This window comes from Strigops habroptila, chromosome 7 (assembly GCF_004027225.2).
Source record: "Strigops habroptila isolate Jane chromosome 7, bStrHab1.2.pri, whole genome shotgun sequence".
Taxonomy (NCBI): domain Eukaryota; kingdom Metazoa; phylum Chordata; class Aves; order Psittaciformes; family Psittacidae; genus Strigops; species Strigops habroptila.
Window position 1 is genome coordinate 42933513 of NC_044283.2, and position 60948 is coordinate 42994460.

The window sequence follows — 60948 nt, forward strand, 5'->3', positions numbered from 1 at the left end:
AATTAATGTTTTCACATTTCCAACAAACTAGAAAATCATCACATAATAATGTGTTCTCTCAGCAGTAAGTGGATGTTTGATGGAAAGCTATGACCAGAGACAGTAAATGATGCAAGAATAGGAAACCAATTAAGAAAAGTCTATATGGATTACACTGTGAGCACAACGGGATGCGGAGCAGAGGGACTGAGTGCCATATGGACTGTAGATGGTGAGCCCATATGGGTGTTTGCAAAAGAGAACCACGGTTTTACTATACCCTTTCAGAGCTTCGAATTACAAACATCTTAAAAATGTTTGAATTATTTTTATTTTTACTGTGATTCATTTGTATATAAACAAAACACACATCAGTTGGAAGTATGTGGTTTTCTGTTATAATGACTCTCTGTTACTGAGATTTGCTAATGTAGGGTAAGACTTGAAAGTTCCCTGACAGTCAGTAGCAAGAAACAGCAAAAAGCTGTACAACAACGGGAACAGAACAGGAAGAAAATTGTGTAAGGGCAAAGTTATTTCCCTAGCTCTTTTTAAACTCCAGGGGGTGGGAAATTAATCTGTAATTTTTCTCTACTTGTTAGCATTTTTTTACTTTATTACTTTTCTAGTTGCAGTATTTCAGCTTGGTATGTTAGAGTTAATTCTCCATTCAGCTGTGTGGTAAGGGCAAGAGGAGAGGAAGGAAAGATGACTCAGTCATTAAGTCATCTGCAATGTCTCTCTTAGCTGTCCTGCCCAAAGGAATAATGAATCTCCTTACACCTGTTTACACAGGGTAAGCCACAACCATTCTTTATCATGGAGTGCAGTGACAGGACCATGGCTAACCCTTTTAAACTGAAAGAGGGTCATTTAGATTAGATACTAGGAAGAAGTTCTTTACTGTGAGGGTGATGAGGCACTGGAACATGTTGCCCAGAGAAGTTGTGAATGCTCCATCCCTGGAAGTGTTCAAGGCCAGGTAGAACAACCTGGTCTCGTGGAAGGTGTCCCTGTCTCTGGCAGGGGAGTTCAAACTAGATGATCTTTAAGGTCCCTTCCAGCCCAAACCATTCTATGATTCTATGATGCTGTTTCTTCAAATATAAATAAGTGTGTTATCCCTAGGCAGTTCATTAATATAGGGTCTGAAAAACATATTTGTTTTTTTGTTTCAGCCCAGAATGTATGCAGCCTTTTTTAGAACATTCAGTGCTTTTAGCTTTATCCATTTTATGCATGTCCTATTGTCATGGTTTAAGCCCAGCCGGTAAACTTAGAACCACGCAGCTGCTTGCTCACCACCCGCCAACTGATACCCAGCCCAACCTGAGCAGTGATCTGGGCCTTCCGGGTAACTCCCCCCCTGGTTTATATACTGGGCGTGGCATGGAATGCCCATACCATGTGGTATGGAATACCCCTTTGGCTAGTTTGGGTCAGGTGTCCTGTCTCTGCTTCCTCCCGGCTTCCCCTCCTTCCTGGCAGAGCATGAGGCTGAGAAAGTCCTTGGTCAGAGTAAACATTACCTAGCAACAACTAAAAACATTGGTGTGTTTTCAGCTTTGTTCCCAGGCTGAAAGTCAAAAACACAGCACTGCACCAGCTACTAAGAAGGAGAAAAATGACTGCTACTGCTGAACCTAGGACACCTATCCACTATCAAATGGAACACAGACACTGAGACAACCTGGCAAAGATAATACTTATTTGCTCCAATGGTTAACCACATAAACCTATTTCTGTATGTGACTGGCTTACTTTCAAGGACTTAGTCAGTGATTGCTCAGAGACCTGAAGACATACCAAGAGATAAAAAGATTTTCGTGGATTTTTCCCCACCAACAATACCTGTGTCTGTGCTAGATGCAGTGTGCTGAATTAAACACGTTTATCTTCTTTCAGAATATACTAGGATCTTTTTTCATTTTCTAGCATAAATCTTCTTTCTCTGCTTAAGGATCAATACATGCAGAATAATTCACTGCTCAGAAACAAAATCACCAAATGAAACTGTAACATCCAGCTACAAACCTTAGTTTGAATTTCAGATGACCAGACCAGTTTTTGCCAGCTCAAGGGCAACAGGAACTTTGTGTCTTACACTTGTCATTTCAGTGTGCTTGATAAACTGGACTGGACAGGAGCAAGAAACTCGAGCCTTTGGAATTTGGCACCATGATAACTTCAAACAGAGCAAGAGAGGTAAGTGGTGGGCACTTTTGCAGACATATATCAGAAGAAAAAATATATGTAGGTTCAGTATAACAGGAATTGCATCAGTGTTGCTTCACATAAATATAACTGCAAGAAGAGTGATATGACTACAAGCTTGAGGCATTCTAAGTGTTGCTTCACAAAAAAAAAAAACAACAAAACACTTTTCTGTTTCATAGAAGAAATAATGAGTTTCTAAATAGAAAATAAATTTGTATTGAAATAAGAATATGGAGACCATTCTTTTGTATAGTTTTTCTGTAGCAGAAAAGAGACATGAAAGCAATTTAGGAGATATATGTGGGAATATATACAAAAGTGACCAGAATACCACAGTAAATCATTTACAGATGCATGACTCCATTGGAAAGAGCTGTCATTCTCAAAATGTGGAAAGAAAATAAATCTTTTACATCTGTACTTATTGTGACTGACTCTGAGAACACTTGGTATTAATGTTTTTTAGGCTTTCAGCAGGTGTCTTTGGGCCAGGATGTCTCTTTCATCTGTGTCTTCAGCCTCAAGAAGTGATCTACCTAGGGTAAGGTTTTGCTTTATCAGTGTAGGTCTAATACAGTCTAGAGGCTTGCAGCTTAGCCTGAATCCTTTGAAATAACTGGAAATAAGCTCTGATGGGATTTGCATCTAAGACTACTCCATACTACTATTTAAAAGCCCTAATGACATAGAATTCATTTGTATGCTACTGTATTTGTACTTCAAGTTAAAATCTGCATGTTCTATTTTTGCCTGTATTTTTTATTTCAATTTCATTATTCAACAATTTGTCATATAAAATCTCTTTCCAGAAGGTCTCTTCCAGTTTTATTGCAGTTTTCTTTACCATTCGAAATGTCACATGAATTTGTTTTTTTCTTTCCTAAAATTAATTTTCATATATAGAACTTTATTTATGGGTTTCCAAGAAAAAATAGCAAAAGTAGTTACCACATGTCACTATAGTACCCCCAAAAGGGTAACAAATATTTTCTATGAAAACATCACATTCTTTGTTCTTGATGTTATTTTTTTCTGCCACTTCAATCTAGTATTTTATGCTTGCTATTGATTGTTCTATGTATTTCATATTCCCTGAGTCTGGCTGCCTGGGTTTTTTGTTCTTTTTGTTGTTTGTTTGGGGGTTGGTTTGGGGTTTTTTTTAAACCTACAAAACGAAAAAAAAGTTCACTCTTTTTCAAGTATAGCCAAACAAGAAATCAGCTGGAGTATTTTTAGATCAAATATATGACAATGGGAAACCAAGCCTGCAAAGGAACCAGAGCACTGTCTTCAGATCCAAAGGTACAGAAGGAGAAAAAAACACTCAAAACATAGAGAAATGAAGCTTAAAAATGTGTAAGTTCTTTATCGGTGAATATGAACAAAGATCCCTATCGTAATTTGAAAAGTAGAAATGACTCAGCTAAACTAAAAGAAAGGCATTTTCATTCTAGAAAATGGTATAGGCACAGAAATATACCATGATTTAATTATTCAAAAATTAATATGGATTGAATTTGTGGTGGACAAGCTCAGTAGGTATCATTTGTCAGATTTACCTCTCTCAGTGAAAGACATGTTTTCTGTCACTTTAAGTAGTTAGAGTAGGCAGGTTTATTCACCTGCACTATTGATAAAATATCCACTTAAAATCCAAGTACCAGATTGTATATAATATTCCACTCTGCAACCAGTGTTTCAGACAGATGGATAATGGCTTCTCAGTCCTACTCATTTTTAATATGTAAGGATGATATTAACCTTTTTAACCATAACCTTGTATTATGGTTTTCTTTCATTCACCTACTTTTATCGTTTCTAGAGTTTTCTGAGTTGCATCTTTCATCACTCTAAAATCCTCAGTGGTCCTTATTCTTAAATACTTCACTTTGCATTTGTGAATATTATTAGTATAACTATTTTTTCTTTTTTTTTAGTGTGTCCACGTGGATCTAGACTGAGGCAACTTCACATGATCCCGCTCATTTTCAAATTATTATTTTAAAAAATTAACAGTTTTCCAATTTTCTGGAGTTTTCCTGCTATTGCAAGATTTCTTTAAAAAGACTGTTACAGTGATAAAGATGATTTCAGTGAGTTAGAAAATTGAGTAATTTTCTGAGGAGAAGGCCTGAAAGACCTGCAAAATACTCCAAGTCATCATCTCAGGCTGCTTCCAATAATGTGTTTCCTGCTGGGCAGGTGATGTAAGACTCTGCTGTACTGTCCTTTCTATTTTGAGCCCCTGTGTTCCATGCGCTACTGGAGCAAAGCAAGTAAGTTTTCAAACCCCTCTTCTCCCATACATGCAGAGTCTTTCTCCTCCTTTCTCAAGGTATATTCTTTCTGCTCTCTGTTGTTCAAGTCTTCTGCTTGTTCAAGAATTCATCTGTTTTTTGTTTGTTTGTTTGTTTTGAGCTTGTTTCCCAAATTTGTCTTTGTTTGCTTAACACAGATGTCATTCATTTGTCTCTCTGCATGATTGGTTAGGTGTATTTACTGTCACAGCCAAATTGGCCTTACAAGCTCTCTAACACAAATATAATCCTACCATCTAGAATAAACTTCAGCTTGAATTTATGAAGACCTTTCATTTTTTCATGCTATTTAAAAAAAAAAAAAAAACAAACAAAAAAACCAAAAAAAACCAAACACAATTATATTGGAATCTGTTTTGAAGGAAGGTATTTTTCTCAAAAAATTGAATTCCAAGAACTTCTACTAGCATTACTACAATTAAATCACACATATTTAAAACATGATACTACAGAAGTTTCTTTAGGGTAGACAGCTTCGACATTGTAGACATTCTCCCTAAAATAGGAATAATCAATAGTTACCTTCTAAAGTTGTTGCATTATTATATCAATAATTACAAATTAGACAAATTATTCATTAAAAAGCTGTTCTAAAACAAAGGTGAGTTGATCAAAATAAGTATGTCTAATTGGAACAAATAACATTCTTTTTCTTCCTAGACTAAATATAACTTCCAGGCTTTTGTATCTGCACTTTCTAGCACTTCATTACACTGGGTTATTTATGAGGTCAAAACCCGATAACTGGAGAAAAGAAGAAAAAAAACCTCAAACAAACAAAAGAAAAAAAAAAAAAGGCCAAAAGAACATGAACTTTGAAATTTTACTTGCTATCTTGGCTACCCTCCACCATCCACTCTACCATAAGAAACAGAAGTATTTCACTAAAGGCCAGAAAAATGAATTTAACCCCAAATTACAGGCTTTACATATATTTATTTTTCTGACTTTGGAAGGAAGTTTGAACTTTACCTAAGGCATTTCTACCAATTTTCACTTCATCCATCAAACAAAAAACCCACAAAATCCCTCCACCTCATTTACTATGCAACTCTGCAAACAACATACAAGGCTAAAAATATACTTGCTTTTTTCTAGCCATTTCGTCCTTTTTTTCTAGCATTCTTTATAATGAAATTGTTCCAGCTGTGGTAAATGTTGTTCAGGCATGGATCTGCAATACATTTTGCACTTTGATATTCATAAGTATACACTTCCTTCCAAGCTGAAGACATTTATCGCAGTTTGAGTGCCAGTTAGAGATACAATTTTCTAGAAGAAATATACTATATATTTGGCTTTCGTTCCCACTTTTCACTTTTGTTTGCAACTAGATTATATTCCCTTTTTTTTCCCAATTATTTGTACATCCTCAGACATATCTACTGCAAACTACCCGTCCAGTTCTTTCACTTATTTTCTTCAGATGAAAATGTGAATCAAGTTCTATATCTTTATTCCAATGATTCAGTACCTCTTCAAAGAGCATCAAAGCATCCTTTGATCAAATGGGAAATGATCAAAGACTAAGCTTGTTAGAAAAAAAATCCCACAAAGTGAAGATTCTAGTGCCTTTTTCACTTTATCTTAGCTCCCTGCTTTGATTATGTGTTTTATTGTATAAAGAAGGTTGATGGTAGAATAAAGGAAAACAGGAATTGAGGGACAATGGCTGTATAAGTATTACTGAAGTGCCTGACTGTTTCATCTTCTTGTTTTTAGTGCAACTCTACCTTGTGTGCAACAAGAAGAGTTACACCTCATTGAGAAATCCATTCTCATGTACATACATAAGTTTCTATCTTGGGTTAAACAGGATTTTAAATTCAAAAAGGAACTACCAGTAGGAAAACAACACCAGCTGTACATTCCTGATTAACCTAGTAGTACAATGAAGTCCCAAGTGCTCTGAAAGGCTGATGCAACAGTTTCATGTTAGTAAACCATGCCTTCTGTGTAGTTCTAATCTATTTTTGAAATTTAACTACTTGCATTACAGCTATAGTAACTTGAAATGTTAATTAAAAATAGATAGCTTGAGCTATTACTGCACTGGAGATAAGCTGTGAAATTGATAGCAAATAAGAAGTTGGCAGAGGGATTGTTATGTTCTCTGATTTCTAAATATGCACCTGGTCCTGAATTAGGGCCCCATAATTTTTCTGAATTGACCTGAAATCAAAGTTGTCATCATATGGACTGTACAAAATGCCTAAATAATTATGCTACAAAGAATATTTTAGGAAGGGATTAAAAGTATATATTTAAAATCATAATATCATAATTTTTTTACGTGAGGGAATCTATCTTTCAGTCTTGGTTACTGCTATTTATATGGCTGCCATCTCTATATGCTTACTTATCTTTTATAAATTAAACCACAAATACAGAAATTGAGAGTGATTACATTTCAGGGATGTGTGTCAAAACAAAATATTGAGACAAGCGAATCCACCTTCTGAAAATTAACCAAAAATAAGCAAACAGGTATTTTGTAAATCTTTGGGATGTTAATGAAATCCAAATATTTTGAACAAGTTTGCCTACATAATCCAAAATTCAAGCTAGTCAGATAGTCATAAAGAAAACAAACAAACAAACAAACCTAACAAAACAAAAAACCAAACCCACAGAAAAAGCTCATATCTTTAAACTATTTATCCCAGCACAGGATTTCCCATTCCTCTTCTAGTTTCACTCCTCTCTTAGCTTTTCCCCTCACATTTTTAACACCATTTATCTCCAAATCTCATACCTTACCCAATCATCTCTTTTTTACCCCTTACACTCATATTTCACTGCCTTGACCACCTCTATAACAGCCATCATAGAACTAGATTAATCTTATCCTAGGACATAACAATAGGAAACAGTGAATAAAACCAGGTAGATTTATAGAGGTAGATCTTTGCAAGAAGAATTCAGACTGATTTCTCAGAGTTGAAATGCAAATTGAAAGATGACTTGATCACAGCTTTTCAAGTGCATTTACACAAGAAAAAGACCAGCAGTTAATCTAGCAAAAGAAATGTACCGAGAAGAGGATTAATGACTGGTGGCTTAAATCAGAAAAACTCAAACTGGAAGTAAAGCACAAATTATTGACCATGTTTTGTGTGATCCACCACGGTAATGAATTATCAATGAAATATATTACCATCCAGTTCTTATACCTTCATATTATACTTACTAACTGCTTTTTGAGAAAATGGCCTCAATCTAATCATACCAGCTTCATGCAGGGGTGACTGGTTGGTGTGTAAAATACTGAGATGTAAAAAAGTCAACTACATGTACTCATAAAAAGACCAGGAAAAGTGTTAATTTGGTAATGAGTGGAAGAAAAAATCAAAAATAGTAACTGATAAGTGATGCTGAGAAAGCTGAAATGTTTCACATTTTTACATTAGTCTTCATTAAAACAATAAAATGGAAGCGTGTAGCTACCTGATACTGATTAATAATAACAAAACAGTGGTAAGGTATCTGCCCAGAACAGGGAAAGAAAATTTTACAGAGTAACTTCTACATTACATATTTTCAAAACTTTGGGACTTCATGAACTTCTTCCTTTAATACCTAAAGGATGATCTAAAAACTCACAGAATCATTCTCTTTGAAAAATCATCGAGGAGGAGTTAGGCACCGAAAGACTGGAAAAGCATAAATGTAATGTAAATATAGTAAGTGTAGTGTTAATGGAAAAAAATAAAAAGCAAAGAAAGTGAAACTAAAGAAATATAGACAGCTTGTGCTTAGTTCTGAGAAAACTGTGAGATAAATATTCCAGAAAACTATTCACAAACATTCTGCAGGAGCAATATGCATCTTATACTTCAGTGTCATAATATATGCTTATAAGAAGCTAAGAAGCTCAAGTTGATTTAATTGCTACACATTAGTTGTAATACTAGTTGGATAACCATAGCTAGAAAACAGTTAAGATAATGAAACTCAGAGACTTTTTAAGGGGACATACAGAAGCTTATATTTAGTTAGGACCTGTTCAGTAACTTCATTAATTACACGGAGGGTGGGGCAGAGGATTCTTCATGGATCTGCACTAAGATAAGGGGGATGGCACCTAAATTGCAGGACCACGTGCAGATGACAAACTGGAAACTGGTGCAAGACATTACACTTGGCCAACAGCAGCCAAATATAAATAGGATAAAGGAGACAGGATGCAAAAAACCACTTTAAGTAGCAGATTCGCAGAAAATAATATAACAATTATGGGGCATCAGTATCTAAAAACCTGATCCCTGCTCTAATTATCATGGGCGCAGCCCTCATGAATAGAGCAGACTTGGTGGTACTTAGTTGCCGACTGGAGTTAGACCATGACAGTTATTGCAGCCCAAGAAAAATGGGAATTAACTGCATACATCTTAGAGAAGATCAGCAGGCAGTCAGAGGTCCAGGAAACAACGGAAGACAGGACTGGATGGCTTTTTAACCTAAAGGCAAAACTGAATAGCAACATAGGATACATTTTGATTATGTTAAAGGCTGTGGAACAAAGAGAAAATAATTTATTCCTGCATTACTGTGGTGTACAGGACAAGAAGTAACAGGTTTCTGTTGCAGCAAAAGTTAGGATATCAGGAAAGAAATTAGATGATAAGGACTGAGCTGATGGCACAGGTTGACCAGTAAACTAATGGAATCTCCACTAACGGAACAATTCACAGGCTAGGTAATACGCAGGTCTGGGTAAAGCAGAAACTAATATTGTTGGTATAGGTGAAGCTGATATAGCCGATATAGCTGATACAGCGATAATGCACGAAAAAACCCACAGTATCTAGGAAGATGATGTTGTATAGGTAGAGACACATCAACTTCATTTAGGTTTATACAACAAGTAAAGACTGTGGCCTCCTTGGGAAGATCAAGTGGCATTTTGTCAAACTTGTGTAGCAGGTAAAGGATCATACCTGATACTCATGTGACATTCCCACCGAACAGGAACTTAAATAAATAAATAGATCTATAAGATCATACTAAAAGACCTTGAAGAAAAGACATCTACTAAGATCAGTTTTCAGCTACATTTGCTAGAGCACTAAATTCACTTCTCTGTATTTTATTAACTGAAGATAATTTGATTTCAAACAGCTTACTTCGTTAAAAAGCTGGTTTAGAATTACTATTCAATAAACCAAGATTTCAGAATTCTTAATAAAATGGAGAGTTTGACTTTGAAATTCTAAGTACCAAAAACATAAAGAGAATTATTAAGCTTTCCTCTAAGTTTTTTGATGAAGAATAAAAAGACTTAGAAAGTTACATATGCACTTACTACCTGACACAAACCAATTCAGTATGATTGAAGATATATTCTGTAGCTTTTTGCATTAAAAATGCAAATAAGATTAAAAAGATGTGCAAAGGAAAATAAATGATGAACAAGTGATTTTTTTTCCAAGTACATGCTTGACAATATAGCAAACTCAATTATTCCTCCCAAACTACATTTCATTTTTATATACACATAAAATCCATTGTTTAATGCCTTCAATGGTTTTCGAAGTTATTTACAGATTTCCAAGATGACAGCAATGTAGCTATAACTTTTGCTGGACTTCAGTTCATTAGTCTGTTACTCCCCATGGTAATTTCATTATGTCTTCAACCTGTATTCTAACTCCCACTGCTACAATTAGATGTGAAATTTAAAGCTACCAGATTGTAAAGTTATGCTACCTACTACCCACTACCCAAGGGTAATTTAGCCATTAATTACTGGAGCACCAGCTAACATTCCTCCCTCCTAGTGAACAAGATGCTCAGAGCTCACAAACTTTCCTTCCTCCCTAGGTGTGTACTTTGTTGATCTGATGCTGAATTTCCCTGTTAATCTCACAATGAATAACAGGCATTTAAAAGTGCCCATTAAATTACCCAGTAATTTCAATTGAAATAAAATAAACTTTGAAGAGCTGAAATGAAAAACGCCATAGAAAATTGCCACAGAGAGCAGGACCTCCATGACTTTAGATGCTTTTATTTGGCTGCATTTGTCCATGGATGAAAAGCCTGAAGGGGCCATATACTGAACAAACACAAACATAAATTTTGCTCTTGAATTCTGTGGGACTACACTCATGGGGCATAAGTCTTTGAGAACTGGATCCTTTAACAGTCAAAGGTAGGATAAATGAATGGGAGGACCACTTACTTGTTATATTCTGATGCTGCTGTATATCGTCAATATGTTACACACATAATGTCTGTGAAGAGGGGCGTTGGGGAGTGCTAATGACTTGGTTTTAAGTATTTTGGCATCTTGTGGGGTTCAGAATCCCACCTGATCTGTCTCAACCTTTTTGTTTGGTTTATAGAGAGTGTAGGAACAGGAATCAGAAAAGCCAGTGTTGGGGTGATCAGCAAGAAGTGATGAGGGAGAAAGGGAAAAACCTTAAATCTCTTAAGCGAGGTACCGAAATTAGGACAATGATCAGTAGTAACTGGTTTCTATGCAAGATTCACAAGTGTAAACCTTCTCCTGGATTTAGTCACCTCAGCATCCATAAAGAAATCTAGGCTTTTCCTCAGGCACTGAAGTAGTACTTAAGCAAAGAGCCTCACACATTGCTTAGGCTTCTTTCCTCCTAAAATACTTTTTCCTGAACAGAATCTTCTTTCAAAGGATTACCTCTGTGTATACATCTATGTATGTATACTCCTCTGTGTGTGTGTACATACATATATATTTATACATACACATAAAGTTTTGTAAGTTTAGTTTTATTTAAATATCTGCCATTCCATTAGTGCCTTTTTGTGCTACCATATTAGGGATCATGAGGCCCAGTGGAGCCCAACTTTTACAGCATCCAGTAGTTCAGGGGGGAGAGAGGAGGAGACAGGCACTCTTTCAAGCACATGGAGTATGACAGTAAGCATTGTTCAGGAACAGGTAAAACATTAGAGTGTGACTATTTTAGTCACAGATCTAAAACCATAGTACCATATAGTGTTCTGTGAAGAAAATTAACTCCATCCCAGACAAATCCAGTACAACCAGTCATGACATTTTAGGGTAGTTACTCCTGCTGTAATCACTGGCAGGGCAATACAGGTATTTCCTACTTCAAGCATTGCATTGATGCCGGGCTCCTTGGCTCTTATTTTCTCTTTCTGTTTCTCCCACCTTCTCCCTTCTTTAATTTTTTTTTTTGTTTTGTTTTGTTTTTTGTTTTGTTATTTGTTTTTAAATATCCTCAGAACCTAGCTTGGTCTTCAAACCTACCAAAAGTACATAATATATTGTCTCGCTGTTGATGATGATGCTGTAAACATCCTACTAAATTCATACTAGACATAAACCCTAGAGGCTTGTAATCCTGCCATCGTTTCTGTGGCAGCAACATTAGATCTAATCTGTTCTATGAGCTGTTTTTTTGTTTCCTTTTTGATAGAAACTAAATCTTCCATTTGTTTCAAAGTAAAGACATCTCTTCTGCCAAAACTCCTCTTTACCTACATAATTTTCTCCTTCCTTCTACTCTATGTAGTATGTACACAGTATACTTATGTAAAACCACAAACTATTCATAAGTTGATAGAGTATGGATGTTTCATAATTTATATTAATAGGTCTTGATTTCATACAAAGGACAAAAATATCAAGAGGTGATAACGAACACACAAGAGAGGTGTCTGAAAAAAAGATGAGGGTGAAAGTTGTCTTTAGGCAGGGGAAAATGGAAAACAAGCTTCATGCTTTCCAGATAAGTGAGCTCAGGATGCCTTCTGTATTAATGGACTGAATTTATTCTTTGTTGCCAAAGAAGGACTGTATCTAACTGCAGGAAATATAAATGCTTCTTTTCTTTACAGTAGAGAAAGACTTAGAAAACTACTAAGCACATAAATTCCATTGTATGGAACAAATCACTGATACACTACCACAGAGCATCTTATTTTCCATAACACAATTTACTACCTTGTGTTCCAATTTAAAAATGTTGTTCTCTCTAAATTTAGAGACTCCTGTACCAGCTCATTCATTCAGGTCAGTCTGCACTTGGGTGTTACTTGTGAGAAATTTATTTTTCATTCTGTCCCAGTGGGGTTGTTTTCTGATTGACTGTCTATTAGCGTTGACCTTTTCCCCCTAAGGCTTTTTTTTCTTCTTTTAGAACTTGATTGGGAGAGTTTCATGGAGTTTGTACAGCTTTTATCTCAAGGAAAATTTTCTGGTTTATCTTGTGGTTATTCTGCTGATGACAATTGGTGACATTTTCTCCTCTTGTTGACAGTTGTACTTCATTAAAGAGTAAGCTAGTCTAGTGAAGGTGTTTAATTTGCTTTGTCCAGCCTTTATCATATCAAGCACATACAGTACTGTTCTTATTTCATGCCTGCATTAGCAGTCCTCTCTGATTGCTTCTTTTCTGACATTGCTTTCCTCTATGCCTTCTCTGTGAGGTATCTTTTTTTGGAGCAACAGCTGAACATCTCTTTGCTGACAGCTTTTTTTTTTCCCTTTCCTTTCTGTAAGTAAGTAAATCTTGTATCATTAAGATTTGGAAGTTCCTGTTGAAAAAGGTCAGTCTTTTTGTTTCCCCTGCTAGCAGGCCAGGGCTGAGTGATTATTAATCTTTATAGAATACTTAGTGTACTGACTAAAATCCAAGATATTTTTCCCTAAGAGCTGCTGCAAAGGTGAACTAGAAGAACAGACTCCTGTGCCAAAAATGAATGTGATTAGACCTACAGCTTCACTGTTAATGGAAGGATATACAAAATACTACTGAACAGCTTTCAAGAAGGGATATATCATCTATCTCACAGTCACCAGAGATTAAATACCTGCCAAGCTGCAAATAGCATTGTGTCTTACAAATGCAGGATCATAGACAACTGATGTTTATAACAGCATTTTTAAAAGCTGGTGAAGTCTGAGCACTAAACAACAAAAGTAATCGGTTAATTGCAGCTTAGCTATTGAAAATTAGAAGGTTTAAGTTTTCCAGAGGTGATATACTCTTTCTTCTTAATTAGTGTTAGATTTCAGAATGACTTTGGTGGGGGAGAGAAGATGGCAATTTCAATTAGCAGTGCTAAGGAATAAAAGAAATTATGTTTTCTGAAAACAAAGGCTCAGCCACACAGTAATCCAAATTACACACAATGTAATCCAAATTACATTCTGGATCATGTAATTTAATTTTTAGCCAATGGTGTCATGGTTTTGCAGTTTCAGATTCTACATTCACTGCAGAGCAAGGGGTATCCTGTGATGTATACCAGAGAGAAACAAAAAACTGGGAAAGGAAAAGGATTTCCCATATGATTAAAATTTTACAAAGTTTTCCTGCTCTTAGCAAGGTGGTAGCTGGGGGGATGCAGGGATGGCCTCTGTGGGAGGAGGCCAGGGGCTGCTCTGTGCCAGACAGCCAAGTCCAGTTGGCTTCAATGGACCCACTGCAGAACACAGATGAACCCATCAGCCAAGCTGATAGCATCTCCATGAAAACCTATTTTTAAAAAAGCATAAAATGCAGACAGAGAGAGAAGGAAGGAACAAAAAGAATGAGAAACAGCAGAGAGAAGAACAAGGTCAGAGGAGGTGCTCTATGGCAGAGCAGATATCCCCTGAAGCTTGTGGAGGGTCCATGCTGGACCAAAAAAGTGTCAAGAGGAAGGAGCAATAGAGAGAAACCACCATGTACTAACTGCAGCCCTCTTACTCCCTGGCATGAGGCAGGGGGAATGAAAAAATGATGTTGAACATGGGAAAGGGCAGCCAGGGGGGAAGCTGTTGCTTTAACATTTGTCTTTTTGTTTCCCACTACCCAAATTAGTAACTACATATTTATTTTAATTAGCGATAGTTTAGGTTGATTTTCCAAGTTGAATCTGTTTTGCTTGAGCCAGTAACTGATAAGCAATCTCCCTGCCTTTATCCTGACCCATAAGCTTTCTCTTTCCTGTTCTTTCTCTTTTCTCCCCTGACCTGCTGAGGAGGAGGGAGCAGCCAGGTAGGTGTTTGGCTGTTAGCCAAGGGCCAACCCGCTGCAGCATGCTGTGAGAAACTCAGAATGCATAGCACAGACCCACACAAAGAATGATTTGAATATTAGTTTCATACAAAAGTGAAATAAACTGAGATATTTTTCTTTCTTTTATATATATACATACGTATGTGCACATATACTTTCACTCACATGTTCCCTTCATCCATGGATCTGACAATCATTTTTCAATGAAGTCTCACATCTTCATTTTAGCAACTATCAATCTCTTTTTCTAGATATTCAGAATGTTTCAATTTCCTAAAGTCATTTAGTAGTTACACAGCATCTTTCCATGCTTTTCATTTTATAAACCAGATAAGAGGATAAAACCTGAAACATTTCTGGTTTTATCCATTTTGTAGAATACTACAGTTGTTTTAACCAAGTGTAACTGAAGTTTAAAATGCATGAGTCTGTCTGTCTCTCCTACTGTGGAATTATAGGCCTCAATAGGATATGAAAGGGGATTAGGAAATTGAGCATGTTGCTCAATATGTGGTCTGTGTATTTTATTTCTGTTCCTTGTTTATTTGTTTGTTTAAAAATTACCTGAATTTTTATATTTTCAATTTCTTTACATATTTAGGGTTATTTTCTGTGCTTTCTCAGTCCTTGGAATGCTAATAGATCTGCAAATGATAGCATCCATCTGCCTTGTGCTCCCGTCTGTAGCACCAGTGGTAATACCTCATGGCTGTCAGCATCAAAATAAACCTCACAGTAACCTTGTTCGATCAGATCATGACACAGACAGCTGACACTGAAAATGACATGCAGCTTGGTTTCAGCTTAAACAATAGAATTTCCAATCTATTAAACAATTAATTTCCAATGGAATTGATATGTACTTATTAGTGTAAGTTCACCTTTTGAGTAATATCTCACCTTGCATGAAGCCACCAGTAACTGAAGAAGATACAGGTACCATCTCAATTTCCACCGCCGGTTAACACCATTTGCAGCATATATAAAATAATCTCTGTGACATTGCTGAATACCTTTATCATTCCAGCAAGATGGAAAAACAGGGAGCTGTTGAAGACTCCATACTTGTGCCTTCCAGAACTGAAGCTACACTGCCATGAACTGGAAGCTGAAAACATCAGGAAGTAAAAAAATCTGTCAGGAGTTATGCTTCTACAGTTTCATGAAAAGGCTAAGAGATTATTGCCCAAGACCATCCCAGGTTATTCCATTAACAGTTTAACATTCGTTTGCTGTGGGGCAAGGTCAGATATTGATTATTCGTCCCTGTGATTTGTCCTTATATAATTTGTGCATGTGGATCATTAATGTATTTGTAGTTGCAGTCATATTATCTAACAGGTAACTTGCTACTCAACCCTCTCATCAAGAGAAGTGGCCACCGATGCAATCCGTACAGATAAGCTGAATGCTTTCCCCCACATAAACATTTCTCTATACCTTCACATACCTTCTCACTTCGAAGATCATCTCTGAGATAATGCTGTTCCCTATTTTTTGTAGTCTGTGGTACAAAGCTTCTCCAAATATATGATTCCGTGAAGTTCAAAGACCCCAGAGATATCATGAATTGTTAATGCTATTGTAAAAGAAAAAAAACCCAACCAAACACCAACCGTCCCCCCCAAAAAAAAACTACTGCATTAAAAAGGGACTTTGTAGAGATATCGTGAGGAAGAATTGATGACTGCAGTGTGCACTCTGCTCTACACTCTCTTTAACTTTGTTTTTGTTTTATCATGGGAAGTACAAATTATATCCCTGGCTACCATTTAAATGACATTTTGCAAATCACATAGAGCTAGACAAAATCATATAATATGCACTTTTCAAGCAGGTTTAGTTCAGACTTGATTCACTTCAAGAAATTACATTCTCTCGCTATAAATCATGATTTATAGCTTTCCCCATCAAACCTTGTGGTTTCCACAACAGCTGCCTGTTTTTAATTGCACTGCCTTTTTGAAAGCATTACAACTTGCTTGTTTTCTATTAATGTAAGTTTAAATTGATCTTTAATTTACCTTATTATTTTTTGTAATATTCAATAAAAGCAGACATACTGAAAAACTATCCAACATTTACATACTTATTATGCTAAGGGTGGTTCTAGAAACAATTAATCACAAGAATTTTCACCTTAAAGTACTGCTTAAAGTCTTTGTGCTGCTGTTAGAATTCAATTGCTACAGGCAGTGGAATAATAAAAAAAAAGTACAGACTTCATTTCTGTGATAATTCCAATAAAACTGGTGATGTTAGACTGGATGTCATTTTAATTGCTTGGAAATATTGAATTAAATCTTTCTAAAATTGGTAAAATGCTTTTAAACTAAGTTGTTAGTTCAAAAGGGTAAAAGGTTTAAATCTTCTCCAATTTACACTCTTACTATCATTTATTTCATTAGTACTAATGTGGGACTTCATCTTGAGTGTGTTTATATCACTGCAATCTGAGGAATACCCTTGTAACCTCAGTCACATAGACAGGGTTAAATGAGCTAACAAAAAAAAAAAATCAGATTCACACCATAAAACCAGCATAAAATTGGTCCAGAGCTTCTTAACTTTGGAGATTCATTATTAAAAAGACAAAACATTACCCTTTGCTACATCTCCTGTAGAATAATATTTCCTAACCCAGAGCTTCAACATATTTACTTTATATTACTTCTGTGGCACAAGAGAACTCATTTCAATTTCAATTCATGTCTGAAATAATCTATAAACTGTCATTAATTGCAAGCATTGAATGTACATATGTCTTTTCTCTGTCCTTGGTGTTCCTCAATAGTAATCCAAAATAGCTGTATCACTTTGATCAGATATGCCAGCCATCCAAATTGATCTCATGCTTCTGACCCTTTTCTGGGGGTTCTTTTTCTTGACAACCAAACTTCAAGTGAAGCAACAGCATGTTAGAATAAAGCTTATGCAAATAATTTTTTCACATGTTATTGTATTAACCAGACACCTTATGGTTCAGCTTGCATTACTGTGCTTAAATACAGGCAACAGTAGAGTATAACAATATCCTTGAGATCATATAAGAGAATGGCCTACTGTGCTATTTTTTGGCTGCATCTGAGCTGGGTCACACCAGTACTGTTCTCTGCTCTCCACCACCCTTTCTTTCCCATTCATGCCTCCTCAGATCAATTGGCTTAACCTAGGTATCAGCACACCACATTAGCATAACCCAATAGCAGGGGTGTTTTCTAACCCAGATAATTTTACAGAAGCAAGTTAGTAATGACTTAGCGTGCTCTTAGGTTGGCAAATATAAGTGGCGATAACTCTCACAAGTATTGACATCCTGGGAGAAGCCATGAACTAACTTTTTCAACCAGCTGAGCTGCATCTGGAATGACATATCTGACTGCAAACTCAGAAAGTCTGTGAGTTTGAGATCAAGCATTAGCTGCATCTACAGATTGTAAAAGGTTAGATATGTTCATTTATAGATAATACATAACTGTGCCACCAGATAATGCAGTTATTTATCTTTTTAATTATTTATTTGTGGGAGATTAATTATTAAATAAACTTAGCCTGTGTTTTTACACTGCTCCAGGGTCAGTCCTTAGAGTTGTATATATACTTTCTGAATATTCACACTTCAGACGTGAGACCAGTCATTTAAAAAACATTAATAAATTATTTTATGACATGACTGTCGACAGTAAAAGTTTTGACTTAAACTAAATAGTCATTTATAACCCAAGGGAAAAGCTTTAAGTTCTGTTTTTTATTGAATTTGACCCTCTGGCATCAACAACTCTGACACTAAATGTCACAGATGTTGTAAGTTGTATATTTTTTTGTAATTTTGTCTAGACAGATGGTTGGAAAATGAAACAGCTGTATTTGTTCCAACAGCCTGGAGGCACTGCTTCTTAGACAGCAAAAATTCTTATGATGGACAGGTTCAGATTTTAGGGTCAGTCCTACAAACTCATGATGCAATAACTGAGCTTGGATTCACCTATTGACCCTGGTAATGTCAAAGAAGATAAAGACACAGGAATAATTTTTGTGCTGGAATGAGACTTTTTGACTTCCAGTGCAAGTGCTACTTATAAACATTTTATTAAATCATAGAATCATAGAATCGTTACGGTTGGAAAAGACCTGAAGATCATCTAGTGAAATTTTTTTTATATAGTCTGAACTTGGAGATTTTATTAATTAGATGTTTAAAAATGATGTACATGCAACCTCCCTATTCCAGAACATCTGATCTTGCACCCCCGAAAGCCAACCATATCCTGGGCTGCATTAAAAGGAGCATGGCCAACAGGTCGAGGGAGGTGATTCTCCCCCTCTACGCTGCTCTCATAAGACCCCACTGCAGTACTGCATTCAGCTCTGGGGCCTCCAACACAAAAGGGAGGTGGACCTGTTGGAGCAAGTCCAGAAGGGTGCCGCTAAGATGTTCAGAGGGCTGGAGCACCTCTCCTATGAAGACAGGCTAAGAGAGGTTGAACTGTTTAGCCTGGAGGACAGAAGGCTCAGGGGATACCTTAGAGCAGCCTTTCTGTACCTAAAGGCGGCCTACAAGAAATCTGCAGAGGGACTTTTTACAAGGGCATGTAGGGATAGGACAAGGGGGAATGGCTTTAAACTGAAGGAGGGTAGATTCAGACTAGGTGTAAGGAAGAAATTATTTTGCAATTAAGGTGGAGAAACACTGGCACAGGTTGCCCAGAGAGGTGGCAGATGCTTCATACTTGGAAACATTCAAGGTCAGATTGAACCAGGCTCTGAGTAAACTGATCTAGTTGAAAATGTCTCTGTTTGTTGCAGGGAGTTAGACTAGAGCACCTTTACAAGTCACTTCCAACTCAAAATATTCAATAATTTTATGATCTCTTTTTGTTATTGGATTATTTTAAAATACCTTATTCTCTAAGGTAATTTGCCAATGAGACAACAAAGAGCTAATCATGTTTGACCTTAATATGACTTTTCTTCAGGTCTAGGTATGAAGAATTTGTTTGCTACAGAAATGTCATTCCAAGAAATTTGTGAATTATGATAGGACTGAAAGGGATTAGAACCTTTTGGGGGAAAAGAGGTTAACAAGAACCTACAAAACAGGTTAGAAAGAAAAACTATAGAAGGGTAAAGACTCTTTTTTACTGCAATGAAGTAGTAACAGTGATGAAAAAAACACATGAGCTCTAAAATGCCTTTAGGAAAATTTAATGAGAAAAACAGCAGCACTAATGCTTTGTTAAGGCTATAACTGCATAGTCTAATGACCACTGGGTAAAGTAGTAAATTTCAAATTTAATACAATGATTAAGATAACACAGTCAAAAAAATGTTACGCTGTGTAAGGGAAAAGAAAGGAACTTCAGAATATCAAAACTGTTACGAATCATGGTTTAGAAGAGGAATCAGTGCAGAACTTAAAGCTAGAGTCATAAACGTATCATTGCTGCAAACATCTAGATTACATATTGATGCAATGACAGAACGACTAAAAATTCTGGCTTTTAATGAGAAAATATATGAAATAATGCAAAATTCCAGCTGCATTACCAGAAAAAGCATTCTTTAAGATTCATCCTTGACTTTCACTAGTGCATGGACATCTTCAATTGTAAATTTTCTGTGCTTGAAAGACATCCATCTTATCAAAATAATTTTCTAATGACCCAGCCTTTAAATTTCGATCTCATGTAGAGATCAATAGGATGAAGACATGCAATTGGACATTTCAGGCAATTCAAAATGCAATTCCAGATGTGCAGAAATTACATACATCTTCTGAAGTATATCTTGTGCAGGTCACTGGTGAAGTTGGGTGTAGTTATCCAAACTGTTTAAGCACCTTTCTTAGTGAACCTTCCAATTTGTACAAGCATAAGTTTTGCATGACTAGATAAAAAGAACTGAACATTTGGATCTATGTATGAACAGATGTAAAAGAAGTCTAGAAAGGTAGTACTTGGCCTAGTACTCACAGATGATAAATCTGCAGTGGGGAGGATATCACAAGATGAGATACAGCCAACAGTCAAAGCAATGGAATGAGACACTCCTCAGTAAAATTTTACGTTATAAATTACAAGACAACATACAACAACATGTTGAGAACATAAAAAAAAAAAAAAAGTTAAGGTCTTGGTGGTTTTTAGGAATATCAGATGTATATTTTTTCTACCTTAACAAATCTTTGTTAAATACGAGGCTTTGAGCAACCTTGTCTAGTGGAGGATGTCCTTCCCCACGACAGGGGGGTTGGCACTAGATGATCTTTGAGGTTCCTTTCAACCCCAACCATTCTATGATTTTATGAAAACTTCACAGTAGATCATGATGTCCAGAATACTGTGCCCGATACTGGCCGGACTCACAGAGCAGTCATCAGGTTTTCCCTCGCACGCAGAGTCAGAGTATTTGTAACACATTTAGGGGTGAGTGCAAATAAAACATTAGCAAAAACACAGAACCTGAGTTCACTAGTGTGAGACAGAAAGAAAGTATAGAAGATTATCTAATAATTTCACTTACTGGAATTGCACGTGTAAGCCTGAGTTGCAGAAGAGAGATTGTACTCCTTTCATCCAAAATCTGCCTTGGAGAGTGAGAAGTAGGTCTTTCTATTTTCATTATAATTTCAAAAATTTATAATTCCATTGTCTTCATATCTATACATAGTGGGTATACACCCTAAAATCCTTTCTCATGTGCTTAAGATGTTTCCCTTGTACCTTTTAAATACTAGTTCAAACCAATGTGAATGCCTGACAAGATGAGACTTCTGTATTATTACTTGCAACATAATATAAATTCTCATATATGTATGATTGTATGTGAACTTATATCTTGTAGATGATATAAAGGCCAGCCATAGACCAGAAACAATTTTGTGATAAAAGCAATCACTAAATATCACAAACGATGGATAACAAATATTGAAATACTAATGAATACTAAAACCAATTGTAGACTGGCATTGTATGAGAACAATAGTTTGGAAGAAAGAATGTTCTATTTACTAACTGTTGAAGATGATTGTTTCAAGCACCAAACTAATTCATACAAATTAACCCAGAAATGAACAGAAGAGAATTCATTGAATAAAATATTTTTAAATGAACATTAACCCACTTACATTCAAGGTTGTTTTCCTTGATTTCATATTTGGAAATACTATCTAGTGAAGCTTTATCGTTACCACTTTGTGCTGATTAAATACCATAATCCTCTTATTTGTGTAGATCCCCAGTGTTCCCCACTTTTGTTAAAAGCAAGGTTCTAATGAAGCTCATGAGGTATCGCTAGATAATTGCTACTTGCAGTCGGAAATGAAGATCAGTTCCAAGATTTACATTTATGTGTTAAAACTAAATGATTCACGAGGATTTTTCACTCTAATGAAACCCTAAATTTCAAGCTTTCAAAACCATTCCTATCTCTTATTTAATTCAATATGTAATTGAGATCATGCTTTTGCTGCAGATGGAGAATCTTTTTCAGATTTGAATTAATTTGGTGTTTTGCTGAGCTACTACATTAAGTACCACAGATTGTCTGATGTTCACTATGCTAAATTTTTGCTTTCAAATTAATGAAATGAAATTTTGAAAATTCACAAGGTCAAATATATTTTCTGAAAAGGTGATAACAATATTTTCTGCTGACACTCTGTGCACTGAATGACACCCACAGAGTGGGGGCAGCTGGAAATGGTCAAAAACATTCTACTACACCAAAGTGAACAAAGCCCAAGTTCAGTTGAATATTCATTATATATGATGTATTCAGGAATAATACCTCATTTTAAAGAAGCGGATATATTATGTTTACCTGGTAGTACAAACACCTTAAGAAAAATTATTCCAAAAGGATTATGCTTCCAGTTCTGGAAAGTATATCAAATTGTGAACACTGGACTGAAACAGTGGCATCAGTGAGAGACTTCTGAATGCCAAATGAAAATGAACTTTAAAATGGTCATATATATTTAAAAAAAAAAAAAAAAAAAAAAGTCCAGTTAGTTTCCTCAAAACTTGCACAAGTAATTCTGCCACTGATATATGTCTCAGGGAACTGAACAGCCAAGATGAGAAAAAACCCCAAAACCTCAACACTCTTCCCATATCTGTATTCAGCACTGTTGAAGGATGTTATTTTCTACATTTTACGTGAGCATTCATCTAGTCTTCTGCTCCTCTGACCTGAGAAGGGTAAGGATATGTCATTTCCTTGGCTATTTCAGCTTTTGCCACCAATCTCTACCGAGCAATCATACCATTTCTCCTTGAGCACAATGCAAGGCACCAAAGCATACCCTGACTCATACTGTGGCTAAATGGAATGCCCAACTCTCTAGCATACCTGCTACTACATACAGTGTATAACTAAGGGCTTCTTTATCTGTCACTATATAGAGACTAACTCACAAATCTTTCTGCTTAGTAATGTATCACTATTCCATGCATAAAACAGTTGCTTCATAGTCAGAACTGTCATTTTTGCCTTTAACAGAAGAAAATAGTCATCATTAGGAAGATATCAAAGGGTTAATCACTACATCCAGTTACAAAATCTATTAAAAAAGGTGGCCCCAAAATGCTCACAGTAGTAACAGTAGTTAACAAAATTGTCATGGATGATTACCGCTAAATCATCTAATTTACAAAACCCCGGGTTCAAATTTTCTAGTCACGGGGGTATAAAATTCAGGGCAATACCTCATTTTTGCTCCATAACATCTGTGACAAGGTGTAATGCATCACTGACAATCTAGTGCTTCATGAAATGAAAACTCCTTTTTGTTTACATCAATGCCGACATTCCCTAGGGATTCTTCACAGAACACCTGCCCAGTTGCATGTCATGCAAAGCATGAGACATTAGATATAACTTTTTTTTTTTATTTTTTCTTTTCAGAAGTGTTAGCCTTAGAGAAGTTGCATTATCTATTTCACTTTCTGCCACTAGAATTTTAAGATGCTCTCAGTGGGTGGAAGTAGCAGACAGATAACCTCAGCACGGGTGTTCTCTGCAAGTCTTTGAAAGACATATGCAGCACCACACGTAATTCAAATAGTTGCTTTGCATTTATTTCATCAACCTCTTGAGATTCCCCTTTCAGAAAAAGAAACAAACCACTTCCCTTCGGCAGAACTATACTTCTGAAGAATTGCTCACAGCTATGAAACCAATAGCACACTAGTTACTCCTAACCCAGAAAATGAAAAGACCTACTTGGCTTCCTATAGGCACAGAAAGAAATTAGCCACTTGCTGAGGATAATCGTAATACCCCAGCTGTGAGGAGAAAACAGTATGGAGTGAGCCAATGGAGAATTAGAAACTCATATGAGTATCTAACTTCCTACCCCACCTTAAAGAGTTGTGCCTCTGCCCACTCTGAATGCAGCCTGGAGTCTATTCTTTAGAGTGAAGGTCTACAAGCACTGTTTTCTTCTCTTTTTCCAGAAAGGGTAGTCATGTTCCTGCTCCATGCTGTGTGGATTGCTGAATTTCTTCTGACCAAGGAGATGCTGCAATGCAGCTCTCCAGTATCACACAACCCCACCAGTCACACCTAACAGGTGAGACTGTACCAGCAGCACTGCATCACTCACAGATTGTGTGTCTGTTGCTGGTGCATTCATCCTGTTTGGAAAATGCTTACTAGATTGGGTTTCTCAAGAGACTGCAGTCCTGCTCTGGCCAGTGTTTAGATTATCAACAGGCCTAATTTTTCAGAGCAAAACAGTTCTGGACACAAACACAGAGCACATGAAAGCTCTTGTAAATTCCTGGTCAGAAAGGAAAATATCTCACAAATGGAGGCACTAGTGAGCAATTTTAATTTCACAAGATTAGCATCTGCATAAATCCCTTTAGACACTGGCCTCTTGCCAGGTTCTGCTCTGTGTAGAGGGACCGAAGTTGCTTCAGCTCCCCCTTTCCAATCATTCTCATGATGGCAAAACTGTGAGTATCTTTCAAAAGCCTCTTTGCCTCAGAAACTAGCCAAAAACAATGGCTTGAAGTCTTGCTTGATCAGTGTTGCTATGATGAAGCAATGCTGGTCACGCATAAGGTTTTAGGTCACAAAACTTCAGCATTTTGGCAACTATTTACACTTACAGGTTTCCTTTGGGCCTTAGATGCTGGTTTCACCTTCTTATCCGTAATCCAATATTCTCCTTTTGTCACCTTTAAGTTTTTGTGCTTTTATTTTAGTTGTGCCTCTCAAAAGAAAATTAAAAATCATAGGCCTTACTGTAGCAAATCCAGACATTTCCAAGAGCAGCCATGGAGATGTCTGTGGAACTGCTGCATCTCTTATTGCTTGCTATTACTGGTACAGAGGAACAACGCAGTGCTATATGCACTGTGAAAATTTTGCTGTACATATGCTGTATAGCTGACTGACTTGCATAGTTCATAAAATAATAGAAAGAGCACATTAAAGTTTTTGCACACTTTTCACTTCTGAGTATTTTCGCAATAATGCTTGAATAATGGACTGAAATTGAGAGCACAATTCTAAAACCTGCAGAAATTGAATGATTGCAAATAAATGATATTAGACACTGTCTTTTAATCCAGTTCAAGAGCTCTTACATTTCTTCACAGCTCTGAAATACTCGAGAATAAATTCTTCAATGTAATGGAACTACTCATCATAATTGTGGCAGTACTTGGCCCAGAGTGACAAATTTCTGGTGAAAACATGTTTCCCTGAAAACTAAAATTTATGTTTCTTTGACATAGAAAGCAGTATCATCATGCTCCTACCATAACGGTCTGTCTCTGGGCTACCTATATTTCCTGGACAATAAATGAAGATATTAGGAATTTTGTCTAAGACAAATTACTTCCTCTACCAATTTGTAATAATGTACAGCATGGAAGATGACTGATAACATACTGTGAATTTCACTCTTTAGCCACCACTCAGAGACACATGTGAACATTTCTCCTTCCATCTTTTCCATTCTTTAAAGTGCTAAAACACTCTGTTCACAAAGCATGAACTGCTATATCAGGTTCATGGTGAGAAGTATCTCTAAATCTAATAAAACATTAAAACTAAAGTTGCAAGTGGAGTTGGAATTTGGGCCTGCAGATTCAAAATTATGTGGCAACTTTGACACTCTAAGAAAAGCAAGCTAATTTTGTTTTTCCATTGCTTTCATAGTCTCATAGAATATATTTCATACATAACTACATTGAAGCTTTTTGTCATAACTGAAAATTTGTTCTTGTAAAGACCTTAAGAATAGGTCTGATGGAACTGAGACTAGTAACACTTAAAGCAGATGTCATTGTTCTCAGCATTTAAAACATGTAATTTCTAAATTCACTAAATAATTTTCAGTTACCTAAAAGCTGTTGAAATTTAGTGTGTTATATGTGTTATAGCCACAAATTCATTTGGACTTTTTGAAAAAAATGGAGTAATCAACATATTTTTCAGAATTTCCTACACAGGAATCTGCTAGGCTTGGTCTGTGAGTTTGTTGTGAAACTTGGAAGTATGCCAGCCCTGTTGTAACTGGGAAAGGATAAATGGCTTATTGTTGGGTTTAGTGAGAAAGGTACTATACAGTTTTGTTTTTCTTGTGATTTTGGGAAGCTCTAATAAAATACATTGATTCATTCTGCAGACAGTGGCTATCACAGGAACATTATTTTTCACCTGAATTGTTATTCTTTTATATGTTTCAGAAATCTTCATTTGTAAGCTTATGTTAGAGATACTTTATGTTAAAAAAAATCAGCAAGCACGAGATTAAACTAAAAAGAGCTCTGATGAAGGAATGTCATTAACAGTTGATGCAAGATTTTATCACACATGTAATGCAGTGTTTCTAAATCTTGTGGTAGTTTTTGATAATGCTGTTTCTGTAGCCTACAAAAAAAGTCATTTTATAGAAGCTAATTCATTCCTCTTGGTCACAGCAGTACCTCTTTGTCACCTTGAATAAGTGTTTTTCTGATCCTGTTCCTGCAAATTACAGTGTTCCCAACGGCTTTTCTAAGGATTTCTGGCTGTTATGGTGTAACTTATTTTTTCTAAACAGAAATTGAGCAATATTATTTATTTATTTATTAGAAAAACAAATATGAAGTCGCCCTCTAACAAAACCACATCTTAACTCTTCAGAGAGAGGTTACCAAAATCAATGACTGAGAACATTTTTTAAATAAATACAATTACACTGGAAGTTTATAAAGTGTTGTATTCTAAATGATATTTCAACATAAAAGATTCAGAATCCTATATTAAGCTTTTTTCCCTTAGGTTTGGATTATGTAAGATCAAACTCAGCTAGTATATAAACATGTAGAACTCAGTAATACTTTCAATGAGAATTTTATTCCCATCCTGGCTAGATGTGGCTTATTGTTTTTAATTATTACCAGATATCTACTGGTTTTGTTTTTCCTTTAAATTGTCCAGCTTCTAAAGACAAAACTATTTTAATGTCTGTAGAACAGAAGTAAAATTCAAATTATTTATGATTTGTTCTTATTATTATTATCCATATATCACCTCAGGATGTACTTTTGGTTCTCCTTGTTCCCTTTTTTAAGCATTAGGATTATACAAACATCTATACAGAAGTGTTTAAATAAAAATTTTGTTATTTATAACAAATAAAGGTGTTAATGAGCTTAATATGAATCAATCTTAAGCCTGTGACTGTTGTAACACCACAATATGTACAATGATACTGTAAAATATTACTGTTTCAGAAACCTTAACAGCATAATTATTCACCCACCTGTTTGTCAGCACACCAATTCAAAACTTACATGCCAAACATTTCTTCGTAAACAAAATAATATTGGAGTACTCAAAACAGCTCCACCTAGAAAAGGTTATGACTCCTTAGGGAACTCACCTTGGACTGTCTGTCTTTTCCAGACTGTCAAATTTCTCACATTTAATGTGCACTCAAGAAAAATGCACACACACTTGAATCCAAAGGAAAATACTTGATCTGAAGAAGGATAACACATGAATTGTAGAGGGCTAACGTTTAAATTTTTTTTCCTAAGGTAGTATCAAGACTGATGGTTTTAAATGTTAAGAGTGATATCCTAGAATATCTATTAATTTGAATTTCAGAAAAGACAAATCATACTGCTAAGGACTAACAAGTTGTTGCATCAAACACAGAAACATTCATCAGCTTATACAGTCAAGGATGAAAACCAGTGCCAGCATATTGCATGTTTTTTCATTAAGTCTGAAATTTTCTATTTATAAAGCATCAAAAGGAAATTCTTTTTTTCTAAACAATATCTGTTACAAGCAGCAGGTAGAGCTGTTTACAGCATTAAGGCCTATGAGCTACTAAATGAACTACTGATAGGGTAGGTACTCATCCCTGCAGCTCTACTTCCAGGGGGAAAAGAAAAAATAAAGAACAACCACAAAAAACGAAAAGATTTATGATAAAAGCCATCTGTACACAGTGTCATTCCCTAAAGAGTATTCTACCAAATGGACACTTCTCTGCACTTATGACTAGCCCATTCCAGACTTACCCCTTTTGCCAGTTTCTGTCATGTATTACATCAGACATAGGTGGCTGTTTCCTTCTGATGAAAGTAGGACTTTGATCGAATAATACTGTGGTTTCTTTACAAACTCACCTTTGTATGTTGGGTTTTTTTTATCATTTTAGGAATTGTAGCAGACATAGTGCTAAAAGTAATTCAGGGAATATGATTTTTGTGCTATACTCACATATTGGTGCTACCGTACTGGCTACATGTACATTGGTAAATGTGCTTCTGGGAGTATGTGCATAAGACAGAGAACTTTACTTGAAGGATTTCATAAAAAACTGCCCTTGAATGATTTTCTAAATCTATCTTAAGGAATTTGCAAAGATTATTCTCCTCTTGCTCCTGCTCACCATTTCAGAATGACATATATTCAAACCTTTAAGGCTTCTAACTATTCAACTTTGACACTGCTCTGCTCTCTCTTTTCCAGAAACATGATATACTACAGCTCAAAATGCAGCTCTTCAGTTATTTGGGGTTTTTCAACTGATGAGAGCATTTGTAGAGGGCCCAGACATAGCACAAAATGAAATCAACAAAAGTTTGACAGAGGGCTTTTCTTTTTGCAGTATTTTGAAAGGCAATTGACAAAGAATTCTGCACCTTGGTATCTAGAGCAAGCAGCTACAAGCACCTGCCTCAGACCCTCCTCCTCCCTGACTGAGAGTGCTCTGCAAGTGCTGCTTAGAACATGATATAGCACATTTATAAACATAACCAGCAAATGCACAGTGGCAAAAGGCTTGCCTCAAAACACTTTAAGTCAGTGAAAAGACCCCTAGCAACTACAACAGGCTTTACATCATGCTACTGAAGAGTTGACTATACCAGGCAATGTATTTTTCTAGCATCTGGTGCAATCCCATTTGCAGCAACTACAGTTCAAATAACTGCTTAACTATTTAAACCAGAATTCATGCTTCAAAGTTTTTAATTTTACTAATGAAAATGAAAATTATGTTTTATGCTATAGTATAATTCAATAAGGGTTAGTATGTGTTCCTGCCACTGTAAAAACCTTCAGATCATTTACTGCTTTTCAACAGAGGATGTCCAATACAAAATGGCAAATAATCACTTGTGTCTCATCCCATTAATTTGATATCAATAACTGAGTATAGAAAGAGGCAGAGATGAGTGCAAACTCTGCCATGCAGTAAGAAAAATAGAATTGCATCACTTGTCATTTGAATATTTGGCTGTGAGTTCTTTTGTTGCTGATTTCCTCTTATTGTTGGATTAAATAGTCAAGGTTGTATGATGAGGAGCAGCTCAATGCAAAAGCACTACCTTCCTCATTATCAAAGGATGCACAGGGGAAACAGAGGAAGTATGACTGACTTCTTGCCACTCTTGTTCTCTGCTTTGTATTTTCTAGCACTAGCAATTTTTGTTTATATGATGATGATACAGCAGGGTAAAATACAAGTGGCAAACCCACATTTTGCTGGATGCTTTTCTGTTCCTTTTTCCCCTTTTATGTGGTGCTATTTTCTTTTTTCTGCCTCCATTTCTTTAAAAAATCTATTACAGTCCCTTTTGAAATTGTAAAATATTGACATTTCTAACTTCATAGAAGGGGACTCTACTTATTTAGTAGTAAAGTGTGTTTTAAAAATATCTGTATCTCTATTTTGTTTAGCTGTGCAGGAAGGCGACTGTAATGCCTTTTCAGAAAGTCCACATGTTTTCTGATTCGCAGTGTTGGACTTATGCCTGTGGGAAAGTCAAATAGTATTTGATAGTGGTGATTTTAATATATTGCATGCATACACATAAGGATAAAATAATTTTCCTAAAATATTGTCGTTCAAGAATTTTAAAGTACTACAGGTAAAAAAAAGAAAAAAAAAAAGAACATCAAAATCTTTAAAATTTAGTACAACTTGTATAAACCACATGTGGGGGAATTTTCCAAAGGGCAATCTTAGGCATACAGCATCAGTACCAGATACTCAGGCTGGGACATTCAGAGAAAAAAAGGTAACTTTCCAAAGAAAATTGAGCACTTGGGCATCATTCTGCTCCTGAAATATGCCCTCAATCCTCAATATGTTAAGGTGGAAAATGTCTACTTAGCCAATGACCTTTTCAAAATCTTCTGCAATGTGTGCTGTTTTCACAGTTCTGCTCATGGTATCAGGTGGAAAATCTTCTGGAATGCTAATTCTATTTTTTGAGGCAATGCCCTCTAACCTCTTGCCAGCTGCCAACTTCCCCGTGCTAGAATTCACTCACCCAAAAGGGGAGCTCCTTGACTCCCCAGGTCCCCAACCACTTGTTTTCTGGTATGTTCAGGGAGACAAGGCTTCCACTGTTTCCCACCCCAAGAAACAGGAGGGGCAGACAGATGTTGCAGAGCTGGCCTGCGGTCTCAGAGCTCCCATGCACATACCATTTGTCTAGTTAGCTGGATAGCATCCTGCACAGAGACAAACAGCAAATCTCAGGGCACAGGAATCCACGACATGAGAGGTTTGAATGCTTAAGTAGATGCAGATATTGAAAGCCTGGTAACCTTGATGATGCCAGTTTTGTGGCACCTTTTTTATGTGTAAGCTGCTGATGGATCCGGCTTGCCGCTGCTGCTTTGCTTACCCGCTACCTGGCTATGTAATTGTATGCCATTGTCTGATAACAGGTAGAGGGGAAACGTGTGGACAATCTGCTCTGAAAACCAGACCTCATGTCTTTATATCTTATGAGTGGTCTGTACTGAAAGCTAAAAGCAAATCGGAAATTGCAGATCTGGTTGTATGCACATCTAGTGAATCAGCTTTACGAGATTAGAGCTATAAAGTGTTGTGACAGGTGAAAATGTTGTGACCAGCAAGAAATTCACTTCGGCCAGAAAAAAAACAAAAACAAAACAGAAACCAATCTTGTTAAAGAAGACAATGAAGTTTTAAGCACAGGAAAGTCCTTAGTGAAGGTACTGACTATGCTGCAGAGGACATAGACAAAATGAAAAGTGTAAGTGATCTCTGCCATAGTTGTGTTTCCGCTACGGCTAGATGAAAAGTTTTGAATAAAAGGAGGACAAGAAGTGTGACAGTTTTGAACAAAAGAAAAAGTGTACTGTAAGCCTGCTGTGCCTATTTCTGAAAGCCAGCATCCAGGAGACAGGGTGCTATTAGGTAGATATCTCAGCTGCAAGTGTTATTTTTTAAAGGTCAGTATAACTAGACATTAGGCATCCAGGTGAAAGTTCTTCTGACAAGTATTAATTAACTGGATTTCAGAGCTGGTGACTGAGTACCCTTTAGCAGTTATTTCCAAACAAGTCAACTGGTCAATGTCTTAGCAAGAAACAACCAAAGCAAGCCCTAGGTGTCAGCTTGTTTTAGGTGCCCAACTCTTGGGCTAATTGGCTCTTGATGCTCTCAGGCAGCCTAGTAGCCCTGCAGATTAGGGCACACACCATTGTCATTCACTGGAGGTATTTGTAGCAAGCTGAAAAATTCCACATCAGCTGTCACAGTATCTGGAAACCCCATGGAAGACACTGTGTGAGCTGACCTTTTGTTCAGATTTGTAATTTTAAAAATCGAAACCAAAAAAAACCACCCCACCAAAAAAACCCCTCAAAACCACAAAACTAAAACACAGGCTTCTTAACAATAAGGATTTGCATTTTCCTGTTGTCTCTATTGTCCATCACTTCAGAAAGTTACATCAATACTCAAAGCAATATGTAGTTCACACCACATGCAAGTGATAAATCCTTTAAATGTGATGGTTATAGGGAAATCTGAAGTATATAAATTCATAGAACACATTCACAATTTTATCATGCTTCAGCGTTCCCTTGCTGCAAAACAAGACAGTGATTAGATAAGGGACATCATCTACCACTTCTGACCCTAAATGGATACATCTTGAATAAAAAGCTTATCATCATTCATTATTTGTCAATGTATCGCAAGACCCCATGGCCAACCACTCCCAGGGAGGCTAATCCAATGCCACAGAGAACACATAATACCACTTTTTGCTTGATTTTTCACAAAGCTTTCTGTAGTGTGCAGTGTGCAGAAACCCACAGTACTTTCACAGACTCAGGAAACAGGAGATACAATTTGAGGAGCAGAGTGGGACATGATGAGATCTGAGCTTGAGAGCCATTCTACAGTCTGCAGAGGCATAACTGACAAATATGATAAATTACTTGCCAAGTTTGTGTTCAAATTTCTTAAAAGAACTATTCCTGGTAACAAGCATGTGCTCTTCCTCTCTCTCCACGTGTGTGTGTATATATATAAATATATATACATATATATATAAAAATAACAGCTTGGCAATCTCTGGCAGAAGGTGGAATCAAAGCACTGATACTACTGTTAAGCTGGAGGTACACAGATAGCTAATGTACAGTTTGTTTACATTTCATCAAACATGACAGAGAAAATAAGAGCATGACACACTGATATTTAGGAAAGTGATATGTAGCCAAAATGTGTCTCTGTCTACAAATCAACATGATTGATCCAGCACACATACCCGCCTGTCTTCCCATTTGCAGAAGTCACAGACAACAGCAGGGATTCCTCTGCTCCACGTATCCCTGTTTTCCTCAGCAGTGATTTGTTCAGAAAGGTACTGAACTGGCCATATAAATATGAGTTATACAGCCTGTAATAACAAATAATATAAAACCTAAGTACACTAGTTGCAAATTTCCTACAACTCCAACAATAAAAAAAAACATATTAATGTCAATATGAGTTTGAGCAGGGTAAATGTTGTTGAATAAGCATACTTTATCTCTTTGCACTGTTTCTGACGTGCAGTTCACAAGCAAATATGGGAGCAAACCTGTTCCACGTCACAGGTCAGTACTTTGTACTGACCACCACTCATGCTTGATTTCTGTCCTGCCTTCTGGGTGATAGCATTAATGCAGTAAATACAACTTCTTAGTTACCTTTTCTGACAATTGCCAGTTCTTACTTTTGGCTTCTTCCACCTTTCTAAAATAGCGGTTGACAACAACAGTCACAACTCTGGATCACATTGAACTGCTTTTTGTGCAGTAACCTGTTATGTATGTCACCTCCAGCATATTTTCGAAGGTGTTTGGAGGTCCCTCAAGCCCTCTGTCTTTTAGTTAGAATTAAGAATGAAAAATTTTCTGTTCCAGGAAACTTCTCTGAAAGTTCTAGCGTTAGTTTCCATTCTTCTCATGGACAAAGGCAAGGTATTTTGAAATTTATCACTGGGGAACAGCAGCAGAAGAGACAATTACACTTTAATGTTGCTTACGGCTCATACATAAATCAGCATACCACATCTTCAGTGGACTGAGAAGGCTTAAGTATGGCAGAACCAGCTTTTGCAGAAGTTCAATGCTCTTCACAATCAACCAAACTCCCTAAATCTGTACCGGCTATGAGCCTAATGAAATGAGAATGGTGCTTATACATAAATACTAAATAAATAAAATATTTTAAAAAATATCAGTCCTCAGAATATTGTTGTGATATAGCATGTGAATTCATACATAGAACAACTCTAAGAAATAGAGTAAAAGACCCTTATACTGGCCCTAAATTTGGAAGTGCTGCCTGCATTCAGCTAAGGGCTAAATTTGGCCTACAGGTTTAATCACTGTTTTGGAATTTGCTGTTGAAAACAACTAGACAAAACAAGACATTTGCAATTTAAAAGCTCCAAGTTTATATGATTTTATGTATGAAGATTTTAAATGCTTTCAAGATTTCCTTTCTTAAAAGTTTGAAACTTAAAGACCTTAAACCTAAAATAACCTCAGAAGAAGTATTACAGAAAGAATTATTAATTGATCTTCAGCCTTATCAAGACCTATTTCTCTCTTCCCATCATGTGTTGTTCAAAAACATTATTAGACTACTATAGGCAAATATTCATTCCATTATGAGTGCTGCTTACACAACACAGCCAGGAGCAGGATTTGGTCCAGTGCTTTTCAGACTGAAGCAGAAAAACCTCTTCATATCTCTTTAGCATTTTCTTTATTAAATATAGGTTCCATCTAGGTACTACAACCTGGTGTTGAGCATTATTGCGAGGCAAATACCTCAAGATCTATGTGGTTAAGGGGAACAATCAAGCTGGCTGCAGAGAGAGCAGGAAATGCCCTCATTTATGTTTGTTTAAGATTGGTTCACAGGACAAATCCAGGCTAATGTTCATGGCCGAGTTGAATAAATGATAGTGCTTTGCTTAGCCAGATACCATAAAAATTCTGAGCACTGAGGATAAGCTGCTTCTGGGATTAGCAAGGGCTGAATTTGGCCTTTTTTCTTCTTTTTTTTTTTCAATGTGATCATGCAGCTAATAGCTGTTTCTGTATAAACATTGAAGCTACATAAAGATATTAAAAAGCTTTTAGTTAGGAGGGGAAAAAAATTTTAATCTGAATTAAACTGTATTTATTATTTCATTATACCACTAAATGGAAATTAGACCTTAACATTAGTTCATTTCCAACACTTTAAAGTCAATCAATACAGTACAAAAGAAGAAACAATAATGAGGCAAGGAGCACCTTTCAATATGACAACAACTGGCTAATATTGGTAGCATGGTTTCACTATGATGATCCAAAAGATATGTTTCAAAATAGCAGGTCTGCCTATTTTCGGTAAAAAGCTAAGTGAAGGGTCTTCATCTTTCTAAAATCATTTAATCATAAGTTAAATGTGGTTTTGGTTTTTTTTCTGTATAATAATCTTGAGAGCAAATCTTGCTTTGTTAGCTAAAAGTGGTATAAAATTCCCAGTTTGTTATGCTTTTCATTGCCCAATCTGAGCCACTTCTTTACACTTGGCTTTCTACTAACACCCACAGGTTACAGTAAATAATTGTTTCAATTACACCAAACTGTAAACCAGCCAGTAAATCCATTTATTGTGAAAGAACAGTAGAGCACTAATGTGGTCAAATTACAGCTTCCATGAAGAGGGAAAACATTTGTCCAATAGAATAAAAGAAGAAAGAATACTGACCAGAAAACCTATTTCTAAGAACAATGTAGGTCTTATCCTCATAAAAATCCCAAAGAAAAGCAGTCCTCAAATCCTGTACTCTGTCAAAACCAGACTTCAGGGATGCCAGCCACTTACAACACCTCAAAAGAGTTTAACTTGAAAAGATCCTTTGATATGGCCAGCTACTGTTCTAAAACAAATTATATGTACATTTTTGCATAATGAATGTGGTATTCTTGAATTTTTAAAACATGTGACTTTATTCTCCCTTATATCCGCATCCAACAATTAATCCAACATCCAACGGTTAATCTAGTTTCTCATTTTGACATCCTACAGATTTAAGCTTCTGGTAGCTTTCTCTTGGCTCCTGCTTGCTTAATTCCAACAGAAATAAAGAACTCATGGGAGAGTTCTGTCTAAAGATAGAGCTCAGTGGTAACACAAAATTATCTTCTGAGCTTCTCTTTAGTAATCATATCAGTCCAAAATATCATGTGGCTTAAACAAGGACAGAATGTCGCAACAATATTTCAATCTGAAACTCATGTCCATGTATCTAGTTTGGAAATAGAAAGATGAATCTAGACTACATGTTTAACACCAAGATTAAATTTTTTTACCTTTAGAGCTGGGCAAAGATTAAAAGAAATGAATGCAAAAAGGTTTTGATGAAAACAAACCCAGAAAAATAAGAAACCACCCAGTGGGTATTTGTAACTATGATAGATGTCTTTTCATAAGATTTGTGGAAGCAGCAGTCGGAAAACAAATTTCAAGAGAGCAACACAAATAAAGTAAGATTTTTCATGTATGTGGAAATTCTTGTAGGAATAAACATTCACAGTGGGTTCACAGACAGAGTAGGAAAGCATATGTCTATACAGATGCATACAAACATCTCATCTTACACAAGCAGACATTCAGAAACAGTTAAAGGCATTAAAAATGTATTATTCAACCTTTGACACCACATTCAGGAATTCACTCCTTCTCCCTGGTTTTCTTTTCTGCACCTCCAGAGAAGCCAGTTCCAAAGAGATTGCTAGTCTAAACACGGAAAGAGTTGATAGAATGCAAGTTCTCTTGGCAAACCCTGTTTTCCAGCACTTTAAAACTGTTGTTTTGACCAACACTGCTTAAATGTTCTTTTTTCCATCTTTTATACTCTGTACCACATGAACATATGGCTCAAAAAATTTTCATCCCTGAAATCATAAAACGTCAGACTTCTAACAGCTTTATCTGTGAAGGCTGACAATACTTACAATCTGGAGTTGATGCTACCAAATCCTGGAAATAGCACAGCCTTCAATAGTTGGAGCAGAAATTCCAATTCCCTAAAACTCAGTTAGTCATCACACTACCAAAGCAGCCAGAGGCAAGCAGACTAAAATATGCTTTTCCGCCACCATCTTATGACTTCAGGTTTTGGAGAAAAATAGAAATATGTCATTTTGAAGAACATACAGTGCTTTTACCCTCAGCGTTTCAATGTATACCTACTTCAGTGCATACTGGATTCTAGTTCCTTCTTTAAAAGGAGACACCTTGCTTTTTCAAAAGGTGGTGTTATATGCTTGTCCAGGCTGGGTATAGTCAGTCATTACTGTGGAAGGATGGGAAGGGCTGATGATAATGATTCCTTAATTCCTACTCAGCTTCCCACATTACCTGTAGAACGGCTTAAGGCTGTCATGAATCAGAACTTACTCACCTGATTGGAATTCCTGCAACAGTTCCCAGTGATAATCTTAAGAAAGGTTCAGCTTTGTGGATGAGGACAAGTTTAAACTTGACAAAGACTGTGTTATCCATAGCAGACCATGAGGTTTTTAGAGTAACAACTTACTAATAATAGATTGGCAGTAGATAAAAATGTGCAACATTAAAAAGCAAAAAACCCAAACCAATAGTTATATATGATCTTATGTCTAAAAATCCTTACCTACTAAGGAGATTTTTTTTCAAAGCAGAAACAGATCAGTTTTGTGACAATAAATTAGTGTTTCTGTGTATGTAATGTCTGACTCAAATTTATGAATTTACAACTGTAAGTAATATAACAGGTTTGGTGCATAGATGAAATTATTATGGTTAACTAAAACCACACAAACTCACCTCTAGGAAATGTGGCACTTTCAGAGATATTTCATTTCAGAACCAAGGAGTCATTTCTTGTGAGTGAAGAGAAGAATGTGAACATAATGAGAAAAAAAAATCAATAGTCAGCAGAATCATTTCAAGTATCTGAGTAGGTAGCTTTTATTTAAAAAAAAAATATTTTTTAAAAAAATGAAATTCACTTTGAAGGTTTTAACTGAACTGAAGAAGATCAAGACTTCTATGATGGTTACTTACAGGATGTTGCTAGAAAGTCAATAATCTTTAGTACTGACAGCTATTATACTATAGCAAAAAAATACCTTTCTTCAACTGTAGTTCTTACTTAAATCTGTAAGATTTCTTTTCAAAAGGCTTAGCTATTAAAAAAATATATAAAGAAATTCCAGAAATCTGGTACCATTATAGAATATTTTACAGTTTAAGATAGTGTCAGCACTTACTCTATAAACCCTTGCTTTCAAAGGTTTATGACTGAGCCGTAAAAATCAGTACATTGTATAACTTCACTTATTAACTCTCATTTTAGGAGTCCATTTCACCCCGCCCTTTCCCCCTCACTAAATATCCAGAATATTTTTCTTTACTTAAGTTACAGAAACATAATTCTAGAAATAAATTTTTATAAATACTCTTTTATGAGTTATTTTCTACCATTTATTTTCCCTTCACAATTACACAGCATGACATTTTAAATTGTAATGTAACAAACCTTTTAATATAAATGTAAGATGTTCTCTCAGGTTTCAAAGACATAGGTTATTAATAACTCGGTAATTCTAATACATTTAATCTCCAAATCCTGAGCTTCTATTTTAGCTCACCTCATTCATTATTGAGAAATAAGTCCCTTAGCTGTTGTTTTTCTTTGCTGTTGCCGCAGGTCTCAGCAGCACCCCCACCTGACTCTGTATCAGTCTGATACCATGTAGAAAGCTGTGAAACAGAACCACATTTTCATGAAAGATTTGCAGAAATCCCACGTCTTGTTTCCTGCCTTGCCTCTTTGTATCTGTGTGGCAGACACAGGCATAACGCTAGCCTCACATATTCTTAGCAGGCTTTGGTGTTATAGTAGCACCAGCATGTCTGGTAAGAGCAATCCTCTCTATACTGTGAAGAAATTTCATTAGGTTTCATACAGTATCAGAACTTCTTAGCATTTCAACTCAGTTGCAAGCTACAAGCCACCAGAATTGGTGGCAGCCAGCCACAGCTGCAGTAATCTCCCACATGTATGTTCCTGCACAGGTAGGGTCTTGATCCCACATTATTGCCAAGCACTCAACATTATCCAGAACTTCACAGCAACTCTCTTTGGCTACTCTACCATAATCATGACTGCAAGGCAGAGACAGACCTGTTTTGCTGCTGGCTCGGTTGGTAGCAGCCCTACAGACTAGTGGTAGTGAAACTATTGCCTGGCCTGCGTCACCACAGTCTTTGCACAGATGTGCAAAGGATTCACTTGTCAGCAGTAGTCCATTCTGATCTTCTGAAGGAGTTAAAAAAGTGAATAGCCTTGAAATACATGAAAAGATGCCTGAGCTGGAGTTAGAGAAGGAGGGGGAAGGGTGGAAGGTGAAAAATATTCTATTATAAATAGGTCTCATCAAAGACAGCTGCTCATGTGGTAATCGTTGTCCACCTCCTTTTAGTTACTCTAAGAATTAGCACATCCAGGTAGATGTTCAGTGGTTTCAGGAGCTACAAACAGAGGAGAGAATAAATGTCTATCGGGTGTGAAAGTAAGCAACTCACCCTTTACACTAGAATATATTTTATTCCCCTTCCTATTCTCACATTAGATGCTTCTCCCTGATTTATTCTAGGCATGAAGTCCTCTGTCTGAGGATCTCTTAGATTCATCATCTCATCCTGCTGGAAAGACAGGCTCCTGTCTTTCCTCGCCTTAGCAGTCCAGATGGACATCTGAAGGAATGGAGGAGACAAAAACTCTTAAGAGATGTTGGCCTTCAGGAGAATCCATGGCTTTCTTCCTGCTGGTGTTAGTTTGTTCAAAAAAACCTTTGGAATAACTAAATTAACTCTTCACTGTGTGTTCAGCACTGGCATCCAGAGTAGCAACTTTCCTGTTTCGTGCAAGCTATTAAACACCTACCCTCCTTTGACAGATCTGGTACATTGGTACAAATGGTCTTTGAGAAGCAGTAGGAAAGTTCCTGGTCTGACTTTATCCCTGTCACCCTGTGATGGCACTGATGAATAATAGCCAAACACTGGTAAAGGTCCTTTTGACCAGCAGCAACAGGGGATGCATATGGAAACTGACCAAAGGGGCAATGTACAGGTTTAAATGAATCAAAGCTTTTTCATGTGTGCCGCTGGGTGCCATCTGCAGAGAGACCCAGTAGGTCTGAAGGAGGACATGGCTGAGCATTACTACATGTTCATTTCCACTTCTGCATTCCTGAGTAATCTAACAGAGCACTAGTCCTTTCTCAAGAAGTATGTTGATGTAATGTAATAAAAAGGATTGTATTGATTTGGCTGTCAAACACAAAGAAAGATGAACTCACTGACATTCTCAGAATTGAGGCAGAGTTCTCTTGTCTCCCTTTCTGTCTGAAGAGAAGGAAAAACGCATGGCACTTCCACACTGTGAAACTTTCTTATTTATTTATCAATTTACTTGCTTTCATCCATTTCTTTTTTCTTCATGTTGCCTCAAATTTCTGCCCTGAGACATGATGTTTTCAGCTGGCCTATTGTACCTAGTTCTTTTCTCTAGAAAGTGCTAACTGATAGCAAGTAAAATTCAACTGTCTACTTAGTCAGTTATGATATATCAGCACTCTCCTAGATTAAGTCCTCTTAGGAAAGAGAGATTCATATGTCTATATATGTCCCAATCTTCCTAAATAACTATCTGAGGAACTGACATAAAATCAAATAGAGTGATTGCTTTTAGTTTCTTTACCCTCTTCTCTTCATGTAGTCTACTGAAGGGTTTAAGCTCCACTGGGAAGTGTATCAGATTTGTATATCATATTTCTAATAGCACACATATGGCTTAGTGAAAAACAGAAATAACAAGGTACTCTAGGCTCTCATTGTTCTTCTTTTAGTATGATCTACAGAGGCTGCACAGCTTGGATTCTTTTTGTAAGAGTATCACTATCTTTCGGACTAACTTTCAGTAAACCAATCCATTCCATTTTTCCTTATTTATGAAATGGTGATAGTAGTATTCTGTAAACCAAAAAGCACTTTAAGTCCAAAGTGTCATCATTATTACCAAATTAACTTCAAATTTTGTCATTTCCCTCCCAGAAATATATACATACTAAAGCCAAAAACCCCCCCAAAAACAACCAATCTGCAATAATTATGACCTTCTTCAAGGCCTTTTCCTAGCAAGTGAAAGGCGCCAATTAACTGGTCTGTATCATGTGGAACACGGATTCTAGATTTACAAGTCATCATCAAATGTCAGGGAAGGAAACTGAAGAAAGTTAGTGGTTTCAGAAGTCCTTGAATAAGGTCATGTACTGTTATTTAACTACTTAATAGGACACAAGAAATAGTTTCCATTAGATTACAGAGCAAGAATACTAGGTCTTCAACTGCATCTCTTGTTCTTGGTGATTAAAATTGCTTTTCTTCTATGGGAAACTGCTCAACTACAACTTCAAGGTTATGTGCTTTCTAAGAGCACAAGACACCTGAGTCGGGGTCTTTCTATAAACATGTACAGTGGATATGTCACTGGAAAATAGAAAAAAGGAAAATCAAAATGGAAGCTGATGCTAAATTTTCATATTAACACTTACACTGAACAATCAGATTTCAGAATGAAATACAAGAGAAACAATTTTGTCTTAATCTTCTTATCAAGTTTAAAGGGCAAAGGTAGTTTTACCTATGGACAAACTGCATCCATTCTTTAGAAATGCTAAAATTATAATCATTATTTCTGGATCATTTATAAATGGCAGTTACTTCTCTAAAAAAATAATGTTATTTGGACTCTAGAAAAACAGGAACTTGTTAATTATAGACTTGAAGTACACATCAGCTGGCTGGGATACAAGAAAGCTTTTGAAACAACTGATTAATTTTTGAAACATTTTCCTAATTGCAGAGAGAAATAAAGAAACAAAGCAACGAAGTTTCACAGCTAAAATTTTCCTGCACTAGTATCAATAGACATTTTTCTTTTAGCAACTTAACAACCAAAAAGAAGCTGGTTCTGTTCTGAACCATCTGCTTTATTGTATTTAAAATTGCATATAATGATTATATGAATCTGAACATTTAACATTTCTGGCTACTTTGGGAGAAAAATGCAATTTCATAGTCCAAGTTTTCATTTATAGTTTGGCTCATGCACCCACAATGGAGAGAACAGTTGCTCTGTAGCAGTTGTTCGGGTCCCTAATCATAAAGTTAGTCAATATTTTTGAGAATTACATAGAAGAGTTTCAGGATTGCTTCATCCTACACTGAATTGCCAGTAGCATTAATGAACATACAACTAGCCACAAATAAGCCTATTTTGTCTCCTTCGCCAGTGAAATGACTCAGGGCCAGTGCCCAATTCAGTCAGATAAACTAAATTTATTTTAACCATAATTATGAACTTAGTGTGGGCAAGAATGTGACTTTAAATATTTATTTCTACAGAGAAATTGTTGCTTTGAAGTTTAGCCACGTCCAAAGCTATGGCTGAAAACAATATCAAGCATTATATGTGAGTCTTCCTTGTCTTCATTTTCCTGATTTCCATTTTTCTTTGTTTCCTTCTCATCCTCTCCACTCTAACTATCACTAAAAGCAACAAGGGAAATCAGTTGAACAAAGGACATTGTCAAAAGAAATCTATTCAAGTGCGTTGGCAGCAATAATGTACATAAAGGAATTACTAGCCATTTTATTCCCAATTTTTAATTCCAGCAATCCTAGAAGCACACTAAATTTAAAAAACCTTTTCTTTTTTTAATTGAAATGTCTCTGTGAACGTCCTTGGTTTTAACTTTTACTTTGAGCAATGCAGTTAGATCAAAGATTGGTTAGGTGTCAATATGTCTTTGAATCTGACCAAAGGTATTCTTACTTTGCATTCTACAATGCGTTTGATGAGGTGCTACTGCAGGCTAATAAATTTACTGTGAATAAAGGAAGTGAACCACAGCATGAATGCACTGCTAGTCAGTAACTTGTTTAATCACTGGTTTAACAAATTTTGTTGGTGAGTTTAAAGAAGACAAAGGGTACTTTGGGTACTAATAAAAGCCTGCAAAGAAGACATATATAGTATGGCTAGTTACTTGTTGAGAGTATGAGGAAGGATTGGGTAAGATTTGATGTAATCAAAGAACTGTTGCTGGAGAAAGCTTCCCATCAATTCAGGGCAGAGATGTTCCATAAACTACTGCCAGCCTTTTGGATAAGGGGAAATTTCTATCTATGTATGCATGTTACATATCATTCTCATGTTTTTCATATTTTTATAATTGCATTTATATTTCCTGTTAAAGATTTCCTTCCCTTTATAAGATTGGAATGTATTTCCAAGTAAGGAAGTTTTTTCTGCTGCAAGGAGGTTACAGAGCACAATTACCTTTGCTGGGATTGCTGAGCACAAGACAATTTATTTATTGATTAGGAGCCAGGTTAAAGACATTGATCTAGAGACGCTTTTTTCTGCTTCTGTGTGTCAAAAGAGCTACATATATGAGCTTTTCTCATAAAATATTTATTGGTAGAATGTTGTGGGTATTATACTTATTACAAAATAGTAGTGGAACTATACTGTTGTTTGACAGAAGAGAAAATAATGACAAGAGAAAATATATCTATTGCCCATTTTAAAGTGCTTAAACACTATTTTGGAAAGACGTTATGATCTTTACCCGGATATGCTGCACAGTACGAATATGCAAAGGAGTTTTAAAAGTTCCCTAGATTAGCAGCTAAGAGGATCTCTTAAGGATGTATTGATGGTACTGATGTTATGACAACATCCGCTTTTTATGACAATAAAACATAAGTGAAGACTTGATGGCAGAGGCATGCCAGAGTGCCACTTCCCTCTAGCTGACTTCTAGCCTACATGATGACACTTTGGATACACTTAGAGACCGACACAATTTAACACAATGGTGCCAAAATGAGGCTAACAGAAGCTTGGAACCAAACTTTTGCCCCCAGTTGCATGAAGTCAAAATGTGTTGAAGCTGTTTCTGAATTTATTTTAAGATTTTTTATGACAAACATAGTAAAACTGAGTTAAAATCCTAAGCACTTCTCAGAACTTCTACCAAAATAGCATTACTAAAACTTTTTGCTTCAAACAGCAAGTTAAAAGTATCCAGTGAATGTAAGAAAGAATTAGGATAGCAATGAACACATAATCTAAATGCAGGAACACAGAAGAAGTTAACCAACACACATTAATCTAAAGGATTAATGGGTTGTTTCCTCATTATATTTTTGTAATGTACTAATGTGTCGTAACACCCTTCTATCTCAGGGAAGTTTACTATTTCCTAAAAGGAGTAGAAGTAAAGAGTCACTTGAAAATGTTGCTTAAAAAAGAGTTATGTTTGGTTTTCAGTTATCTTGTCAGTGTTTTTACAAATTGTTAGTCTCCTACTGCATATTTTCACATTTGATACACAATTATTATTTACAAGCAGTGTGAATTCATTAGCTTTGTGAAACTGGTAGATATTATGCCTGAGTTGCTTCCTATCCCGTGGGACTGAAATGAAAGTGAGATACTGCATCTCTAAAGGCTTCCCTAAACAGGAACATTCATATGTAAATAGCATAACTAAACATTTGTTAAATTGGCACTAATGAATAATGAATCATGTCTTACTTAATTTGAAGAAAATAGTCGCAGAATTTGAGAGGATGACTCAGCTCCTTAATTTCCAGTGTCCGTCTAGAAGACCTACATGTAGTGATGAGTTTGCTCAGAATGATCTTTTTTTGCCTGCGACTGCAGATTTGTTGATACCAGTTCTTCTCATACTGTTCTTATGGTTACTAACATACTTCTTTTTATCATAGCAACATGTTTGTCAGGTTTGTATCAACTTTGAAAGTTTCTGACTGGAAAGTTTCCAAAGTTGGATGTTTTCTGGGGAGAGGAATACAGACAGAACTGAATCAGAAACCTGTCTGTTTCCACACAGAATACATATTCTAACATGAGTCTTTCATGAAAATAATTCATTATTTCCACCATTGAGCAAAAATAAGTGTGAGTTATCACAACAATTTTACAGCCACATTTTCCAATGAATGGCCTAGCAATGACTGAGTAGGTAGTTAAAAATAAAACCTTGTAGAACAGTTGTCAATAAAATCATTGCTATGAATTTATGATTGCAATAAGTTTAAGAATTCAAGAAAAATAAAATTTATAGCCTTTTAGTGGCAGTAATCTCTTCAACAGAAAGGCCTCAACACAGGAAAAAGTGTAGTTATATTGAAAAGAAGAAAATTAAAATTCTGCTACAGTGTTTAGCACATATTAAAGTTAATAGGGCATATTTTGAAACAACTTCCAAGTCCATTCTTTCCCACTGTTATAGTAAAAATCAGTCATAACTTGGTGAAATTTCAGGTGCCTCCCTGGAGGGCAAATTTTAGCCCACAAAATTGTTCCTTTTGTCATCTGGAAGGAAAAGAGTAGAGCTTGCTTGCTTAAAAATAGCTTCATTAATAAAGGTCCAAAGTGAGAAACTTGTTTGTGCACTGGTCCAAGGGTAATGTAAATGGAGAACCCAGGCTGTCCATATAATAAAACTCTCTTTTCATCTTGTTAAAGCAGGATTCATAGAGTCTATCACTCTTGTTTTCCACTGAAGGGATAAGATAATTCTGCTTTGCATCATGCTTGCTTTTTTTCTCTCTGCTCATCTTGATGTTAAAGAAAGTTAAGACAGATAAACCAACAGTGTTTCTGCTTCTTATTCTACATTTTGTTTGCTTGGAGGCATCCTGAACTTGTAGTAGGAATTTGTAAAATCTGAAAGAGGTTTTAGAAAAATACAAAGCTGCTTTCTGTTCTCTCTAAGTCCAGTAAGGTATTCTCACACATGGATTTGACTGTTGCTATTGCCACATTGCATTTAGAAAATGTCATCCCATGCCTACCTTAGAGAAAAATGACAGAAAGTGTCATGCATATTATAAGCTTAAATGGTTTTACCGAACTTAGTAGTTACAACATCCATCAATGGTCATACTGTTGACAAGGACTGGGTAGTATAATTCAATACATGTCTCATGAGGAATGAAGGGAAAAAGATTTTATTTTCCCCTTCTCCGACTGAGTCTTTAAGAAAAGCAAGATGTCATCCTAATGCTGTGCAGCAGCCCACAGTTTACTCCACAGCCACAAGAAACTTCACATTATTCAGATACTTTCTACTAAACTCAAATGTGAGTCGAGGTCCAAGCAATACTGGGTGATAGAGATCTATCATCCTCTGGATTCTCTCAAACTCAAAATATAAGATCTCAAATTGCCTCAGATTTTGAATACCAGCATCTGTCCTTGCCATGTCAATAGTTCAATCTAAAAGACTCATGACTAAAACATCCATATCAACCATTTTATTTCCCCTGGGAGTGAGTCACAAGATGCTGGTGAAAACTAGTGTCTTTCTATTGATTTTCATGGAGCTATGCCAGCTGGCACGACCTAAAAATTTCATACCTTAATTCAGATTCCACACTTCATACTACTTAATTCATAAACAAAGTGAATTTAACTTCTATGCCAAGAGGCCATGCCTCTCTGCTGCAGTGTCTCATTACTAACTCTTACAGAAGATTAGATTTTAGAATTCATGACCCACTTAGTACTTCAGAAAGAAACGAAGCTAAAATAGTAATGAAAAAAAAAATAAAGCTAGTTTTATTACCTGGTTTGTGTGTGTGTGTGCTACATGCTCAGCATCTTGGCTTCTCAGTCCAAAAGTACAGAAATAAATAGATGGCAAATAAAATTCTTAAAGCATCTTTGAAATACTATTGTCATATTCAAAAAAGACATATTTCCCAAAGTCACCTATGTTATAAAACATTAAAAAAGAGTGAAGAAATAACTTCAAAGAACCTGTGTAGCAGCCCAAGTTTTAAACTTCATTTTTAGATAATCTCCAAATATATAGGATCAGTTTGAACTAAATATTTCTGTAATTTCTGTTGTTTAATGAAGTAGAGAAATCTGGCCTCTGTGTGTGCATTTTTTCCATGTCTTTTCTTTTTCCCCCAGTTATGAATAAATATATATATGAATATATATTCATATAAATATGAATATTTATTAAGAATTCATTATTAAGGAAAGCCTTTATATTTGAAATAAATCTTAGCTCCATATCTAAGAAGGATTTAAATTCCACAGCACTGAAACATCATTTTTTTTTCTTGCTTGCTCACTTTAAAGAAATCTGTACCTCTGACTTTGTTTCCCAAATTCAATTTAAGAAGTTGGGGACAAACAGGAGTCTCAAAACCACAAAGATCACAGAGTACAGCTGGGAGTCAGCCCCAAATAATGTTTCTAAAGTGGACAAGGCAGTGAAAAAGATATTCTGAAGCCTAGAACATGGGCTACAGAAAGGCATAAATTTCAGGCCATATTCTGACTATTTGAAGTAAAATACAGCACAGCCTTTGGAGACAACACTCGTGGCTAAGGCCACACCCTCCAATACAGCAAACACCCAATCTTAAGGATGCAGTTATGCTCGCATTTGCTCTGATTCTTCTCCTTCATTATATTTTCTCTCCTTCTCTTTCACTTTTCCCCCTTCAACTTCCACACACGCTTAGGAACTCAGGCTGCAAAGCAATGGTCTTTTAAGGTCATTTCCAGCAAGTTAATCAGATTCAGACATGGAATACAGTCAGATATACATCTGATACACAGATACAGAATTCTTCTGTGTCAAGTTGTGAAACACCCCTCAATGCACGAAGCATGCCTCAGCATCTGATCACAGAATAGGGACTTTAATATAAAAGATCAAAAGCCTTCAAAATGAAAACATGCCAGAGGAGGAAGCCTGCAGTGGCTAAAGATACTACCTATGTCTTGAGATTCTGCAACAGGATGGAACTTCTTGGTGAAAATACCCAGAGGATCCCTGAAACAAGATCATGTAAAACACTACATAGTAAAATGGTCTGGCATAAGGGGAAATTCCTTCTTTTCGCTAAATCTGGTCATAGGTTTAATATGGGGCAGAGAATTCGAGGCTGCCACACCAACCAGCTACAGAAAACTAAGGTGTTTTTCAATAGGCTTTATATGGCATCTGTCCTTGCCAACCCCTAGTGTAACTCCACTCTTTCAAAGGGAAGTGGCTCAAGCCCTTACTCCAGCCATCACCCCAGCACTTCTCCCCAAACCAAATCGCTTATCAAAGTAGAGGATATTCTTTCTAGCTGGGTCAGAAACTGTTAAGACAGCAGTAATTGACTGCAACAGTGAGCAAGAAAATAAAAAAGAATGATCATACCTCCTTTCAATTTCTGTTTGTTACTCATATACTGGTTCTGGAGCAAGTTACACTGTGCCTTCTAAACTAGCTGAAAATGAAGAAAGAGAAAGGAGGGAATAAAACACATTGATTGCTCAATGTGCCATTACAGTCAAGAAATGACCATATATCCATCTAAAACACCATCACCTCCAAAATATTATGTGCAGCACTGATCACTGTGTTTCAAAAGAAGTGTTAAAGAAGTGGCAGAGCTTCAGAAAAGAGAGTTCAAATCTCAGAGAAAGATTCAGACAAATGATAAAGAGACGGAAAAATGCCAAAAAATTTTGGAATAGTTTTACTATAAAAGGTGATTGAAAAAGGTTACTCTTTCTCATCATGTATACCCATGACAATAAAAATATACGCACTGATAGTCTGGAAATGCTTGGGAGTTTCTGATCTCCATTTCTTATAGTAAGTGGACAGGAAAAAAAGTCAAATGAATGGTGGTAAATTAATATTTTTTCTTTTTTAACATTTTGGTTTTGTGTTGAGGTTTTTGTTGTTGTTGTTGTTGTTATTTTTCCACAGCTATAGATACAGTTACCAGTATACTTCCCAAAGTCAGAATGAAAATACTGAACTAGACAGACCGCTTGCCTCAAGACAGAGGAGTTTAAATTATCTAGAAAATAAGATCGACATAACATATTTTTACAGTAATAGATGAATGGCAACAATGGTATCTTTCAGTAGTCCTACTGCTTAAATATCCAGATAAGCTGAATGTTGTTGTTTATGTGACATGTTTAATTTTTTTATTATGCAACAATTTTTATGTGATTTTATTCTTCACTTTCAGGTATGATTTTTTTCTTTACATTTGAGGTCAACCACACATGATAAACTCTATCTTTACCTTAGCTTTACTTTGATGCAAACTTCATCCTAAAAAGCAACTTGTTGCATGATTACCTAAATTATAATTCATGGTGCATGCTTTATTGCACATGCTCATCTATACATTGTATATATTAGGCATCTCACTGTTTTAATGGCAGTATAGCTATTGAATGAAAAACAAAGAAATGTCTTTTAGTAGGTAAAGGAAACATTTATGGCCTCACTTCCTAAAGTTATATGCCAATAAATATGAAGAATAGGAGAATAGAGAGTCACGAATTCCACAGTCATTTGCTGGTATTACACATGCCTGTGATAAACAAGGCTAACCAGACTGTTGAAAACACTATTTTTGTACTCTTCAAAATTGCGTGCTTTTATACTCTGATTCATTTTAATGAAACGTAAATTTTAAGTCTTAATTTTTCATTTGCTAGTACATTAGAGCATTTCTTCATATCTCCATTATAGCATTTTATTTTGTCTGTCATTAAAACATTCATTCTTCATCAATGTAACTGGTTTTCCTCAACAGGTTAATTTTTTTTTTTAAATTTATGTATTTTACTTACATATATCCAAATTGCTTTTGCTATTAAAAAAAGACTTAAAATAAGTCTAAAAGCACCAAATTTTCCAATATTTTGCAAAACTATTCTTATTTTTCTTCAGTCACTTCAAAATATATACCAGCAAGATTTCCTTTGGATAATTTGAAAGTTCTAAGCCTGCCTGCAAAGCATAGCACAGTCAAGTGGACTTTGGCATGCAAACATGTATCAGATCCTATATACTGCATTGTGGTCATCATGTACCCCAATTAGACCTTATTATTCCTGAATTACAATTAAAGGCGGGAGGAAATACCAACAGTTTGTGAGATGTTTATGTATCATGCAACATTTTATGGAATGAAGCCTTTGATTTTTTGAAAAATAAGAAAAGAATGGCTGAAAGAAACTTGGCTTTTTATAAATTCTATTTGAAAGTAACTAAAGTGAAAGAACCTTCCTGTGCAGCATTGTTGGCATACAAACACAGTCTTTCTTACATTATCATTGGAGCAGGTACAGCTTTGACTTTATTTCATGCTGTATTTCTAAATGTTTGGTAAAGTGGTTTTAACGTTGGTTTTTTTTCCTTAATGAAATAGTATAATGTTTGAATTTTAAAAACACAAATACAGGGCATCTAATGGCCTCTTTTCATTTTATTTTTAGTGAAGCAATCTCCCAGACTTCATATGGGATTAGAGAAGTGTTTTCTCACTTTTTCCCTATTACTTTACAAAAAAACCCACCAAAAAACGCATTTTGTAAAGGTTATTGTATTTTAAATTCATTATTATATGTTAATTTTTAAACTTATACATTTTAAAGGGTTTAATTTAGAAAAATTTCTATATGATATCTGCTACTCTTTAGTAAGCTAAATTTGGGAAATGGTATTCCGACATATTTCTTTATTAATACTTTAAGTGTTTTCCTATACATGCGGTAACAGTTCTGCGTTGTATTCACTGAATTTGTCCAGAATGCTACCTTGCAGAATATATGGATAAGCATGTGAATATCAATTAAGTTAGTCACACTCACAGATGAGAGTTACAGATTAGTGAAAGGATGAGAGCATTTGCTGTCTCACAGTAGATGTAAATGAGTCCAGATTGGACTACTGAAAAAATTTTTATCTCATTCTAATCAGTGACAAAATTTTCACTGTAGTGATGACACCACAGAGTCTTCATCAGTGTAACATACACATTACAGAGAGTGGAATAATATGTGGAATATGCATATGCATATGAATAATATACATAAAGTGGGTTGTTCTGTTTTGTTCATGTGATGTTGAAAATTATTTCAAAGACATTCTTCTAGAGATTACTACCATTCTTCCCTATAGCACTTTTTGATGTGGCGCCCTTTTGTTCCCCTGTATGTTCTGCTTTTATTTGTTAAATAGTATTTCTGAGTGGCAGCATCCTTTGGCATGCCTACCCAAGACCTTATTTTTCACCGACATTAGCACTCAAATGCACCATCCAAAGTATAACCTGAATCTAGGCAGCTGAAAGGTCCTGTAACTGTAAAAGAAGTATGCCCAGCACAAGGATGACTAACTTGGAAATTAATCACAACTTCTTCTGTTCTACTTCCATACTAAAACTTTCATTCCCCTGCAGATTATAACTCAGCAATTCAGGTACACAGGAATCAGCAGGGTTTAGGACACTCCCATACCATCAGGGGTTTAGGTCAGAATACTCAGCACTGTGTTTTTTCAAGATAAACCCTTTTACTATGCATTTGAGCCAGATTAAGAGCATCCAAACCTGACTGTTATTACACCACAGGTAACACAAGAGAGGATGAGATTTTCTGTGTTGTTAGACTCTGCTGGTGTGCCTGCGTGGCTCAGAACCAAAGCAGCCCCACGCTACATTCAAAGAGAAAATCTCCCTGAGGAAGCTAGACAAGGGTTTCTCTACATCTACAGAGAAAAGAATTTCTGCCATCACAGAAGTCTCAAGAGGCTTTCAAATTTCACAGTGCATCTTCTGATCACTCCTGCTACAGATACAAAGAAGAGCTATAGATCTGACAGTGAGATAAATACCACGGGAGAAGAACTAGGCTTTTAGTCTATCAAAAGTCCAAGGTTTGATATGATTGCACTCTGCAGAAATATGAACAGGCAATGTATCAAAATGAGAGAAAAGTTATTTGATATCAAGGGTAATGCGGTACAAGAACAGATGTGTATAAATTGGGCATGCAGAATTGAAATTGTTCTGGAAATTCAAAGCAAGTGCCTTGTTACTGGTCACTGTTGTGAAATAGTGGGAAGCCCAAATGTCTAACTGCTTTTACTGTGGACTTTAATAAACTGATTAATGGCATTGCATGATGCAATTTCTTGCAGTATTAAGGGAAAAAAAAAAGAAAAAAAAAGAAGAAAAAGAGAAAAAGCCGTGCTTAGCTAAGCAGAATATAAACAGCAGCATCTGATATTTCCTTGTTTGCCTCACAGATTGCAATGATTAAAGTCACTGATTCAGGCACCTTTACCGCTAAGTTGATCATCCTACTTTCTTAAAACACAAGTGCTGCAACTCATTTATCAGTGTTCCTATTCTAATGTGCAACACCTTCACCTTTCAAGAAGTAAATATGCAGCGCAAGAAGGATTCACATTTTTATTCCACTATCAATAACTGCCAAGTAGTATAAGAAACTACCTGTATCTTACTCCATAGTTATAAAAGCCCATAAAGGTGAAAATGTAGCAATAGGTCACTCATTTTCTACCTGTAAGTGGACAGGGTTTTTTTTTCCCACTGAGTGTTCTTATGAGAAGGAAATACTAGATCTGACCATCTCTGATGGTAATGCAGTACAGATTTAGAGTCTCAAGGAACTAAATTTAAAACAGCAAGAGTATTTTACAGGAAGATTTTGCAGCTGTATCACTCCAAGCCCTGTCTTCTAACGTGATATTTGAAATTTTCTTTTCAACTGAATTAGAAGTAATTATATTTTGTCTTAGATTTACATGCTTACTATACACTAATAACACAAATACACCTTGCTCTCTAGTGTGCATTTTTTATATGAAAGGTCAATATCTTTATGAAAGGTACTTGGATTTGTTAGGAATTAAGTAAATAAGTTTTGCAGAAGTACAGGAGTCCTACAGACAGTATTCTAAACACCAAATGGATTTTCTAGAAAATTATGGTTCTTTCCATAACATATGCTGTAGCATATAAACAATTAACAACAAAATTTTATACAAAAGTTGAAACATGCTGGGAATGGTGCCAGTTTTTTCAAATTCCCTAGGACATTTCTACAATGTAACTGCACAGCAGCATATTAAAGTAATTATTCTTCAATGATTGCATTTTGGTCCCATTGCAATTTGATTGTACTTTGTGCTAAACATTCACTTCTTTATAGCACTGAGTTTATTCACCATTTCAGATATGTATCATGCTTTTGTCCATGGTGTATTATCAGTACCGAAAAGACTAAATAGATTTAGGGCTCAATCATTCTCAATCTGGTTCAATGATCATATCATAAAAGAAATGAGATAGTTTGGTGATCAATGGGTAGACACAACTAATCAAATAAGAAAGAAATTTTAGTAATATATGTAAAATTGAGTTCAGAAGGCAAACATATTTGGAGTTGTCTATAAAATGAAAGTATAGGCATATATTAAGCATTGTTAGAGACAGTTTATCAACTGTGCTATTCATATGCAGAGAAAAATGACCTAAACCGGGAATTAAACTATACTGGACTCAGAGCATTACGCTTTGCTTATTGGCTCAGTACTCACTGTCTTATTGGTCTTTAGCCATGAGACAAATTTTGATCTTGACACCTGTAAAATTGCCATTTTAGAAATCACATCATACAGTCATAATGATCCAGAGAGATGAAAACAAACAAATGTATGATCAAATAGGGAAATCTTACATAAAGAAAATAAAGGAAACATCTTTGTTGAATATGCCTATACAGATGCCTATACAGATGTTCTAACTCAAATGAAGAATTATATTGACATAAGTTATGCAAAATTAAACACAAAAGGACAGGCACATAGAAGCAGAGATTTCTAAAATTTTATTATTATATAGGGAAAAAACTTCTGAAAAGAAAATTTATTTTCAAATGTGTGGACCAAATCTAGAAATAGGCAAGTTGGTAGCACATATTGAAAGCTCTGAAAAATGAGACACATTACATTTTTCATATAATCTTCATGCAAATTTATAATCTAAGCTTTTAAATTGCCATTCATTGGCACTGAGACAACTAGTAATTATCTATAATGCTTACTGACAAGTTGGAGTATTAAAACCAGAAGGTCACACAATATAAAAAAAACCTCTGCTTTTCCAGACAGTTTGAAATACGTGATAACACCTCATTAATGCATATCTGTAAGTGTCATACATTTCACAGACCATTAAATGTGCCATTTGAATCTATTCATTCCTCAGAATTGGTGATTTTACAGTGTTTTACTCTTTCACCAAATACGATCTTTATGTTTTCTTTGCTTACCTTGGGGGTATACAGGTTGAATTCAATATCTGTCATATAAGACACCTGTCATCAAAAACAATCTCAACTGCTCCTTTAAGGTACATTAAAAAAGTGAGATTTTTCAAGTCAGTGGCCATATTGCCATTGACCTCAATGGGAACTGGAGAAAGGAGTGTCATTGACTACACTTTTTTAAGAAAAAGGAATAAAAATTGCACAAAATACATACAATATTGACAAGTTCTATATTGATAAAGAAATACGTGCTTCACAACAAAAGGAAGCAAAAACAATTAACTTCAGCATCTCAACTGGATCAAATTTCCAGTAATAATTATTTCCAACCTATTTTTTATGCAGTAGATAATGGAACTGGGTCTCAGTATCCTGGTTTTGATTCTTAGCTTAAAGATTTCAAAACCACAAATGCCTGAAATCACTGCAATTTCTTAGTGATACAGATTTTTGTGCTCAGAGCTAAGCATCATTAGCACTTAGCACCATCACTTACATAATAGTTTTCAGCACTTAAGAGCAACTGTTTCAAATCACCTGTAAGAGTTAGAGGTACTACATTAGTAGGAAATTAAGAAAAATTTTAGAGATAGCACCCAAAAAAATAAATTATATGGGGAGTGGGTGTAAAACCAGCAAAGATTACACAAATTCAAAATAAGTATTCAGCTATACAAAGAATGTATTCAAATCATAGAAGCCTATGAAAAAGAGACTTGTAAAAGCACCTGGCAATTATATAGCAAAAAATTATCTCTGCAGACACACGTCTGTGCATTTCTCTTGCTGCTAAATATTACCTGTTGGAAAAAAACAAAATGAGATAAAGTTAAAAATACCTTTTCTCAAGGTTGCAAAGCAAGTCAAGTATCCCAGCTGATCACTGGGACAGAAGGGGAAAAAAAAAAAAAACCACAACTAATTTTGCATTGCTTAAAAATCCTGTTTCTTAATTAGTCTGTAGATGTATTTTGGAATGAAGCAATCTTTCAGAACCAGCTCAAAGTGATACCTGCCATTAGCAGCCCAGAATGCATGTCTGACTTCCTCCTACCTCCCTCATCTTAAAGCTAAGGGGGTAAATGCTCCAGTTTTTCAGGAATCCCCATTACTGTATTAACAGCCGGTGTAACATCATGAGGAAAAATGCATCAGTAATAGCAGTACTCCTGTCTTGAGAAGCAAGAGGCTACAAAGGAGGGATGTTTATTGTTATGGAAGGAACATGCTCCTCCTCTGTGATACAATCTGACTTCATCAGTGTTTCATCTCTTTCAGGTGAGGGTTAAACTACCACATAATTTCTGTCTTTAGCCAACCTTTTTCTCTTCCTTGCATCTCCTACCTCCATCTACACAAAAGATGCTGATCAAGTAACTGACAGAACTGTGTATGAAGAGAACAAAAGATCTAAAGAGTAATGTATTGTTCTGTTCCCTTCTATCAAAGCTTTGGCTAATTTTATACCACTTGACTTTCTTAGCTAGAAATCGCTTTCCTCATTTTATCTAACCTAGGAAAGTGATGTTGTATATTAATATACACATAGTGCTTTACAAGGATCTCAAAGGTCTTTACAAATTAAATGTATACTATACAAGAGTCTTTTCAGACACCAGGCATTGCAGTTAGTTCCAGGGTAAATTGCAGGGGCTATAGCTATTTTAGACAATATTTTACAATAGGAATTGAAGATTACATCCATTTGGAACTGAGGGTGAAGTTAGGTAAGAAGAACGTAATTACCCAAATTAGAATGTGAAAAGAGTGCTAACAACTCCATTCTTGCAGAACAATGCTGACATGCTTTTGGTTTTCTCACTCATGAAAGGCATAATCACTTCTATAATATGGAGCCCCTTCTTCCTGAGCCACAGGTTCAAAATTGACTCAAGTGAGTACAGTTGTGGGTTTTTTTAAACCTACCTTTTGATTTTCTTTCTGTTTTTTACCAGGAGGAACCAGCCTCTTTGATCATATTTTTTTGTTCAGGAATGAGCCTCTTCAATTACAAAACCGAAAAAATACAGCCTAAAATGGATTTTGTCAATGAAAAAAACATTTTGGATGCATTTCAGCAGTTGAGCTCAGTTCGGTATAGTGGTACATTGTTTTCTTTGTTTTCAGAACAATCCTAAGAGCAAACACGCTTTGTATTTACAGCACAAGAGCAAAGATGTGACTTATGTGTCTGTATTGTCTTAGAGTTGTCGTAAGGTTGCCGTCAACTGTGGACTCATGGTCTGAAAGTGAGGGCTGAAAATCCAGGATAAGGTGAAGGACTGAGGTTCAGGGTCTTCACACACCTAGTCAAACTGATAATCTGACTGACATGCAGACATACCCAGTTTGGAAAGACAGAGAACAGGAGGGTTAGCCTGCTGATAGCTTAGTTACAAAGGCTGCTCTGCCTAAGCATTGCAGACTCTCTGTACTCCCTATGAGTTTCTATATTTTTTATGTGCAAGGGATTTGTTGTGATTTTCCTACAAACACTAATGATAATCTAAAATACATCAAATTCCCATTACACAAATCAAAAATTTTGTTTGTTTTCTTTTAGTTTTGCCTTTACCTGAATAATTCGAGAATAATTCTTCTCATCCAGAAGCAGAGCCTTTGCTGCTGATGGATACTGAATCAGAGTTTTACACGTACGTTTCACAAATGTTAAAATCACATATGTTTGTCACTGAGAAAGCCATAATTGTAGCTAAGCTCAAAACTAATACAACATTTAAACATTACCAGCAATTACAGTGAATAAAGCTTCTTATTGTGATGGTAATAAACAAGACCAAAAAAGACTCAAGCATGCTTTTTCAGTTTCCTTTTGGCAGTTATTCTGTCTGAATTAGATACATCCATTGCAATTATCCTATATATTACAAGTAATATTAAAAGGAAGCCACATACTGAATACAAACAGCATATGTCATTTAGAGACAGGGCTTCCAAGACGTGAGTACCAAATAACTGGAGCTTCTACCTCACTCTTCAATTGTGGTTGAAACAAAGGAGGGCAATACTTACCCCATGATCTATTCATAGGAGGTGAAGGTAAATTTATGTGTCCCTGAACCATTTCTGAAAACTTGAGAACGGCGGCAGAAGAAGTCAAAAATAGTTTGCCAAATTTCTCATTAACCAAAACCAGAAGACACATGTTTCCAAGGTGGTAATACATATCAGAAAAAACTTACTGAGATTCAGAAGCAGAAGCTCTCCACTCATTTCTATTCATCCCGTCTTCTGATGGGAATGTCTCACCATGAAGAAGCTATTGCAAACCACTCCTCTTTACTTAGTGGGTCTGAGACCCAGCAGATGCCCTTTGTCTCTGTTGTGTCAGGTCATGCAGGCACTTTGAAGCTGGGGCAGAGAAGGCTCCCTGTGTGCTTAGGTGAAATTTTAGACCAAATTACAGCAGGAGGATGGAGTACAGAATAGCAGAGATACTGTAAGGAGTTATAACATTATAATAGTTGCTTCTGCCTTTATAATGCCTAACACAAGACACCCAGCATTAGAATGTTATTCAACTTTCCTGTACAATCTTTAGGATCAATATTATGGCAATCCAAAGAATTTACATCTACCTCTGGTATTGTCCTTCAAGATTTTTTACATATTTTCCAATCATCATATTAAACTAGCCTATTAACTTGATCAGTTAACGTTACAAGTACTTTTCTTTCTACTTTCCCACGGCCTTGACACTCTTTTAAAAGAATAGGGCAAGATTTTAACAATAAAGTTATACATAAAAATGTAATCAGCCTATCACTTAGAGTTCAAATTATTTTAAGATGTAACATGGGGCACTCTGAGTCAGGCTTTTGACCTCCTTCACCTAGTTGTTCTCACTAAAATCAGAAGTAAAATTCCTACCAACTTCTTAGGGAATGGAATTAGTCCAATGCAGATGAACTACAACTGCACCTTTCCTCCAGTATTGTACATTTTTAATATTCCAACTGCCCTCCTGCTCTTTCTTTTCCTTCAGAGGATTTGTGTTCTCTGACCTACAGCAGTTTAATTTTATTTCACTTGGACTGTCCCTAATCTAACTTCAGTTTTTAATCCATGTTTAAATTCATATTCAGATGTTGAACATCCATTTATCACTGTGCATAATGAGGCATTTATTTTAAAGTTATCTTCAGCGTCTTGCTTGGTCTCTCATTTAAAAAGTAAATTAGAGTAACTAGTAAGCAACACCCATATGGAATTTACTTGTGACTCACAGGAGAATTATGCAATTTAATGGTGGCTGAATTGATATAAAATGGGTAAGAGACTATTGATTCTGTTCCCTAGGATTACCTCATCAGTGAATACATACCCTGTAAGAGAAACAACTCAATCCCAGTTTAAAAGATTTTTCTGCTAAACAGAACGTGCTAAATAATTCTAACTAGCATTCAGAAGATTAGTCCCCCAGTATGGATTTCTGAACTATACCATACATTCATCTTAGCTAGAAAATGCTACTGCTGAAATCTTTCTTTAACCTCCTTCTTTTTAACTTTTCAATTTAGAATTATGGCACCTCCAGTTAAAATAAAAAATCTTCATTTTACTGGTGCTTTTGATTCTGGACTGTCCAGAAATAAACCTCAATATAGCACACCTTAATTAATTTCCTTGTTCCATTTTTAGGTTCACATTTTCCAAAAAGCAAAAAAAAACCCTTCACATTTTGGGCTTGACTTCATAAATGCAAATTACTCTAATAGCAAATGTTAGGTTGAATGCAAGGAAAGTAATTTTTCTTTACAATTACAGTAGAAGTCTCATACATGCAGGGCACTAATCTTCACTTCATTACACAATTGCAGTTCTAGAAAGTACTTTATACCCAGAAAAACAATAATTTGGATGTGATTTCATGTAACAGAACAATTGCATCTGCCAGACATTTTCTATTTAGAATAAGTATATTCTAAATGGGTTCAATTTTGGAGCTACAACTAGAAGAGCTGCTGTTTAAATACTATTTCCCAACTAAATCTCCCTATTTTATCTAACATAGAGCAGCTGAAATTAATGTTTTATGTACAATGCTTGTTATATTCTATATCACCTCTTGTTCACAGCAAGTACAGGTCAGAGTAAAGGTACGGAGTCAGACAGATCACCCTTGCCTTCAAACCTAGCAAATAAATAGATTTCCTCAATTACAGGAGAAGTATTGGTCCTTGTCAAAACTAAACCTAGCAAGTTTCTGTGGATCTACTGGGAGATATATAATAATAAAGTCCTCCACAACCAGGTAATTTCCAGAGTTGTTATATTTTGGAAGAATTAGGAAAAAGATTCTTGGGATATACTCATGTGGGACATTGCAAAATGTGTTCTAATGTAATCTATGGCTACAGAGTGAAAAATGAGATTATTACTCTAAAACAAACCTAGTCTGGATTCAGATTAGAGACTTTTCCTAACATTCTTTTTCACACTTAAGGTCAGAGCTGAGTGATGCACATTTAAAAGGCAAAATTCAGAGCACAAGAAGTAGATACATGTAATAGATCTGTCTCAAAGTCTGCATCAGAGGTTTTAAGATAGATCTTAAAGGATAGGGTTTTGTAACTATTAAAGTTACATTACAGCATATTTTTTAATTTATTTTTTTTTTTTACATTATTACCAGCACTGTATGTGTTGGCCATTTTAATATGCTGAGAAAAAATAAAAAACATCTTAATGCTAGACAGCTTTTGAGAATGGCATTAAATCCTCTGACAGTTTGTGTTTGCCTTTTGATTTTTTCCTTTTAAAATTATTCTCCTTCAAATCTGGATTAAAATTGAAAGACCTTGTTATCGACTATGAGGCTAACACAGGGCAAGAAAGAAGAGAACTGAAGCTGACAGACCCTTTGGCAGTTATGTCAAACATACATTTAGTGAGAAAATGTCCACGGAGAATGAGACTGTGTTCTTCCGTGGTTTTGTAGGGGCCTGAGGTCACTCATAGGCATGTAGATCACCACAGGTCAGTAATAAAAAGTCAAATTGTCACTGAAGACTAGTTCAGAAAAACAACCTTGTTGATTACTGCTGTTTAACCAAATCTCTATTTAGTAGCACGAGTGTAAGATAATTTGGGGCATAGTCTTAGCAATGGTGTTCTCCAATTCTTCACTTCACAGCCATACAAAATAATTTCAAAAGCTAAACATGGAAAACTGTATACTTATAATAAATCTATTATTTAAATTCATTAAGTTCTGTTAGGATCTATCACACACCCTGCTGTATAACAAAGATCTACTGGGCATTAGCTGACTGATATATGTAACATAAACCGTTGCACAACAACTAATTCCAAACAGCTCAGATAAGAGCCTCATAGAAATATAACCTTCCACACCATCTACCTATCATATTTTTGAGGGTTAAGCACTGCAAAGCTCATACACTTTCTCCTTTAATGAGGAAAAAGTTATCTTATGCACACATCTGTTCTCATTCAGCTAATGTAACTTCTCTTTCATTGATTTATTTGTTGACATATAATATCTTGAAGATCTTAGAAGCAATATGTCAAATTGTGAGACATATAAATTGTGCACATATAAAGAAACACACTGTTCGCAGGAGTGAAATTCAAACTTCAGGGGCAGGGATGTAGAAAGACGTGATCATTTTTAACTCAAGCCTTAAGAAAAGATGGGTTTGGATATGGGCCATGAGCACTGATGAATTTGTCAAGATGAATTCTAAAATATAACACAATTACCTTGGGAGTACAAATAAGAATTAAAATGGTGAACTGAGCACAGAGCACAGTTAGTGTTGCAAAGGAAGTAGGCGGCCTTCTGTATTCTCCACACCTACTAAACTTCAGGAAGGCAAAATACCAGAGGGGGAATTTACACCCAACGTGTAAATTTGACTAGACAGGCAGGGTGCACAAACACAATCAGAAGCTATCTGCGTAGCAAAGCGGAGGGAGCAAAGAGCAAAATATTCTACTGAAAACAAACTCTACAGAACAACTGTACTCTGTGGACACAGGTGATGAATGAATGGTTTGTACATATAATATACTCTCAAAAGCCAAAGTGGTCTGAAATCTAGAGGTCAAATTGAAAGGTTTGGAAAGGGTATGAAACCTCCAGAACATCATGTTTCTACACTGCTGTAAGGAGTCATTCAGTAACAAGTAGAATTGGATTCCTCCATCCCCGTTTTCAAGACCTTGACGTGCAGACAACTTATTTAAGTCAATTGATTGATTACACTCTGCTTAAGATCTACTTTGAGTTTCAGTGGAAATACAAAGAAAGCATCAGGG

General features: G+C 35.8%; 1 long non-coding RNA gene across 1 annotated transcript; it reads right to left on the bottom strand.

Moving 5' to 3' along the window:
- Window positions 1-15436: 15436 nt before the first annotated feature.
- Window positions 15437-44327, bottom strand: LOC115610838. The gene is made up of 5 exons (XR_003992356.1): window positions 44029-44327; window positions 38006-38117; window positions 37179-37234; window positions 32590-32721; window positions 15437-15638 (listed from the first exon to the last, which is right to left on the bottom strand). It is a non-coding gene; the product is annotated as an uncharacterized LOC115610838 (long non-coding RNA).
- Between the last annotated feature and the right edge of the window lie 16621 nt (window positions 44328-60948).